Source organism: Mustelus asterias, unplaced genomic scaffold (assembly GCF_964213995.1).
Source record: "Mustelus asterias unplaced genomic scaffold, sMusAst1.hap1.1 HAP1_SCAFFOLD_124, whole genome shotgun sequence".
NCBI classification, from domain to species: Eukaryota; Metazoa; Chordata; class Chondrichthyes; order Carcharhiniformes; family Triakidae; genus Mustelus; species Mustelus asterias.
Window position 1 is genome coordinate 355,240 of NW_027590162.1, and position 72,089 is coordinate 427,328.

General features: G+C 44.9%; 8 non-coding genes across 8 annotated transcripts; 5 read left to right on the forward strand and 3 right to left on the reverse strand.

Moving 5' to 3' along the window:
- The first annotated feature begins 1,113 nt into the window (after nucleotides 1–1,113).
- trnam-cau (transfer RNA methionine (anticodon CAU)) lies at nucleotides 1,114–1,185 on the forward strand. Its single transcript has one exon. It is a non-coding gene; the product is annotated as a tRNA-Met (tRNA).
- A 7,936-nt stretch (nucleotides 1,186–9,121) lies between these two features.
- On the forward strand, nucleotides 9,122–9,203 carry trnas-cga (transfer RNA serine (anticodon CGA)). Its single transcript has one exon. It is a non-coding gene; the product is annotated as a tRNA-Ser (tRNA).
- A 6,360-nt stretch (nucleotides 9,204–15,563) lies between these two features.
- Nucleotides 15,564–15,648, forward strand: trnap-ugg (transfer RNA proline (anticodon UGG)). The gene is given in 2 exon segments: nucleotides 15,564–15,599; nucleotides 15,613–15,648. It is a non-coding gene; the product is annotated as a tRNA-Pro (tRNA).
- Nucleotides 15,649–18,535: 2,887 nt separating this feature from the next.
- On the reverse strand, nucleotides 18,536–18,627 carry trnar-ucg (transfer RNA arginine (anticodon UCG)). The gene is given in 2 exon segments: nucleotides 18,536–18,571; nucleotides 18,591–18,627. It is a non-coding gene; the product is annotated as a tRNA-Arg (tRNA).
- Nucleotides 18,628–21,804: 3,177 nt separating this feature from the next.
- On the reverse strand, nucleotides 21,805–21,876 carry trnag-ucc (transfer RNA glycine (anticodon UCC)). Its single transcript has one exon. It is a non-coding gene; the product is annotated as a tRNA-Gly (tRNA).
- Nucleotides 21,877–23,749: 1,873 nt separating this feature from the next.
- trnas-gcu (transfer RNA serine (anticodon GCU)) lies at nucleotides 23,750–23,831 on the reverse strand. The gene has a single exon. It is a non-coding gene; the product is annotated as a tRNA-Ser (tRNA).
- Nucleotides 23,832–29,329: 5,498 nt separating this feature from the next.
- trnal-cag (transfer RNA leucine (anticodon CAG)) lies at nucleotides 29,330–29,412 on the forward strand. Its single transcript has one exon. It is a non-coding gene; the product is annotated as a tRNA-Leu (tRNA).
- Nucleotides 29,413–37,642: 8,230 nt separating this feature from the next.
- On the forward strand, nucleotides 37,643–37,714 carry trnam-cau (transfer RNA methionine (anticodon CAU)). The gene has a single exon. It is a non-coding gene; the product is annotated as a tRNA-Met (tRNA).
- Nucleotides 37,715–72,089: the final 34,375 nt, after the last annotated feature.

The window sequence follows — 72,089 nt, forward strand, 5'->3', positions numbered from 1 at the left end:
GATAAATTGGTAATGTTCCAAACGAGAACAAAATGCTTTGTATCGATCGGCTAATTGAAATTCTGTGGCGGGAATTCTAATCTCCTCAGGAAGAGGTTTAATGCTGAGCTGAATGAACTGCTTCCGGATATCAGAAGGACGTATTTTACGCAGAGGGTGGTGGGGCCTGGAATGCGCTGCCAGGCAAGGTGGTGGAGGCGGACACACTGGGAACGTTTAAGACTTATCTAGATAGCCACATGAACGGAGTGGGAATGGAGGGATACAAAAGAATGGGCTAGTTTGGAACAGGGAGCGGCGCGGGCTTGGAGGGCCGAAGGGCCTGTTCCTGTGCTGTATTGTTCTTTGCTCTTTGTTCTTTGTTTTTGTTTATAGGGATGAAAGGTGATGTCACTGGGCTGGTAATCCAGATGCCCGCGCTAATCTTTGGGGACACGGAGTAAATCCCACCATGGCAGCTGGTGAAATTCAAATTCACTGATTTAACACATAGGCACATGGATAGAAAACAGAAACAGGAGTAGGCCATTCGGCCCAAACAAAGCTGGAATTGAAAGCAAGCCTCAGAAATGGCGGCCTTGAAATTTCCGTCGATTGTTTTCCCACAGAAAACATCTTCACGGAACAACAGAGAACATTTCACACAAAAGGAAAACTTCTGCTCAAAACGGAACATATTTACAAACCGGGAACACATTTAAAGAACAGGGAAGAATTTGTCAGAACCACAGTGAAGATCTGTCAACGACAGAGTCACAGTTCCAAACAGAGAGAACAGTTTCCCAGCAGAGAGCACATTTACACAACAGGAAATACATTTCAAAACAGGGCCTATCTTTGTGGAACAGAAAGTCCCTTTTCATACATAATCAGCTTTTCCATCTCAGTATCTTGCTGCTTTGCTCGAAGCTTTTCTGTCTCTCATTGTGTGTGTGCCCGAATAGTCTTTTACTGCTGTTCTGTCTGTCTGTTACATTCGGGGTGATGTTATGTGTTATTATCCAGCCATTGTGTCCTTTCCAACACGTGGGCCTTGTTTGAAATAAAAAGAGACAGTGAATAGTTTCCTGGCTCGCGGGCAGCAGTAATAAGCAGGGAGGGATCAACTTTCGAAGCAGAGTGGCGCAGCGGGAGCGTGCTGGGCCCATAACCCAGAGGTCGATGGATCAAAACCATCTTCTGCTATCATGTACTCACTCCATCGAATAGAAGCATTCTGCTGCTGCCCCAAGGCAAATCTGGGTTTTCTCCGCAGTCCATTTGCTTCATCTTCTTGATTTTCATCAATGAGTCGTCCAGCGCATTTGTCCCAGTTTAGCTCAGTTGCGGGATCAATTCCTGTATCAGTTGAGATTGTTCATGAAGGCCCCGCCTTCTCAGCCTTGCTCCTCATCTGAGGTGTGAATCACAGCCAGTCACCTCTCCCCATTGATGGCTCCCAGAAACAAGTGGGACTGTCGACCTTGCTTCAATTTTACAAACAATGGACGAATCATATTCCTGACACATTGTTCAAATATAAAAGTGTGCAAAAAAATAAACTGAGCATGCGAACGGGATCATCCCGAAAATTTCATTTCTTTCACAGTTTTTGGAATTTGCCATTTCAGGAACAATTGCAAACAACTAAAATCCAAAGACCTGCGCAGGAAAGCGCTGTGATTTGAGCACGCAGCCCACTACTCTGACGTCAAACGCTCTTCCGCTGCGCCACAAACTCACAGCGCTGACGGTGTTTTACATCAGGGTCATGTTCATAGAATTCAAAACCATATCGGGACCAGAGAGGTGAACTGTCTCTCTCTTTACTTTCTCTGGATTTACATCAAATGGAAACGTAACAGCGAATCAAGATTAACGAGAAAGCGGAAAGGGAACGTTATCCTGCGGGAGAAATGTGTTCTTTGTTACGGATGTTAAAACACAAGAGGTGGTTTGGGGAACAATCACGGCATGACGAGGTGGCCGCGTGGTTAAGGCGATGGACTGCTAATCCGTTGTACTCTGCACGCGTGTGTTCGCGTCCCATCCTCTTCGGTGGTGTATATGTTTTGTCTCTTTATTGCCGGTGAACTGATGATTCGTTCAGTATTTTGAGGTTCACGGAACCAAGATGAAGTTTGGGGACACAGGCTTGACGGGTGAATGGTCCAGAATAATTCCACATTCCCATTTTTCTCATCCGATGAGAAACTCGATTCAGATCAGGACGCCAGTTTTGGACAGGAGTTTGCCACCAGATTAACATGTGGTTTCAGAAGATCCAAAGCAGATGCCAGCTTCATTTGCGGCCCGAATGGCAGATTTTGTCTTTCCAGAATAGGCAGCTCAGCCATGAAAATTAGCACCGTATTAGCAGGATTGGCTATGTTAAATAGTCCCTCAGTGTCAGGGGAGTAGCACGGTAAATATGTGGGGTTACGAGGATACAGGCTGGGTGGGATTGTTGTCGGTGCAGGCCCGACGGACCAAATGTTTTCCTTCTGCCCAAAAGGCATTCTCATGAAGTTCCAGTCGGCAGTTTCACTTCTCTGAGAGCATTGATACACCAGTTCCTGATTTCTTCAAACTTTACCTAAAAAGCCGACTTCGATGAGATTCTGACCCACAACTTTGAATGTCTCACCAGACAACATTCTCTCTTGCACCTTCTTCCATCGGGAAAAAAGATACATCAGTCGAGGATCACCGACCAATCGACTCAAGAACAGCTTCTGCCCTGCTGCCATCAGACCTCTGAATGGACCTCCCTTGCATTACGTTAATCTTTCTCGACACCCTTGCTATGATTGTAACACTACATTCTAGAACATAGAACAGTACAGCACAGAACAGGCCCTTCGGCCCACGATGTTGTGCCGAGCTTTATCTGAAACCAAGATCAAGCTATCCCACTCCCTATCATCCTGGTGTGCTCCATGTGCCTATCCAATAACCGCTTAAATGTTCCTAAAGTATCTGACTCCACTATCACTGCAGGCAGTCCATTCCACACCCCAACCACTCTCTGCGTAAAGAACCTACCTCTGATATCCTTCCTGTATCTCCCACCACGAACCCTATAGTTATGCCCCCTTGTAACAGCTCCATCCACCCGAGGAAATAGTCTTTGAACGTTCACTCTATCTATCCCCTTCATCATTTTATAAACCTCTATTAAGTCTCCCCTCAGCGTCCTCTGCTCCAGAGAGAACAGCCCTAGCTCCCTCAACCTTTCCTCATAAGACCTACCCTCCAAACCAGGCAGCATCCTGGTAAATCTCCTCTGCACTCTTTCCAATGCTTCCACATCCTTCTTATAGTGAGGTGACCAGAACTGCACACAATATTCCAAATGTGGTCTCACCAAGGTCCTGTACAGTTGCAGCATAACCCCACGGCTCTTAAACTCCAACCCCCTGTTAATAAAAGCTAACACACTATAGGCCTTCTTCACAGCTCTATCCATTTGAGTGGCAACCTTTAGAGATCTGTGGATATGGACCCCAAGATCTCTCTGTTCCTCCACAGTCTTCAGAACCCTACTTTTGACCCTGTAATCCACATTTAAATTAGTCCTACCAAAATGAATCACCTCACATTTATCAGGGTTAAACTCCATTTGCCATTTTTCAGCCCAGCTTTGCATTCTATCTATGTCTCTTTGCAGCCTACAACAGCCCTCCACCTCATCCACTACTCCACCAATCTTGGTGTCATCAGCAAATTTACTGATCCACCCTTCAGCCCCCTCCTCTAAGTCATTAATAAAAATGACAAAGAGCAGAGGAACAAGCACTGATCTCTGTGGCACTCCGCTAGCAACCTGCCTCCAATCCGAAAATTTTCCATCCACCACCACCCTCTGTCTTCGATCAGACAGCCAGTTACCTATCCAATCGGCCAACTTTCCCTCTATCCCACACCTCCTCACTTTCATCATAAGCCGACCATGGGGGACCTTATCAAACGCCTTACTAAAATCCATGTATATGACATCAACTGCCCTACCTTCATCAACACACTTAGTTACCTCCTCAAAAAATTCTATCAAATTTGTGAGGCATGACTTGCCCTTCACGAATCCATGCTGACTATCCTGGATTAATCCGCATCTTTCTAAATGGTCGTAAATCACATCCCTAAGGACCTTTTCCATCAATTTACCAACCACCGAAGTAAGACTAACCGGTCTATAATTACCAGGGTCATTTCTATTCCCTTTCTTAAACAGAGGAACAACATTCGCCATTCTCCAGTCCTCTGGCACTATCCTCGTGGACAGCGAGGACCCAAAGATCAAAGCCAAAGGCTCTGCAATCTCATCCCTTGCCTCCCAAAGAATCCTAGGATACATTTCATCAGGCCCAGGGGACTTATCGACCTTCAGTTTATTCAAAACTGCCAGGACATCCTCCCTCCAAACATCTATTTCCTCCAGCCTATTCGCCTGTAACACCTTCTCTTCCTCAAAAACATGGCCCCTCTCCTTGGTGAATACTGAAGAAAAGTATTCATTCATCACCTCGCCTATCTCTACTGACTCCATACACAAGATCCCACTACTGTCCTTGACCGGCCCTAACCTCACCCTGGTCATTCTTTTATTCCTCACATAAGAGTAAAAAGCCTTGGGGATTTCCTTGATCCGACCCGCCAAGGACTTCTTGTGTCCCCTCCTAGCTCTCCTAAGCCCCTTTTTCAGCTCATTCCTTGCTAAATTGTAACCCTCAATCGAGCCATCTGAACCTTGTTTCCTCATCCCTCAATAAGCTTCCCTCTTCCTTTTCACAAGACATTCCACCTCTTTCAGGAACCATGGTTCCCTCACTCGGCCATTTCCTCCCTGCCTGACAGGGACATACCTATCAAGGACACCCAGTCTTTGTTCCTTGAAAAAGTTCCACTTTTCATTAGTTCCTTTCCTTGACAGTTTCTGTTCCCAACTTATGCCCCCTAATTCTTTCCTAAGCGTATCATAATTACCTCACCCCCAATTGTAAACCTTGCCCTGCCGTACGGCCCTATCCCTCTCCATTGCAATAACAAAAGACACCAAATTGTGGTCACGATCTCCAAAGTGCTCTCCCACAACCAAATCTAACACTTGGCCCGGTTCATTTCCCAGTACCAAATCCAATGTGGCCTCACCTCCTGTCGGCCTATCCACGTATTGTGTCAGGAAACCGTCCTGCACACACTGCACAAAAACTGCCCCATCCGAACTATTTGACCTACAAAGGTTCCAATCAATATTTGGAAAGTTAAAGTCCCCCATGACAACTACCCTGTGACCCCCACACATATCCATAATCTGCTTAGCAATTTCTTCCTCCACATCTCTATTACTATTTGGGGGCCTATAGTAAACTCCTAACAACGTGACCGCTCCTTTCCTATTTCTAACCTCAGCCCATATTACCTCAGTGTGCAGATCCCCCTCGAAGTGCCTTTCCGCAGCTGTTAAACTGTCCTTAATTAACAATGCTACTCCTCCACCTCTTTTACCAGCTTCCCTACACTTACTGAAACATCTGTACCCCGGAACGTCCAACAACCATTTCTGTCCTTGTTCTACCCACGTCTCCGTAATGGCCACAACATCGTAGTCCCAAGTGCCAATCCACGCCCCAAGTTCATCTACCTTGTTCAGGATGCTCCTTGCATTGAAGTAGACACACTTCAACCCACCTTCCTGTCTACCGGTACCCACCCTTGACCCTGGTACCTTCCCCAATACCTCACCACCCTCACTGACTTCCGGACTACAACTCCTTTTCCCACTCCCCTGACAAATTATTTTAAACCCCCCTGAAGAGGTATCAAATTTCCCTCCCAGGACATTGGTGCCCCTCTGGTTCAGGTGCACCCCGTCCTGTTTGTACAGGTCCCACCTTCCCCAGAATGTGTTCCAATTATCCACGTATCTGAAACCCTCCCTCCTACACCATCCCTGCAACCACATGTTTAACTGCACTCTCTCCCTGTTCCTCAACTCGCTATCACGTGGCACCGGCAACGTACCAGCGATGACCACATGTTTTGTCTTGGCTCTCAGCTTCCAGCCCAGCTCCAGAAATTCCTGCTTTAAATCCCCGTCCCTTCTCTTATCTATGTCGTTGGTACCAATGTGTACCACGACTTGTGACTGTTTCCCCTCCCCCTTCAGAATCCAGAAAACACGGTCCGAGGCGTCACGGACCTTGGCATCCGGTAGGCAACATACCATCCGTGAGTCTCTTTTGCTGCCACAGAACCTCCTATCTATCCCTCTAACTAACGAGTCCCCAATAACTATTGCCCTCCCGCTCTGCCCCTTACCCTCCCGAGCAACAGAGACGGAGACAGTGCTGGAGATCCTCTCACTGCGGCTCACCACTGGTATGTCATGCCCCTCAACCGTATCCAAAGTGGAATACTTGTTGCTAAGGGGAATGACCACAGGGGATCCCTGCATGGACTGCTTCCTCCCAGCCCCTCTCACCGTCACCCATCTGTTTTCATTCCTCGGAGTAACTGTATTACTTAAACTTCTGTCTATGGCCACCTCTGCGTCTCTAATGATCCTAAGTTCATCCAACTCCAGCTCCAGTTCCCTAACACGGTTTTGGAGGAGCTGCAGATGGGTGCACTTCACACAGGTGTAATCAGCAGGGACACTGACGTCGTCCCTCACCTCAAACATAGTGCAAGAGGAACATAGCACTGCCTGCACACCCATCCCCTTGCCAGTACCAGGTAGAAAGTGCAAAAATGAATTTAAACTCACTCCTGCTCGCCCATTCTGCCTAAGCACTGTGAGCCAAAGCCTTATAGCTCACGCTCTGCTTCCCACGCACTCCCCTGCCCGCTCCCGACGCTGCCCGCTGTATACTGCAGCCTACCTTTTATACTTGGCGCACTTAAAAAACCCTTCCCAGACTCCTTAGCAGCCCACTTCCGGTTTTCACTTTAAACTTAAGAAAAATACTACTGCAAAAGTAAAGGCCAAAAAAAACACACACTAGCTGACTAATTAAATAAATAAATAATTCAATCAATCTCTCACCAGCACTCCTGCCTCCAATCATTCCCTCCCAGCTTGCTCCAGTGGAACAATGAGCAAGTCTCTTCTTTCCTTCTGCAGTCACTTCTTTCCTTCTCCATGAACGGTATGCTTTGTCTCTACCGTGCACAAGAAAAAATACTTTTTCACTGTATACTAATATATGTGACAATAACAAATCAAATTAAATTAAATAAAACAATGATGAGAAATCCTACATGCCATTCTTTGCACCACAGATCCGCAGCTGCAGCGCTCGTACTGCAACAAAGAGCGCTCAGAGTAGAAAGTTCATCTTGCTGAAATAATAGGCCAATTCCAATTGGTTCCAGTTCAACATTTAAGCAAACGAGCAAATAAACATGACATGTCGCGACAGGGAAAGGATATCATGGGTAAAAAATGCAAGAATCAAAGTGCATCAGACGTGACTGCCGTCAAACTGAACAGGACCAGACACTGGGCGGCACGGTAGCACAGTGGTTAGCACTGCTGCTTCACAGCTCCAGGGTCCTGGGTTCGATTCCCAGCTCGGGTCCCTGTTTGTGTGGAGTTTGCACATTCTCCACGTGTCTGCGTGGTTTCCTCCGGGTGCTCTGGTTTCCTCCCACAGTCCAAAGATGTGCGGGTTAGGTTGATTGGCCAGGTTAAAAATTGCCCCTTAGAGTCCTGAGATGCGTCGGTTGGAGGGATTAGCAGGTAAATATGTGGGGGTAGGGCCTGGGTGGGATTGTGGTCGGTGCAGACTCGATGGGCCGAATGGCCTCCTTCTGCACTGTTGGGTTTCTATGATTCTATGATCCATTATGCAAATGCTCCCAGTGCCACAAGAGAAGCCCTTTCTCCAAATAAGTGTTTGTATAGTTTTATGTGTTGTTCTTGCACTGACAGGTAACAGTAAATCACAACCACAACAACCAGTAACAGCCAGTTAAATGATCATCCCAGACTCGCTGATAATGGAGTTTCTTACAGTGACAGACAGTTTCTGACCATCCGCAGAATGGACCTGGAGGAAACCAGATTCACTGTCAGAGCTGAACTTTCTTGCAGAGTGGGTGGCAGAACCAGGTGAGCGATGGTGGTGGAGTGGTGACTGTGCGAGCATTTGACCTCGGGTCAGTTCCTGGCCATCACGGTTCTGATTTCTTAAATTCGTTATCGCAGGTCATAACAGTAGGTGGGCACCCTTAAAATGAAATCCTCACCATCACGATCTTTCTCATGGAAAATTCAGCTTCAATTTACTTTCAGTGGAAACTTTGTTCAATGAAAGAACAGGCCTCAAAATTGATCAATGAATTCCCAGTATGAAACAATAGTAAAAAAGTGGCTAAAACGAGAGACGCCAATTTCAGTTTACTACCGGCACACCTGGTGCCTGATGAAATCAGCAACTGAGGTTCAAATTGAGGGGTGAGCGATATAGGACAGATCTTCGAGGTAGGTTCTTTACTCAGAGAGTAGTAAGGGCGTGGAATGCCCTGCCTGCAGCAGTGGACTCGTCAACATTAAGAGCATTCAGATGGTTATTGGATAAACATATGGATGATATTGGAATAGTGGAGATTAGAGGGGCTTTCGATTGGTTCCACTGGTCGGCGCAACATCGAGGGCCGAAGGGCCTGCACTGCGCTGTAATGTTCTATGTTCTAAGGTAGTTCCGTAATTATAACAAATGCAAATAACGATTGCTTATGTAGCGCGAGCGAGTATCGTGGTGAAAATAGCTGCCTTTCAAGCAGGTGATATGGGTTTGATTCCCGGCCATCGCATTGATAATTTATTTAGAACCTTATCGGCGGCCTCTTGCATTTTCAAACGAGTGAACAAAAACAGGGCAAACGCAACATTCGACAGTAATAGAGATACTTTTTTTTCCATTTTCTCTTCGGACGTAATTAGTTTTCACTGAAAAATAATTTAAATAGAAACAAACAAGTCACTGACCTAATAAATGAATTCAGAGACAAAGATACAAAGTAAAAGTTGAGGAACAAATTTCAGCTCACACACTGAGCTCTGTACAATCCTGGTACTGATAAAGTTAATATATGCACGTTACTGAGGTGGTTACATTACTGTGGAAAATAAGTAGCTGCGATGGCCGAGTGGTTAAGGCGTTGGATTCGAAATCCAATGGGGTTTCCCCGCGCAGGTTCGAACCCTGCTCGCAGCGATTATGGTTGGAAATGCTTGCTTCAGGTACGTACGAAGTCGCCAATCTTTTTCTATTAAGTATGTGGATCTCCATCATGCTTTCAGCTGCATGGCTCTGGGCCGGGTGTCGGAAGCTGAGCTTGGAAAGGACACCTGGGTGTCCTCGGGCTGGCATGGATGTGATAGGCCGAATGGGTTCCTTCTGTGCTGGTACTTTTCTCTGGTTCGTTCTGCGGTTCCATGCGGAAAATCATAACGTGAGCAGAATGAAAAAAAAAATCAGCATCAGGTGCACAAGGACAAAACAATGTCTCACGTCAGAGGAAGATTCTGATGTAAAGACACACAGAGCATAAGAAGGACATTTAATCAGAATGAATTGAATGAATGAGAATATCAAAATGCTGCTTAGATGATATGTCATCGTGTTCATTCAAACACATTGCGACAAGCTGGTCATTACTGCGCGTTCGGTTTTCCTGGCTAAAACGGATTGGGAATGGAAAGAGCAGGTTCACATCTGCACATTGTCAGGTCAAACTGTGTCTCAGATTGACAGCTCCCAGGACAGGTTTTCCTGTCCTGGATATGGCCTGGGTGGGATTGTGGTCGGTGCAGACTCAATGGGCCGAATGGCCTCCTTCTGCACTGTAGGGTTTCTATGATTTCTATGATTTCCTCTCGCTCTGTGCTGTGGATTCTCGGGGATTAGTTGGGGTTTTCCAGCTCAGTAACTGTTCAAGCCTCTGAGGCCGGCGATGCTCAGTGTCTGTTCCTCAATTTCAGGGGGCTGCAGCCAATCAGAGTTGTTCCGGGGATAACCCAGAACTGGTTGAAATGATGATATTGTTCACAAGCTGAATTCTATTTGATCAGATGAAGATACAGATTGTGTGCACTCAGTCACTAAACAACAATATCCCGCCTTCATATAGAGTGGATGAGATGGGGCAGAGGGATAGAAAGAGACAGAGTGAGTTAGGGCAGTGAGACACAGACGGCCAGACAATGTCTCAGTGACAGAATTCCTTGTAAATTCCGGTTTATCCAGAAAGATTCTCCTGGAGAAACAGAAGCTGCAGTCTCAGCTCTAATTGATATTGTAGCAGAGACACATTATTAATCCCACACTCAGGAACAGTGCTGCATTTTGACAGCAAAGATGGGGAGAGGCAATAGAAACTGAATGGTCCAGTTCTAAACAGTGTGCAGGCCCAGATGGACCTAAGGTTCAGAGAGATCGTTGAAGATGAGAAGAAATTTTAAAAGAGTCGCTAGGAAAACGGAAGGGATTCTTGGTTTCATAAGTGAATACACTTTGTATGCATAGAATCTCTGCATTGCAGAAGGAAGCCAGTTGACCCATCGAGTCTGCACCGACTCTCTGAAACAGCATCTTTCGCGCAATTTTACCATCGCTAATCCCCCGAACCTCCACATCCTGGGACACTAAGGGGCAATTTAGCATAGCCCATGCACCTAAGCAGCACGTCTTTGGACTGTGGGAGGAAACCGGAACACCCAGAGGAAACCCGCGCAGACACAAGGAGAACGTGCAAACTCCACACAGACATGCACACTCTCTTACACAATATTCACACCTACACATTCACAGGACAAAACTTTCACCAAATGTAAGGTCCCAGACGGAATTTCCCCTCCTTTTAGCCTTTGCTCCGGATTACAGGGGGTTAGTTATAGTTCTTCACCTCAGTAACTGTTCTTCACCTCAGTAACACTCTGAGGCCCGCTTCCCGCAGATTGCCTTTGAATTCATTCATGGAATGTGAGCGTCGCTGTCTGGGTCAGCATTTATTGCCCATCCATAATTGCCCTTGGGAAAGTGGTGGTGAGCTGCCTTCTGGAACCGCTGGAGTCCATATGGTGCAGGACCACATGTGTTCACCAGGTTCCGCGGCAAGAGCCAATCATATCTGTGTTTTTTTCAGTTATTATAGTGATTACAGATGTCATTGCGTTTCTTTCGGGTGAAAATACAAATTATCTGCTCTCGGGATCTCTGGATTTCCTGTTTTATTTGTTTCTCCTGCACTGATAGATAACAGTAAATCACACCCTCAACAACCAATGACAGCCAGTTAAATAATCATCCCACAGTCGCTGATAATGGAGTTTCTGACAGTGACAGACAGTTTCTGACCACCCTCCTGGAGGAAACCAGATTCACTGTCAGAGCTGAACTTTCTGCAAATTAACAGATGCAGTGAAAAGAACACAGAAAAATAACATCGCCGCTGGAGGAGGCCATTCGGCCCTTCGAGCCTGCTCCACCTTTCATTATGATCATGGCTCATCATCCAACTGGTCCCACATTGTATCCACGTATCCTTTCCTCCAGTTTGCCTCAAGTGCTATATCTAATTGCTTTGAAAACATTCAATGTTTTGGCCTCAGAAATATTGTCATCGTCCGTGTGTGTCCAAGGTAAAATCCAGTTTAAAGTTGCTGTCAGTGGAAACTTTGTTTAAATCAAAGAACATGCCTCAAAGCTAATCAATGAGTTCTCAGTCTGAAGCAACAGTAAACAGGTGGCAGCCGTCCTAAAAAACGAGACAAGCCAAGTTGAGTTTATAAACTGTGCAATGGACACACCTGGAGCTTGATGAAATCAGCAACTAAGGTAGTTCCGTAATTATAACTGATGAAAATAAGGGTTGTTTAAGCAAAGTGACTGATGGTGGTATAGTGGTAAGTCTGGCTGCTTTTTCTAAAGAGTTGACCCGGTTTCGATTCCCAACCATCGATTTAGTAATTTATTTAGAACCTTATCCGCGGCATCTTGTGTTTTAAACCGAGTGGACAGAAACAGGGCGAACGCAACATTTGACAGTCTTGAAATAAAATGGAGATTTCTCTTTTTCAGTTTTTATTCGGACGTAATTCGTTTCTGATGAAAAATTATTGAAATAGAAAAACAAGTCTCTGGCCTAAGAAATGAGTTCTCAGTCAGAGACAAAGATACAAAGGACAGGAACAAATTTTGCCTCACACACTGTGCTCTGCACAATCCTGGTGCCTGATGAAGTTAATTTGAACGTTACTGAGGAGGAATCCAACAGGGTTTCCCCACGCAGGTTCGAACCTTGCTCGCAGAGACTATGTTTGGGAGTGTTTACTTCGGCTGTTTCACAGAGCCACAAATCCCAGTGAATGTTTGGTATGAAGGTTTTGGATCTCCATCATGCTTTCAGCTGCATGTTTCCGGGCCGGGTGCAGCTGGGTGAACTAGGAAATGACACTTTAGTATCCTCGGGTTGGCATGGACAAGCTAGGCCGAATAAGTTCCTTGTATGGCTGTTACCTTTCTTTTGCTCTTCCTGTGGTTCCATGAGGAAAATCATAGCATGAACAGAATTTTTTAAAAATCAGCATCAGGGGCACAAGGGCAAAACAAGGTCTCAAATCAAATGAAGATTCTTATGCAATGACACATTTCATCAGAATATATTGAATGAATGAGAATTTCAAAATGCTGCTTAGATGATCTGACATCGTGTTCATTCAAACACATTGCAACAAGCTGGTCATTACTGGGCGTTCTGTATTCCTGATTATAACAGTTTGGGAACGGAAGGAGCAGGTTCACATCTGCACATTGTTATGCCAATCTGTGTCTCAGATTGAGAGCTCCCACGACAGGCTTTCCTCTCCTCTCGCTCTATGCTGTGGATTCTCCGGGATTAGTTGGAGTTTCCCTATTCAGTAACTGTTAAAGTCTCTGAGACCAGTAATGCTCACAGTGTCTGTTCCCGAGATTCAGGGGGCTGTCTCCAATCAGAGCTGTGCCGAGGTTAACCCAGAACTGGTTGAAATGGTGATCTTGTTCACAAGCTGAATTCTATTTGATCAGATGAAGATACGGATTGTGTGCACTCAGTTACTAAGCAACAACATCCCACCTTTATATAGAGTTAATGAAAGGGGTTCGAGTGATAGACAGACAGAGTGAGTTCGAGCAGTGAGGCACCGACGGCCAGGCAATGTCGCAGTGACTGAAATCTTTGTAAATTCCGGCTTTATACAGAAAGATTCTCTTGGAGAAACAGAAATTGCAGTCTCAGCTCTCACTGGTATTGTAGCAGAGACACATTATTAATTCCACACTCAGGAACAATGCTGCATTTTGACAGAAGAGATGGGGCGATTTTAGGAAGTGTGTCAGGGTCCTTGGGAGGGTGTAAATGAGATTTACTGAAATGGACACAGCGATGAGGGATTTTAGCTGCAAGGTTTGGTTGGAGAATCCAGAGTTTCTCTCGGTGAAGTAAACTGAATTAAGTGCGGCTCTGAGAGATGTGTAAAAGTGTATAACATATTGAACTAAGATGTGGAGATGCCGGCGTCAGTATTGAGTGCTGAGGCTGTTGCAGCAATGCCGTCGTCGTGGGGGATGCTGGTGTAGAGTGCCGAGACGTCCATTCTGACGAGGAGTATTCCTGGTTCAACTGTTCCATGGGTGCTGAGTTTCTGTAAGAAGTTCGTGGTGTCGCTTCAGAAGCTGGCGGTTCCTTTTCGATGAATTTCAGGGTGCCTTCGACTTAGCCAGAGAGGTTCTCACACAGAATCCTAGTGCCTAATATTGAACTAAAGTACTCAGGCGGAAATCGTTGCAGTAACTGCGAGCAGAAAGTTTTGGGAACACTGAAGATTTAAAAAAGTATAGGAGGCATAGGGTCATCGCACTTCAGAAGGAAGCATGCAGTCGATTGAGACTGTACCGGCTCTCTGACAGAGCATCCCACTCTATCCCCAGGTAATTACCCCGATATTCCCCCTAACCCAAACATGCTGGGACATTATAGGACAATTTAGCATGGCCAATTCACCAAAGCTGCACATCTTTGAGGAAACCCATGAGGGCACTGAAAAAATGTGCGAACTCCACACATGTGGAAATTGCTGCTTTCTTGCATCTTTGTAGAGACTTGATGTCTGTGTCGATATGCGCGATGTTGTTGGAACCGGCTTGGAAACTCCACACAGACAGTGAATCACGGACAGAATTGAAACCGGGCCACTGGCCCTGTGAGGCAGCAGTGAAAGTGGTTGTAGATAAGATAATTTTATTTATTTGTCAGAGTAGACTTACATTCACACTGCAATGAAGTTACTGTCAAAATCTCCTCGTCGCCAAATTCCGGCGACTGGAATTCATTACCACAGGTAGTAGTTGATGCCAAAATATTGAATGTATTCAAGAGGCGGCGAGATATAGCACTTGAGGCGAAAGGGATCAAAGGTTATGGGTAAAAAGCAGGATTAGGCTCTTTAGTTGGACAATCAGCCATGATCGGAATGAACGGTGGAGTAGGCTTGAAGGACCAAATGGTCTCCTGCTGCTCCAGTCTTCTATGAATCCCCCAAACCGAGAATCATACCACGAGACCAACGATCCGGTGACATGCAAGGAGCTGAGCCAATCAATATATGTTCCGCTCAAAGCAGACTAGCTGTCTTTGCAGACCTTGATAGAGGAATAGATAATGAAGAAAACACAGCAGATTCATAGGGAAACATGATCCTCTGTCTTAAACACTGAGTATTCAATCAAATGTTCAATGTCGGAATTGGAGTTTCTCTCAGCGACATTGATTCAAATCATATCAGTTCATAGAAAGTGTGGAAGAACACAACTAAGTGTGTTCAAATAGAGAGAAATAATGTACGAAACGTTCCGTCGATTAATGGTGAGAATCGGTTTTGCACCCACCCGTGCAGAATACAATCGATAAACAGACCATCGCCAAAACCACTCGACATTTCGTCAACTTCTCAGAAACATGCAAACCGTCTCCTTCCATTTGATTTTCTATCCATGAAGAGTTGGGGAGGAAGGTTCCCCCCACAATCGCTCCTGGATGTCCAGCCAGATGGAACATGTTTCGAATGTAGCTGCTTCAAACACAGGAAATTTCTATCCCATCAGGTCAGGGAATGTTAGGAATGGAGCGGTGTGAAACATTCCCAGACCATGTCCCACATGTTTCTCCTCAGCATGAAAACTCCAACAGAGGCTCATTCAATCACATCATGATTCACATCACTCACACCTTAACCATGAGGCCACTGATGAAGTCAGGATGACTTCGAATTTCTCCTAAAATGCCAACTGACTGGCAGAATGACATTACACACGGGACTGGCGAGTCACAACCATCGGCTGACTTGGCGAGTAGTGAAAATTGATATAACTGCTTCTGATCTTCACGAGAACAGGCAGTGAAATAGAACATTGTTCATTGACACCTCTGCTGCATTGTGAAAAAGTGGTTGATAAACAATTGCGTTGTGAAAAGATGGTTGATAAACTTTGGGATACATTGAAAAGTTGTTTTCATTGCGTTGGGCTCCAACGGCTGGCTCGTTGGTCTAGGGGTATGATTCTCGCTTTGGGCGTAGCATTAATATGCGAGAAGTCCCGGGTTCAAATCCCGGACGAGCCCAGACAGTCGTTTTTTTAGAAGATAATTCCTTGCAATGAAGAGGGCGACAATGAGCGAAAGCCGAAGCAGTGCTGAGCTCCCGAGAACTCATTGCAGAGAAAATATCTCTGCAAAAGTCCGGAAGCAACCATACAGTCTGACAGAACTGGGAATCCCACGGTCTGATGTTAATTTTTCCATATTTTACTTTCATTCCGGTGCTCCGAGTGAACCGTGAGTATTGGTGCATTTCAGCAATCCTGTTCAAGGCCAATTTACAACCAGGCGACATACACATCAACAGAGGAAATAGGAGCAAAAGTAGACCATTCGGCCCCACAAGCCTGCCCCGCCATTCACTCAGATCATGGCTGATCTGTTTGTGTTTCGATTTCCACATTTCTATCTATCCCCGATAACCTTTGGTTCTGTTGCCAAACAAGAATCTATGTACCTCCGGCTTAAAAATATTCAATATCCCCGCTTCCACCGCCTTCTGAGGCAGAGTTGCAAAGTCGCTCAATGCTCCGAGAGAACAGAATTTGCCATCCGAAAAGAAGAAGCTCAGTTTTCTTTAAGTGCCTGTTGTTCTGGATTCACTCACAAGTAGAGACATCACTTCCACGTGCAACTTGTGAAGACCATTCAAGATCGGAGGTGCTTTGAACAAGGGACCTCCCACTCGGAGTATTTCATGTAACATTATCTGTTTGTATCTGAAATCCATTCTCCTTCCAACACTTATCCAGCTTTCCATTAAATGCAGCTGTGCTAATCGTCTCCAATCGTAGAATGCCGAAAGTACAGAAGGGAGGACATTTGGTGCATCGAGTGTGTACCGACTACAATCCCACCCAGGTCCTAGTTCAGTAACGCTCATTTACCCTGCTGATCCCGCTGACAATCGGGTCCATTTAGTATGGCCGATCAACCAAGCCCGCACATCTTTGGACTGTGGGAGGGAAGCCACACAGACATGGGGAGAGCGTGCAAACTGCACACAAACAGTGAACCGAGGCCGCAATTGAACGTAGGACCCTGGCGCTGTGAGGCAGGAGTGCTAACCACTGTGCCACCCAAAATTATTTCCAGTCTCTTCGCAAATTTCCCGTGTCATATCCTTCAGTACCTTTGGATGGTCAAACGAAATTTAAATCTGGTGATCGTTTCTTCTCGTGTTCTGCAGTGACATATTCACTGCAATGATTTCTCATGATCTCAAACCTGCTCCCGATTCAATAAACGATCGCTGGGCTTGTCCGGGTTTTAAACCCGGAAGCACTGGCATACTAATATTACCCTAACCGAGAATCATACCCCTCGACCAACGAGCAAACTGCCAATGCTCTGGACGATACCAAATTGCAAATGCTGCCGACTCAATGATAATTTAATATTGATTTCTAAAGTGGATTTAATGATTAAATTACGAGGTCTATCCAATCACACCCCTTTATTAATTCTTCATATTGACCTATTCCTGGAACACCCTCACTTGATGTGAACGTCTTCCCTCTGTTGAGGTTCTGGGTTGCGGCCAGTAGATGTCAGCACACCCAGGAAGAGCGAAGCTCACAGACCAGAGAGGTATAAATAAACAAGAATTGTTCAGACTATCGGGAAGTTTTAACAATATTAATGTTGGACGTGGCTTTTTTATGTTAGTTATTTTGTAACAAGCAGTTGTTATCGTTGTCTGTCTCTTGATTTGAGGATGACACCCAGTCAGGGCCGTGAATTACTGCCATGGGTCTTCAAGTGAGTGAACAGGCCCATTCTCGGCCCATGGAGCTTTCTTCTCTGTTACTTTCTTCTCTCCCACCATTCTGCCTCATAAAAGCGTGCTGTAGATTGAGGGAAATGTTTTGGCCATTTTCAACGATGAGTAACAAACTCCTCCCAGTCACCAGCATGAATGCTGCCTCGCTTCAATCTGGAGGATGGCGGGGAAGCATTACTGATGGAATTTCTCTCACACTCTTAGGATTCGCTGATACGCTGGTCACATGTACATCATTGTGCCAAAACCACCAACCATCAATGAGAGTGAGATACATTTTTATCTGCCCTTCTCTGGCCTATTGTATCGAAATGAAATTTTTCAAAATCTTTCACTAATTTACAGCCCAGCATCAGACCCCCCTCAGCCTTGTTATTGCAGGAGAAGAAGCATCCAGTTTCTCAATCCGTTACCAGGCCATTCTCTTTCTACATAATTATTCTACTTTTTATGGGCTGTTGGTGTCGCCTGCTGGACCAGCATTTGTTGCCTTTCCCTAATTGTCCATCAACTGAGAGTGGCTTGTTCGGCCATTTCAGAGGGCAGGTAAGAGTCACCCTCATTGCTCTGGGTCTGCAGTCACATGGAGGGCAGACTTCTTTATCTAAAGTGCACTGGTGAACCAGATGAGGTTTTACAACAATCGGCGACAGTTTCAAGGCCGCTATCACTGATACTAGCTTTCAATTCCAGATTGATTTAATCAATGAATTAAATTTCACTAATGGTGGGATTTACTCCGTCTTCCCAAAGATTAGTGCACGCCTCTGGATTACCAGCCCAGTGACATAACCTTTCATCCCTGTAAACAGAAACAGTTCATTCAGCTCATTATTAAACCTCTTCCTGAGGATGTGATAATTCCCTCCACAGAATTTGATTAAACCATTTGCTGCAAAGCCTGTTGCTCCATTCGGGAGCATCAATGATTTATTGAGATCTCAAAGATAAGATTGATTTCTTGGGAGGAGAATAAAATAATGAGATTAAAAAATTGAGTGAAGAAAACAACAAGGAAGTGCATTCTCAGATAGCGCCCGGCAATGTTTGCAAGAAAATGCAGAGCTTTCAGCTATAGAAGGACATTTCGTTTTTTTTCCGGAACTTCGACCAGATTTCTGCATAAAACGACCGCGACAGGACTCGAACCTGCAATTTTCTGATAGCATCATCACTACGATTGCCGAAGTCAGACGCCTTATCCATTAGGCCACGCGGTCAACAAATGCAATGCTGCACAGAATGTCAGTACCATGTGAATACCTACCGTGGTTATAATTATTGTCAGTCCTATTTTTGGATGCTTCGCTGATTCCCAGATGCCACAAATTGAAGGGGAATCCCCAGCGTTTGTAACCGGCAGAAAACTGAATTTCATTACTAACATTCTTGGATGCCTGTCTGTGCGGAGTTTGCACGTTCTCCCCGTGTGCGTGGGTTTCCTTCGGGTGTTCCGGTTTACTCCCATCCCCAACGATGTGCAGATTAGGTGGATTGGCCAGGCTGAATTGACCCTTCTTGTCGGGGGGATTAGTAGGGTAATTACTTGTGGTTGCAGGGAGGGATTCTCCGTCGGAGAGTCGGCGCAGAATGTCTGGGCCGAGTGGCCTCCTTCCGCGCTGTTGGGATCCGATGCCTCCTATACATCCTGTCTTAAATCTTCACTGCCTGTCCCTGAATCCTTCTGCTCGCAGCTAATCCAGCAACTTGGCCTGTGTTCAATGTGTTATGCTCTTTTACACGTCTCTTACATCACCACTCAATCCCGTCAGCTGCAAAGAGAGAAAATCCGAATTATCCAGCCAAACCTTTTCGCTAAAATCCATCATCGCTGGATCCAAAGCAGTAAATCTCCTAAGGACCCTCACATACTTTCGAAAGTGTGGTTACCGGGTCTGGGTGCAATCCTAAAACAGCTGTAGTTAAGCAGAGCTTTATAAAGATTGAGCATAACTTCCCATTTTTTATACTCAATGCCTCCATTTATGAAGTAAGAAGTCTAACAACACCAGGATAAAGTCCAACAGATTTATTTGGTGGCTTACTTCTTACTGTGTTTACCCCAGTCCAAAGACGGCATTTCCACACCATGGCTTCCATTTCCGAAGCCAAGCATCCAATCCGCCTTCCTGACAACTCTCTCAAATTCGCCTCTCTCCTTCAAGATCTCTCTGAACCTCTGGTCACTCTGAGCCTGCACACTGCTCAGAACTGGGCCATTCAGTTTCTATTGCCTCTCCCCATCCCTTCTGTCAAAATGCAGCACTGTCCCTGAGTGTGGGATTAATAATGTGTCTCTGTTACAATATCAGTGAGAATCTCCAAGAGAATCTTTCTGGATAAAGCCGGAATTTACAAGGATTTCAGCCACTGAGACATTGTCTGGCCGTCTGTGTATCTTCGCCCTCACTCACTCTGTCCATGTCTATCCCTCCACCCCCACTCGTTAACTGTATATGAAGGGGGGATCTTGTTGGTTAATGACGCAGTGCAAACCATCTGTATCTTCATCTGAACAAATAGAATTCAGCTTGTGAACAAGATCATAATTTCAAACAGTTCTGGGTTAAACCAGGCACAACTCTGATTGGCTGCAGCCCCCCGAATCTGGGGAACAGACACTGTGAGCATCGCCAGCCTCAGAGGCTTTAATAGTTACTGAGCTGGGAAACTCCAATTATTCTCCCCGAATCCACAGCACAGAGCGAGAGGAGAGGAAAGCCTGTCCTCGGAGCTGTCAATCTGAGACACAGTTTGACCTGTCAATGTGCAGAGGTGAACACTGTGTCAGCGAGAGTGTGCTAAAGGGGCGGCTGGGTTAGACTAATGTTACTGTGTTTGTGTGTCCGCTCTCAGCGGCTGATTTCCCAGTCCTTCTTGTGTCAAATCACAAGATTCTCCTGTCATTGAATCGCGCTGCTCAGACCTAAAGAGAGTATTTAAGGGAAAGTTTGGGTCGATTTTAAGGTTTCAGTCGACAAAAGCGCGATCAATGCAGCAAAGAAACGGGTTGAAGTGGGAATTGCTGCCTTGAATTCAGATGGAATTTTCACGACAGGAAACGTTCGGATTTCAGTAACAGAAATAAGTCAGTCTGAGAATCTAGATAGTCTAATTTTAATTGCAGTGGGAGAGTTTGTGAAGAGAGAGAAACACAGCTGGAGGATCCGGGAGCTGACAACAGCTTGTCTCTGCACCATCCGCTCTCTTCCTTTCAGTTGCTCTGTGCCGCCACCACTGGTTTCATTTCGGACCCAGTTCTGACTCTCACACACATTTTCCACACACTCTCGGATATCATTTTCTGCCAGAAATACATCTGATGCGTAAACATGGCAACAATTGCTTTCTCAATGAGCTGCCCAGCTCGGTTGGATCTGTCAGAAATTATTGGGAGATTTTAAAGCAACATCGATTTGGTTGCAGAATTCTCTAATATCTGAATATATTCCATCACTTTTTCGCTTGTGTTTGGAGTCCTGGGCTGAGTGACCACTTAATCCATAGACATTTTGAAATTAATTCTAACATGAAATTTCCTGATGTCTTATGATTGTCTATAATCCTCTTTTACTAACGTTCCAATATGATTATTCTTCCTTATGTTCCACATGTTCGTTCCATTCCCAAACTGTTTTAAGCAGGAATACCGAACCAGTAATGTCCAGCTTGTAGCATGTTTTGAATGAACATGGTATTTCATCATCTAAGCAGCATTTTGAAATTCTCATTCATTCAATGTATTCTGATGAAGTGTATTTCTTATGTCCTGTGTGTCATGACACAAGAATCTTTCTCTGGAATAAGTCCTTGTTTTGTCCTTGTGCTGCTCTTTTTCTTTCTTCTCAAGTCATGATTTTTCTCATGGAAGTTATAGCACAGAAGCCATTCGGCCTATATTGTCGATGCCAGCACAGTTCCCGGTCTTTATAGAAAGAGCCCACAGTAAATTAGAATTCAATATCATGGGCTGCCCTGGAGAAGCCAATTAAACATTTCCAATCTCGCTCATTGCGCACAGAGTTTGAACCTTCGCGAGGAAACGATGGTTTTGAGTCCAACGCCTTGACCACTCGGCCAACGCAGCTGCTTATCTCTCAAAATGATGTAATCACCTCAGCGATGTTCATGTTAACTTCATCAAGCACCAGGATTGTGCAGTGAGCAGTGTGTGAGCTGACATGTGTTCCTCTATTTTTATTTGGTGTCCTTATGTTTGACTGAGAATTCATTTGTTCAATTATTCTTCTATTTCAACATTGTTTTCAGGATAAAGAAATTGAAACCGAATTCTCGGTCCGAAATAAATAAAATTAGAACGGGAAGCGTATTTATCGGCAATTGCCGCGTTCGAATTTTATTTTGTCCACAAAATAAAGTCAAAACTACATTACCAATGCGATGGCCGGGAATCGAACCCGGGTCAACTGCTTGGAAGGCAGCTATGCTCACCACTATACCACCATCGCTCGCTATGTTTGAGCAATGGTTATTTACATTTGTTATAATTACGGAAGTGCCTTAGTTGCCGATTTCCTCAGACACCAGGTGGTCCTGACGCACATTTTGTAAACTGAAATTGTTCACTCTTGTTTTTTGGACAGTTTAAGCCTACTTTTTAATATTGTACCTGCCTGGGAACTCATTGAATAGTTTTGAGGCCTGTTCTTTCGGTTAAAAACGTCTCCAATCAAAGCAAATTTAGATTCCAAGTCGAACGCCTGAACCACCCTGCAATCGGAGCTGTTTATTAGCCAGTCGATGCAACGACCTCAATAACGTTCATATTGACTTCATCAGGATTATTGAGATCACAGTCAGGGAGGTCAACTGTGTTCGGTTCCCGTTACTTTATATCTTTGTCTCTGACTGAGAGCTCATTCATTAACACAGAGACTTCTTCCTCTGTTTCAATATTTTTTTCTGCAGAGAGAATTTGAAGCGGAATTTTCCGTCCGAATAAATAATATTTAAACGGGACGTCCTTTTTGTTTCATTTCCGGCAAATGCTGCGTTTGAACTGTTTTTGACCACATGATTTGAAACGCAAGAGGCCGTAGATAAGGACCTAAATAAATGACCAGTGCTATGGCCGGGAACCGAATCCGGGCTAACTGCTTGGAAAGCAGCCATGCTCACCACTGCACCACCATCGCTTGCTCTGTTAAATAGGTTGTTATTTTCATTAGTTATAATTACGGAATTACTTTCGTTGCTCACGAAGGTGTGTCCATAACACAATTTGTAAACTGATCTTGGCTGTCGCGTTTTTCTGCACAGTTTAACCCCCCTTTTCACTGTTGTTTCTGACTGAGAACTCATTGAATAGCATTGAGGCCTATTCTTTCATTGCAACAAGGTTTACACAGGAAGCAAATCGAAGAAATATTTCCATTAATAACTCATGAATAATGAGAATCTTGAGTGAATTTCATTTCAGGTGTCCTGTTCTGTTCTGTTCTGACCTGCGATAGCTAATTAAATAAGTCATCAATGTGATGGCCAGGAACCTTGATCGAATGCTCACACAGTCACCACCATCGCCCACTTGACTCTTGGAGCTACTGCTGCCCACAGAGGTGGCCAAGCAAGAGGCACAGATGTTGACAAACTGCACCCGCTCCAAGTAGATTAACAATATTACTGAACAAAAAAAGGAACTATGACAGTCTCTCTGAAAGCATTGCACCAACACCTCTTAAAGAATCAATTTGCTGTAACTAATTCAATATGAACCGATTCAATGTCAGCCCTATTCCTTGCCAGTCCTCAAACAGGCATTGACTGGTTAGAAGTTTTAATCTTATCCGAGAACAATTGGAGAAATTCCCAAAGAAGTGAAACTGTCGCCCTGAACTTCATAGAATCCCGACAGTCCAGAAGGAGGCCATTCGGCTCATTCGGCTGTTCGAGCCGGCGCCATCAGCAATCCCATGCAGGCCCGTAACCCCACATATTTAACATGCTAATGCTCGTGACAGTTAGGGGCAAATGAACCGCACCTCCACCTAACCCGGCACTAATTTTCAAGGCGGAACGTCCGATTCTGGAAAGACAAAATCCGCAACTGGTGCCTCAAAAGAAGCTGGGGTCTGTTTTGGAGCTTCTGCAACCACATGTTCTCATGGTGGCAAACTCCTGCCCAAAGCTGGTGTCCTGATTTGAATCGATTGCCAGCTCGAGTTTCTCATTTGGATGAGGAATATGGAATGGTGCTGGATTATTCACCCCAAATACCTGCAGAACTCGGTCGAAACTTCACGTTTGTTCGGAAACTTCAACATCAGTCATCAGTTCACCCTCAATCAGTGGGTCAATACGAAGACGGAGAAAATGCACCAACGACGAAGATGGGATTCGAACCCACGCGTGCAGAGCACAATGGATTAGCAGTCCATCGCCTTAACCACTCGGCCACCTCGTCATGCGTCTACACTCCCCCAAACCAGCTCTTGTGCTCTTAACACCGGCAACAAGAGGACATTTCTCCCGCAGGACAATGTTGTGTTCCTGCTCTCTCATTAATCTCGGTTCGTTGTAACTCTTCCATTCGATGTAAATCCATAGAAAGTAAAGAGGGAGACAGTTAATTTATCAGGTCCCTCCAGGTCAGAAGGTTGCGTGTTTAATTCACGTCAGGCTCCTGGAGGATTTCTGCAGTTGGTCTTTGGATTCTGCATCCGGGGAAAGTTGATTGTTTGCAAATGTTCGCGAAATGATACATTTCAAAATTATGATGAAATGATATTTTAGGGATACCTCCGGTTTCCACGAGCAGGTCATATTTTTGCTGTTTGTAAATTTAAAGCAACGTCCACGGTCCGAGATGATTCAGCGGACATCTCAGGGGAGAGCTGACTTCTGGTGATTGAACCGGAGGATTCACATCTCAGGCGGGGAGCAAGGCTGAGAAGGCGGGGCCTGTATCAATAATCTCAACCGATACGGGAAATGATCGGGAGCTGTTGGCTGAATCTGCTGCACAGCCAACTGAACTAAACCTGGGACAAAATGCGCTGTGCCACCCACGGTAACACAAATCAACATGACGAAGCAAATTTGCTGCCGAGAAAATCCAGATTTGCTCTTGGACAGCAGCCGAATATGCCTTTTTGATGCGAGTGAAAACACGATAGCAAAGGGTGGTTTCGATCCATCTACCTCTGGGTTACGGGCCGCTTCCGCTGCGACACTCTGCTCCGAAAAATAATCGCTTCCTGCCTCTGACTGTTGCGCGGCAGTCCGACAACTATTGATTTAAAACAACAACCTCCGTGGTGGGAAGCACACCCTGGCTGGACAATAACACATGACATCACCTCGAGTGTAACAGATAGAGAAAGACACACAGAAAAGCAGTAAGAGACTATCAGGATACACACACAATGACAGACAGAAAAGGTGCCGAGCAAACCAGCAAGATACTGAGATGGAAAACATGATTATTTATGAAAAGCTGTTTTCTGTTACACAAAGCCAGGCCCTGTTTTGAAATCTATTTCCTGCTGTTTAACTGTTTTCTGTGCTGTGTAACTGTTCTCTCTGTTGTGGAACTGTGACTCTGTCGTTGACAGATCTTCACTGTGGTTTTGTCAAATTCTTCCCTGTTGTGTAAATGTGTTCCCTGTTGTGTAAATGTGTTCCCGGTTGTGTAAATATGATCCATCTTGAGCAGAAGTTTTCTCGGTTCTGTAAAGGCGTGTCCTGTTGTGACATGTTCTCTGTTGTTCTGTGATGTTGTCTCTGGAAAACAATCGACGGAAATTTCAAGGCCGCCATTTCTGAAGCTTGCATTCAATTCCAGCTTTATTTGGGCCGAATGGCCAACTCCTGTTTCTGTTTTCTATCCATGTTTCTATGTATTAAATCCGTGAATTTGAATTTTGCAAGCTGCCGTGGTGGGATTTACTCCGTGTCCCCAAATATTAGTCCGGACCTCTGGATTGCCAGCCCAGTGACATAACCTTTCATCCCTGTGAACAAAAACAGTTCATTCAGCTCATTATTAAACCTCTTCCTGAGGACATTAGAATTCCATCCACAGAATTCCCATTGGCCGATTGATAACAAAGCATTTTGTTCGAGTTGGGAACATCAATAATTTATCCAGATCAAACAGATATTGTGGAATTGTTCGGATCAAAAATTCTAAGATAAGTGAGAATTAAATGGACAAAGTTACAAGGGAAGTAATTCTGAGAAAGCTCCCTGCAATTTCTGAAAGAAATAGTGGATTTCAGGTTACAGGCTCAGTTTTGAGGAGGTTCCACCAGATTTCTGTACAAAGTGACTGGGTTGGAAACTGTAATCTTCAGATAGCAGCACAAAAGGCACCGTTAGGCTCCGGTTACGCGCCTGAAAGTGAGTGATTTTAGAACATAGAACATAGAAAGCCACAGCACAAACAGGCCCTTCGGCCCACAAGTTGCGCCGATCACATCCCCACCTCTAGGCCTATCTATAGCCCTCAATCCCATTAAATCCCATGTACTCATCCAGAAGTCTCTTAAAAGACCCCAACGAGTTTGCCTCCACCACCACCGACGTCAGCCGATTCCACTCACCCACCACCCTCTGAGTGAAAAACTTACCCCTGACATCTCCTCTGTACCTACCCCCCCAGCACCTTAAACCTGTGATTTTTGTGGAGTATGTGGAATATTTCTTGTACCAGTCCTGTTCAGCCACCGCCACCGCCCCCCTCCCCCCCCCCCACCCCGCCACCCCCTCTTCCCACCCCCCAACTCTTTTTCCGTTACGTCGATGACTGTATCGGTGCTGCTTCCTGCTCTCATCTGCGTCTGGAAAAAATAGCGATTTTGCTTCCATTTTCTACCCTCGCATTTTCGCATGGTCCAAATCCGACACTTCCCTACCCGTCCTTGACCTGTCTGCCTCCAATTCTAGATAGACTGACCACCAGTAACTAAAGCCCCACCGACTCACACGCCGAGTACAGATCCTCATACCCCGCTCCCTGTAAGGACGCCATCCCCATTCTCCTAGTTTGTTCACCTCAGTCGGAACTGTTCCCCTGATGCCTCTTTCCAAATCGGCGCTCCTGACATGGACTCCAACTTCCTGAAACCAAGGTGCCTCCACCCCGACCCTCGGTGTTTGGTTAGGCGCTCAACCGTGCCCTATTCGTCTCCCGCACCTCTGACCTCACCCCTTTCTCCTCGCAGAGCCACGATCGGCTCCCAAAATACAGAAGTCAAACAGACATTGTTATCGTCTTCTTTTCCATCTGTTCGCTCAATATTTCGTCGATATCTTCACAAAATCCAATAGGAATGGCGATCAGTTTTCCAGTCAGTGATCAGCCCTCTGGAGGTGATTAAAGAAAATGAACAGTTTCATCCACTCTCGAAACCCTGGGGGCTTGAACCTGCGCGGTGAACCACATTAGATTTTAAATCAAACGCCTGAACAACTCGGTCATCGCAACTATAACCAACATCTAACAAACCAGTTTATGAACAGCTGATTTCTTCAAAGTTTACCTTTGATTGTCTCGCCAGACAATGACGAGGAATCTAACACACTATCCGTTGCGCCACAGAGCCACACCTGGTGCACTTATTCCCCATCCCCATATGGGAATTTCTGACGTATCGAACAGACAGTTCAAAAGTTCAGCAATTGGACAATGACTATATTTCAAAAATCCTTTATTATCAGTGAAATGATTTGGGACGCCCTTTGGTTCTGAAAAGAGCTACAGAAATTCCAGTCGAACTCTGAAAGGACACAGACAGCTTAGTGGAATGGGAGGACATGTGGCGGATGAAGAATTAAGTGATTCATTTTGGTGGGAAGAACGCAAAGAGACAATACAAAATAAAGGATATAATTCCAAAAGGGGAAACAGGAACAGCGGGAAATATATGGACCTGTGTACAAATCATTGAAGGTGGCAGGGCAGTTTGTAACAGCCGTATATTATCCCCGGATTTAAAAACAACATCAGGATTTTGATACAAATTTTCTGCAACGAAAATCCAGATGTACTATTCGATCGCACATTAGATATTCCAAGCATTGCCTGTCGCCTGAGGTATGGTAACCCTTGGGCTAAATCGCCACCAGAAAGCTCTCCCTTTTGAGGGGGAAAGCAGCCTCTGGTCATTTGCAACTCCGGCGACTTTACCTTTATATCTGTGTCATATTCTTTGATTTTATTTGATTTGATTTATTCTTGTCACATGCATTAGTACACAGTGAGAAGTATTGTTTCTTACATGCTACGCAGACAAAGCATACCATACATAGCGAAGGAAAGAAGAGAGCGCACAATGTAGAGTTACAGTCACAGCAACATGTAGAGAAAGATCAAATTAATACGAGATAGGTCCAATCAAAATTCTGATGGTAACAAGGAAGAAGCTGTTCTTTACTTGGTTCGTGCCTGCCCTCAGATTTTTGTATCCAGTTCTCGACAGAAGCCGGTGGAAGATAATCTGTCCACGGTGTGTGGCTGCTTCAACTGGCTGCTTTTCCAAGGCAACGCGGCGTGTCAATGGATGGCAGACTGGTTTGCGTGATGAACTGGCTTTGTTTACGACACTTTGTCGATTTTTTGCGGTCCTGGACAGAGCAGGAGCCGCACCAAGCTGTGATGCAACCAGAAGGAATGCTTTTTCTGGTGCATCTGTCTGTATTCAGACTGTGTTTTGCATTATCTGCTGCTCAATGAAGATTGGGATCTTTCTGATTCGATCAGTTAAACTGTGCGTGGAGAAGTGACTTGTTCTGACTGTCAGCTTCCGGAACTGAAACATGGTTTCTCAATTAATTCTGTCTCTGTCAACTTTTGGTACTGCAACTGAGTTTCTGTATCCCCTCATTTTGACTCACCGATTGATGTTGTTTATTCATTCCTGGTATGTGGGTGTCGCTGGCTGGGCCCGCATTATTGCCCATCCTAAATTTCCCGTGAACTGAGCGGCTTGATAGGTCACCTCAGAGGGCAGCTTAGAGTCACCAAAGTTGCTGTGTGTCGGGGGCCCCATTTAGGTCCAAACCAGTTAAAATATTCATTCCTTAAAGGACATTAGTGAAGCAGTTGTCTTCCTTTTGACAATCGATCCATGGTCGTCAGACTTTTAATCCCAGATGTTCTTAATTGATGAAATTTCACCATTTGCCTTGGTGGTGGTGGTGGTCTGTGTGTGTGTGTGTGTGTGTGTGTGTGTGTGTGTGTGTGTGTGTGTGTGTGTGTGTGTACGTGAGAGAGAGAGATTCTCACATAATCAGTCCGTTTGTGAGTGTGGATTAACCTTTTATATTCCCTCACAAACACTGTGATCCCCTTGCTTTTGTGAATTCCCAAGAAGCATTTGTACTACTGAGACCCTGGTGGTCGGGTGGAGGGTGGGGTGAGGGTTGAAGGCAATGCCGCAGGTTGCTGAGTGTGGAAGCAGCCGATTTTAAAGCTTGTGAGTTGGAAAGTGAAGAGTGAACTTGTCTGTGTGAAGATCACAGAAAAAGTATGTCTGGACCTGCGCACTCGAGACAAGTTTTGGGTTGTCAGTAAATGAACTCCTGTAATGAAGGGACAAAATCAGAAAGAGGAAATGCTGGAAATATTCAGCAGCTCCGAAAGCAGCTGTGGAAAGATATTCCTGTCGCCAGGATATAACTCTCCTATTGGATACTTCACGTTGCTCAGATCTGACACTCTCAACACCTTCGTGTAAGGAACAGGTAGGGCGGGAATTGGGTCTTTGTTGATTTGCGCAATCAGCGCAATGCAGCAATGAGAAGCTCCTCAGCCCCCGGCGGCTTGGGAAAGGATGGGACTCAGATACAGGACTCTGGTTGGGGTTCAAAAATGGAAAAATACATCGAGTTATAAATGTAATGATAATAAAGGTGGAATTCAGATCGACTTGTGCAGAAATTTTACACTTGGCCAATGTAGTCAGGATGGCCGAGCGGTCTAAGGCGCTGCGTTCAGGTCGCAGTCTCTTCTGGAGGCGTGGGTTCAAATCCCACTCCTGACAGTGATTTTTCGTTCGCGAAGCAGCATCCAAACCCAAGAAATTTCTCACCTGGCAGCACAAGGGCAGCTGATGCTGAGAAACAACGACCACCTGTGAGTTCCACTCCGAGACACACTTCATCCTGACTTGGAAATGTATCACCGTTCCCCTGGCTGGCTCACAATCTTGGAACTCCCTCCCGAACAGGAGTGTATGTGCACATATACCACATGGACTGCAGCGGCACCAGAATGAATTCATCGCCAATTACTCAAAGATTATTAATTTGGACAATAAATGCTTCTCGCGCCAGCGGCACACATATCCCGTATGAATAAAGTACTTCTTAAAAAATCACCTCGTGCCACAGAAGGAGCACATCTGCCTTCAGAGCAGAAAACTGTGTGTGAATCACATCCTGAACACGGCTACTTTTATACCAGGTGTGTGTCTGAAAACAGTAAGTGGAACCAAGCTCACGATAAACCGCTCAATGTTTCGTGGAAGTGTTTCACTGAGTGATTTGTGTGATTCCCTCTGATGTGCTTTCTTTTGTGAATTCCTAAGGAGCACCTCCCCTGAGACCCTGGTGGGCGGGTGTCGGGGAAAGGCGGATTTGAAAGGTTTACAGGGAAATCGGTGCAGTCTCGATGGGCCACTGTGGGATTCAGTTATTTTTCTTTCATGAATCTATCCGAGATCCCATAGCATCTGTGGAGAGAGAACCGGTCATTCCCGTGAAAGGTCTGCATCTGAAATGTGAACTATCTCTATTTTCAGAGGTACGTTACAGATCTGGTAATATCTCTTTTTTCACTAATACCACCAGATCTGTTTGTGATTTATATAAATGATCTGGACTGTTTGTGATTTATATAAATGATCTGGACTGTTTGTGATTGATATAAATTATATAAATGATCTGGAAGAAGGAGTAACTGGGGTGATCAGTAAGTTTGCGGACGACACAAAACTGGCAGGACTTGCAGATAGTGAGGAACATTGTCAGAGGCTACAGAAGGATATAGATAGGCTGGAAATTTGGGCAAGGAAATGGCAGATGGAGTTCAATCCTGATAAATGCGAAGTGATGCATTTTGGTGGGAATAATGTAGGGAGGAGCTACACGATAAATGGAAGAACCATAAAGGGTGTAGAGACACAGAGGGACCTGGGTGTGCAAGTCCACAGATCTTTGAAGGTGACGTCACAGGTGGAGAAGGTGGTGAAGAAGGCATATGGCATGCTTGCCTTTATAGGACGGGGCATAGAGTATAAGAGTTGGGGCCTGATGTTGCAGATGTATAGAACGTTGGTTCGGCCGCATTTGGAATACTGCGTCCAGTTCTGGTCGCCACACTACCAGAAGGACGTGGAGGCTTTGGAGAGAGTACAGAGGAGGTTTACCAGGATGTTGCCTGGTATGGAGGGGCTTGGTTATGAGGAGAGATTGGGGAAACTGGGGTTGTTCTCCTTGGAAAGACGGAGGATGAGGGGAGACTTAATAGAGGTGTATAAAATAATGAAAGGCATAGATAGGGTGAACGGTGGGAAGATTTTCCCCGGGTCGGTGGTGACATTCACGAGGGGTCATAGGTTCAAGGTGAAGGGGGGGGGGAGGTTTAACACAGATATCAGAAGGACATATTTTACACAGAGGGTCGTGGGGGCCTGGAATGTGTTGCCGGGCAAGGTGGTGGAGGCGGACACACTGGGAACGTTTAAGACTTATCTAGACAGCTATATGAACGGAGTGGGAATGGAGGGATACAAAAGAGTGGTCTCGTTTGGACCAGGGAGCGGCGCGGGCTAATTGTTCCTTGTTTCTCGTTTCAAGGCTTCATTCTATCATCATCTTGCTGGTGCCAGTACAGAGCGAGACTGCGGATAGTTGGGAACCTGTCTCGGGGGCAGGGAATTCATATGGTGTTCGTGGAAGTGGAAATGACTAGGGTTGGGAAGCATTTTCCGATCAGGGCCAGTGTGATCTCCTGGACTCGTTTCGATCGCCTCAGGGGGTCGGAGAGGAATTTCCCAGATTTTTTCCCCCATATTGGCCCTGGGGTTTTCACTCTGGGTTTTCGCCTCTCCCTGGAGATCACATGGTCTGGAATGGGGGGGTGGGGGTGAGTTAATAGGTTGTGTTGAACAAAGCATCGTAGCTGTGAGGGACAGCTCGGTGGATAGGATATTGGTATGTAGATAGGCTGGAAAATTGGGCGGGGATCCTGGATTCAGGATTCAATCCTGGACCGGGGAGCGGCGCGGGCTTGGAGGGCCGAAGGGCCTGTTCCTGTGCTGTATTTTTCTTTGTTCCTTGTTCTTTGTTCTTTGTATTTCCAGCATTCTGTTGTACCCACGAAGAGCGGTATCAGGCTCTGGGGCTTAGTTGGTTAAAGCACCGATTTAGTAAACCAGAAGATTCTGGATTCAGATCCTCGGATTCCTTTCCAGTGAACTTTGCAACTGCGTAAGTCGCAATATCCATTTCTTGCTTGTCAATGTTGTCTTTCCCTTCACAGTGGATAATCCACAACGATAAAAAAAACATAGTTCGAGAGTCTCCACAAGTATCTTGACTATTTATTGACGTGATCCACGTACTTTCATCATCTTGCAGTAAAAAAACATTTAATTTGCAATAAATCCAATTCTCCAAGTTCTACAAACATAGCGTTCCATTGTTTTCTCAGGGAATTTAGAACAGAGTCAAATCGCCTTAGAATCACACCATCCCGACAGTGGTGAAGGAGACCATTCTGCCCATCGAGTCTGTCCCGACTCTCCGACAGAGAATCGCACACAGGACCTATTCCCGCAGAGCCACGCATCCACCCCGCTAATCTACCGATACAAACACCTTGGTGACCAAGGGGCAATCTAGCATGGCCAAATCCACCCAACCTGCTCATCTTTGGACTGTGGGAGGAAACCGGAGCACCTGGTTTCCTGAGATAACTTGCCTGGATGAATGCAGTTTGAACAGCACTGCAAAAACTTGGCATCATCCAGGATAAAGCATCCCACTTCATTAGCTTCCCATGCATAAAGCTTCACTCCCTCCACTCCCGACACAAAATGGCAGCAGTTTGCGCCATCTACAAGATGCACTGCAGCAACACAGCAAGGCTCCTTTGCCAGCACCTTCCAAACCCACGACCACGACAGCCTAGAAGGACAAGCACAGCAGACACATCAGAATAACACCACCAGGTTGCAGGGCACTGATATTTATTTATTGATTGTAGTTATTTATAAGTTGTTGTTGTTGCACGTGTGTGTTGTTTAATCTTCGTGATTTTCAAAAGAAGCGAAATATCGAATTGAAAAAGATGCTACTATTTCTCACCCAACCAGCGAACGTCGGGTCAAACTTTAAGAAAGCCCCCGGGGTTTGCGATTTATTTTTGAGTCAGTGGTTTCCCTGGGAGCCAATAAACAGAAGCAGCGTGGAGAGATGGCAGAGCAGGGAATGTCGGTGCCGAAGCTGAATCACATGAACGGAGCAGTAACCTGCTTTCTACTAATCGGACCCCAAGTCCGATTCTGGTGGGACTGAAACCCACAACCTTTGAATGGCTGACTTGCCATTATTTAGATGTCTAACGCGCTACCCAAAGCGCCACAGAGCCACATGCTGGAAGTTTGCTTTACTTGTCCATATATGGATAATTGACAATGTGGAAAGTTCAACAATCTCGTAGTTAAAAAGTCAAGGACTGTGAAGAGGGACTTTATTGATTGCAAGTCATGTTGCTACATCTTATGTCTGTTAAAACAGCTGTGGGAATACAGACCATTTTGTCCTTTTTACATGAAATCTGTCCATCACAGAATGATCCTCCCTCTTTCTCTTCCTTATTCTCGTGGACAGCTCGGAGTGTAATCTCACAGGCTTGATAGTCGGGGGCACATTCTACTCTATCTGCCACAGCGCTGATCAGAATCTGTTCCCTGTTCCAGTTAAACACCTGCACAGAACACAACGCAAAGCTGGAAGCTGGAAACCAGAATCAAAAACCGAAAATGCTGGATATGCTCAGCAGGTGATGGATGAATGGAGATTCCTGTAAAAGAGACCTTGGGGTACAGGTTCATAGCTCCTTGAAAGTGGAGTCACAGGTGGACAGAGTGGTGAAGAAGGCATTCGGCATGCTTGGTTTCATTGGTCAGAACATTGAATTCAGGAGGTGGGACGTCTTGTTGAAGTTGTACAAGACATTGGTAAGGCCACACTTCGAATACTGTATACAGTTCTGGTCACCCTATTATAGAAAGGATATTATTAAACTAGAAAGAGTGCAAAAAAGATTTACTAGGATGCTATCAGGACTTGATGGTTTGAGTTATAAGGAGAGGCAGGATAGACCGGCACTTTTGTCTCTGGACTGTCAAAGGCTGAGGGGTGATCTTATAGAGGTCTATAAAATAATGAGGGGCATAGATCAGCTAGATAGTCAATATATTTTCCCAAAGGTAGGGGAATCTAAAACTAGAGGGCATCGCTGTAAGGTGAGAGGGGGAGATACAAAAGGGTCCAGAGGGGCAATTTCCTTCACACAGAGGGTGGTGAGTGTCTGGAACAAGCTGCCAGATGCAGTAGTAGAGGCGGGTACAAATTTGTCTTTTAAAAAGCATTTAGAGAGTTACATGGGTAAGATGGGTATAGCGGGATATGGGCCAAATGTGGGCAATTGGGAGTAGCTTTGGCGTTTTGAAAAAAAGGCGGCATGGACAAGTTGTCCGAGGGCCAGTTTTCATGCTGTAAACCTCTATGACTATATGACAAGCCGCTGAAGCACAGCACAGTTGCACAGTTTAAAGTTTCCTTTCATCCACAATAGATATTCCATTCTAGTATTTTGAACAATTCAAATCGAAAATGTGCATTGTTATTCTCGTCGCCACAGCCTGAAAACAACTCCAGGCATTGATCTCTCCCTTGGATTTTAAATTTGTAAATCCATTCTCTATCTTTTAAAGCTACTATTGAAACGGTATCCATCACCCGCTCATTTCCTTGTGAATGAGCAGGAGAATTGAAGATATATTTGGATAATTTTCCTTTGACTACATTTGTACAGAAGCATCAAGGTCAAGGAGGGAACCACACACAGCACTTCATGAAATTCACCCACTAAAAGGTGACAGTGTTTAATCAAGGGATGGTTCTATTTGTTCATTTATTATTAATGGAGAATATAAAGTTGGAACAGTGTGCAATCTGGGCATTGTAACTGAGCAAAGTGAAACACAATGTGGACTGGGCAGGATAAGCCTAGCATGGGCAATGGACAGAGTGGAGGTGCGACGTTGGCTGGCTTGTGAGACGGCGCAGGGAGATGTTGCAAGGTGAAGGTACATCGGAAAATGGGAGTGTTAAATGTTGAATGATGAATGTGCAAGTAGAATGTGCAATGTAGACTGCAGGCTGGATATTCAATGGGTTCTGTGATGGGTGAATAGACTGTGGAATCTTGGCATGGTAAAGGTGCAATGGGGATGAGGACGGGTAAAGGTGTATCCTTTATTTTATATCACCTCTCCTCGATCTTCGGACCAAAATGCATCACTTCACACTTCCTTACATTAATTAAATTGTATCTGTCACGTGTCTGCCCATTCCACCAGCCTGTCTATATCTTCTTGCAGATTATCAATATCCTCCTCACTAAAAATCATAATATTTTCAAATTTTGCACCACTGACAAATGTTGAGATCGAAACCTAAGCACCCAGATATAGGTCAGTAATATATATCAAGAAAAGCAAATTTCTCTCTATATAATATCCCCAATCAGAAATAGGTAAAACGTTCTGAAAAATATGCTTTAATAGGTTTGTACTAATAATTAAACTGTTGCTGAATGAAATTCTAACTAAGCTAATGATTCAAATGCCATTTGGCTCCAAATAAAATGCCAACCGGCACTAATACATTCAATTATAAGCATAGCCTTGCTCATTTATCAGGATTTAAATGACGAATACAGAGGGAAGCAGCGTACTGGTAGATTTCAAAATGAAATGGCCAAAAGATTTAGTATTTCTAAATTCCTCAGTCCCAGGTTCAATATGATGTGAACAATTCTTGTCTGCTGTGTCCCTCTCTGATGTCTGAACTTCAGCCTACCAGAGTGTGCTGCCATCCACTGGCCGCAATACAGAACTGCAGTGGAGCGGAAAAATGCATCTTAACTGTCGCTGTTGCAGAGACAGATCAAACAGGAGTTAATGATTGGATATCGGCATTACATTCCATAGAGAAATCAATATTAATGTAGTTTTAAATGCAGTCAGTATAACTTCGAATTTGCTATTACCTGGAGCAGTTGAGTCGACGAGCACAGATGTACGAAAGGAAAATCTCGGTAATGAGACGATGGAGAATGAATTTCAGAGATAAGCAGATGATGTTACGTTGAAGATTTTTAGTAGAGGATCGTGTGGAATCATGTACTAATTAGAACAAAAGGCCCTGTTTCAATTATGTACCTTCCAGATAGAATGTGTACAGATTTGCAAAGTCTCTCAGAGAGATTCATAATGAACATCACACACATATGTCGCACCAGAGACAGAGCGATACAGAATGAGTCCAACACTCATACACCTCGAATCTTAGAAGGGACAGCAAAGAGAGGGAGACCATTCGGCCCTTTGTCTCTATGCTGGTATGTACAAGAACAACTCAGCTCATCCCTTTCCCGTCCTTATCTCATAACCATGGAAATCCTTTCACTTCAGGTGCTGATTCCATTCCCCCTTGACAGCCCTGATTTGATGCTGCCTCTGCCGCCCTCTCAGGCAGTGCATCCCCAGGTCCTAAACACTCTGCACATTAAAAGCCATCCTTCTCTCCTCAGGCAATGGGAGCAATATTTCTTCATCTACTCTTCTTAGACTGCACCCACAAGCCCACCACCTCTACCAGGGTAGAGGCAGAGAGATTCTTTCCACTTAGAAAGGAAACAAGAACTTGAGGACACAGCCTCAAAATAAGGGGGAGTCAGTTTAGGACAGAGTTGAGGAGGAACTTCTCCTCTCGGAGGGTAGTGAATCTCTGGAATTCTCTGCCCATTGAAGCAGTGGAGGCTACCTCGTTAAAAATGTTTAAGTCACAGGTAGATAGATTTCTGATCAATAAGGGAATTAACGGTTTTGCGGAGCGAGCGGGTAAGTGGAACTAAACCACTATCAGATCAGCCATGATCTTATTGAATGGCGGGGCAGGCTCGAGGGGCTAGATGGCCTACTCCTGCTCCAATTTCTTATGTTCTTATGTTCTTACCATCTCGAAGGACAGCGGCAATAGATACATGGGAACACCAGCACTGCAAGCTCCCCCTCAAGCCACTCACCATCCTGACTTGGAAAGACATCGCGGCTCTTTCGCTGTCAGAGTGGCAAAATGCTGAAAGACTGTATGGCGAACAGCACTGTGGCTGTACCGACACCTCATGGACTGCAGCCGTTCAAGAAAGCAGCAAACCATCACCTTCCGAATGTCAGCTGGGGATTGGCAATGAATGCTGGCCTCTTCAGTGATGCCCACCTCTCGAAATGAATAAAACAAATAAACACTCGCAACTACAACAGGAGACAGATAGATACAGAACAAATCTCACTCACGTGCATGTTTGGATACAATCTGAATCCCCCAATCACATTCACTAGCAGAGGGTAAAATGCAGTCGAAATTGGGCGATTGTTATCCAGTTGCAGTTTAACCAGAGTTTTATACAAGAATAGAGAACATCTTAACACAACGTGCAACATTTTAACCCAATATGGAACATTATGAGACCAGTTAATCATCTTTCTGCCGAACAGAAAACATCTTCACGGAGAATATTTTCACACAACACGGAACACGTTTTCAGAGCAGGGCATATATTAACAGAACATTTTAAAAAAGTACACAACATGGATCATATTTATACAACCGGAAAGATATTGAAAGCATCAGGGAAACAGCAGGAAATATATTTACAAATATGTACTTGCAACAGAAAATTCCTTTAAAAATAGAGATCGATTTTCCAATTCCGTGCTTTGCCGGTTTCCCATCACCTTTGCCTGTCGTTACGTGTCCAGACAATCTCTCTTACTGCTATTGTGTGTTTCTCTCTGTTTTATTCTCGCTTTGATGCAGTGGCTGAGCGTCCTGACACTGGAACGTGTATTAAATGATACAGGAGCGAAAATCTGCCTGACTATATTGATAGGCAGCAGCAATGCCCCTTGCCGGAGCAGAGTGACGCAGCGGAAGCGTGCTGGGCCCATAACCCAGAGGTCGATGGATCGAAACCATCCTCTGCTATTCCTACTTTCACTGACAATGAAACGACTTGTGGCTTCTACGTGGAGTCGGCAGACAGGTATTTCGATCGGCATCTCTTTTCTCCAAAAAACCTCAATCTGCAGTGAATCAATTTTATATGCAAGAAAGCATACGAACGGGGAACATCTTAACACAACATGCAACAATTTACTGACAGAAACATCTTCACGGAGAATCTTCTCACACAACATGGAACACATTTGCAGAGCAGGGGCCATATTAACAGAATAGAAAAAAAAAACATTTACACAGCCGGAAACACAACAGCGGAGCATCTTACACAACAGCAGAAATCATCTCTCAACAACAATTGAGACAGTTACATGGGGAAGATGGGTCTGGAGGGTATGGCGCAAACACGGGCGATTGGGAATCGCTCGGTGGTAAAAAACTCGGCAGCATGGACAGGTTGGGCCGATGGGGCTGTTTCCATGTTGTTAACCTCTATATCATAGAGCACAGCAGGATAAACAGTGAAACACTTTGCACAACAACAGTGAACATCTTTGAACAGCAGAGAGCACAGTTACACAGCGGGAAATATATTTATAAACATATTTACAAGAGAAAACTCCTTTCAAACATCAGTGATCAATTCCGTGACTGTCGTTACACGTGAACAAACAACCTCTTTGGCTGCTTTTGTGTGTGTCTTTCTCTGACCTTTTATTCTTGGTGTAATGCAGTGGAATTGTGTAGCCAGGCTGAGCCTCCTGACACTGGTGATGGTGTTAAACAAAAGTGTGGAAGTGAATATCTGACTGATTGCATTGATAGGCAGCGGGGGTGGGGGTAGGGTGAGGGGGAGGAGGAGAGGGGGGAGGGAGGAGTGGGAAGGAGGGAGGGGGGATGGGGAGAAAGAGAGGGGAGCGGAAGGGGGAGGGGGGAGAGGGAGGGGGAGGGGGAGATGGGAGGGGGAGGGAAGGGGGAGCGGGAGGGGAAAGGGGGGAGGGAGCAGGGGAGAGGAGGGGGCGGGGGAGGGGGAGGGCGAGGGGGGAGGAGGGGAAGGCAGGTGGAGGGGGAGGGGAAGGAGGGGGAACGGGGGAGGAGGGGGAGGGGGAGGGAGAAGGGGACAGGGGTCGTGGGGGAGGGGGGAGGGGGCGGAGACTGGGGAGCGGGTGGAAGCGAAGATGGACTTTCTGTAGCAGAGTGGCGCAGCTGAAGAGTGCTTGGCCCATAGCTCAGAGGCCGATGGATCGAAACCATCCTCTGTTACTTCCTCTTAACAATAATAACAAAACCACTTGACTACAATTCTGCAGCATTTACGTGGAATATGCAGGCAGGTATCTGCATTGGCTCCTCTTTTCTGTTATAAGCCTCAACCCAGTTTGATACGCACACAAGGTGTAGATACTGTGAACATGCACCAGGATATATTAGACAGAGGTAATGGTGCAAAGGGCACAATTTCAGAATTTGTGGACAATGTGAAACTTGGAAGCATTGTGAACTGTGAGGAGCCTGGTGTAAAACTTCAAAAAGTACATCGGCAAGTTGACGGAATGCGTGGACAAGTTACAGATGAAATTCAAAGCTGAGAATTGTGAAGTGATTCATTCTGGTAGGAAGATTATAGAGAGACAATGAAAAGTAAAAGGAAAACAGTTCCAAAGTATCTAATCCATTTCATTAGTAACGTTTCTCAGTCCTACAACTCTAAATGAGGTGCAATAGTACAACTCTAAAATAACACCAAATTACTGCGGATGCTGTCATCTGAAACCAAAAGAGAAAATGTTGGAAAATCTCTGCCGGTCTGGCAGCATCTGTAAGGAGTGAAATGAGCTAATGTTTCGAGTCCAGATGACCCTTTGACAAAGGGTTATCTGGATTGGTTTACTGCCAATTGGTAACTTCCTTAAAGTCAATAATAATCCATTCAAAATATCCGCATATGTATTTTACAATCATAATTACTCATTTGAATAAAATTACTGCATCTCACATTACTTCCTGTTAGCTCATAAACGTATTTAAAAGTCATTTAACTGAATGCTGCGAGTTTTATCAATGCCTTAATGTCGACTGGTTTAAAAATCTTACCACTCCATCAGGGGTTCCGCTTACAGGTATTAAATGTAATGAGAAGTCTGGACAGAATGGATAGGGACAAACTGTTCCCACTTGTGGAATGATGAAAAATGAGAGAGAACAGATTGAACATCATGAGCAAAGGAAGGAATAGGAAGACGAGGAAAACATTTTTCACACAGTGAGTGTTTAAAGTTTGGAATGCACTGCTGGAAAGTGCGGTGGATACAGATTCAATTGAAACGTTCGAAAGGAATTAGATTGTTTTCTGTCGCGTTACAGGGAGAAGGCGGAGATGTTCATTTTCTGTCACAACTCCTCACATAATTTCTCATTCATCATTCATCATTGAATCGAGTGTGAACTGTTCTCTTGTCGTTTCTAAACAAGTAGAAGTGCAGCACTGATTAAATGACAAGACAGTTGGTGGCCTAAGTCACTGGAGAGTTAAAAAATTACAAATATCTGTCTAAAAGGTGATGAGGATGGCGCAGTGACGGAATTTGAAATAAAAACAGAAAATGCGAGAAACCTCATGCACGTCTGGCACAATCTATCGGGGGAGAAACAGAGTTAATGCTTTCGTTGTCTGTGACTCTTCTTCAGAGTTGAGGAGAGTTTGAAATGTGACGGATTTAAAATGTTCTGGAGAATTCGGAGCACAATCTGGATTATTCATTAAAGCAATTACAAAGGCAAATGGCATGTTTGGTTTTATTGCAAGTGAATTGGAGGAGATGAAGAAAAGTGTCTTGCTACAATTGTACAGGAGTTTATGGAGACCACATCTGCAATGCTGTGTGCAGCTGTGGTATCCCGTTTGAGAAAAGATAAGCTTGCATTAGAGGCGGTACAGAGAAGGTTCACTTGATTGCCCCCCCGGAATGAGGTGGTTGTTCCATGTTGAGAGGCCCAGTGAATTATTCTGAGAGACCCTAGAGCTCAGAACAATGTGTAGATGCTTAGTGAATGATTCTATTGCTGTCTTCTGGGCAGGTGAGTGGCAGATAATGTAAAAGTAAAGAAAAGTAAAGTTAAAGTAAAGTTTATTAGTCACATGTAAGGCTCACATTAACACTGCAATGAAGTTACTGTGAAATTCCCCAATTTGCCACCGTCGGGCACCTGTGCCGGTCAATCACCTAACTAGATGACGTTCAATGCAGAGATGTGTGAGTTGATTCATTTTGAGAGTGTGGAGAAATAAAGGGAGCAACACTTAAGGAAATGCAGTAAAAAAGGGATCTCGGTTTCTCAGTACAAAAGTCATTTAAGGTGGCTGGGCATGTTGAGAGAGCAGGTAATAAAGCAAATGAAACACTATGTTTTATTGGAGGATTGAATACATGAATAAGAAGATCATGTTGAGATTTTAAATACACTAGATAGGCCTCACCTGGAGCACTGAGTCCAGTGCTGGGCATCACACTTGAAGAAGTTTGGAGGGAGTGCAAAGGATATTCACATGAATGATTCTGTTGACAAAGATTTGTAGCAATGAAGATCGATTGAGAGGTTGGGTATTTATTCCTTACGGAAAGAAGTCTGTGAGGACCTGGAGAGGGAAAGGTAGCATTGAGGAAGTAGTTGTGCTGCAGAAGGATTTGGATAGGCTGGGAGAGTGGGCACAGAAACGGCAGAAGGAAAACAATGTGGAAAAGTGTGAGGTGGATGGAGCTATTACAAGGGGGCATAACTATAGGGTTCATGGTGGGAGATATAGGAAGGATATCAGAGGTAGGTTCTTCACGCAGAGAGTGGTTGGGGTGTGGAATGGACTGCCTGCAGTGATAGTGGAGTCAGACACTTTAGGAACATTTAAGCGGTTATTGGATAGGCACATGGAGCACACCAGGATGGTAGGGAGTGGGATAGCTTGATCTTGGTTTCAGATGAAGGTCGACACAACATCGTGGGCCGAAGGGCCTGTTCTGTGCTGTACTGTTCTATGTTCTATGTTCTATGTTATGCACTTTGGAAGGAGGAATGGAGGCATAGATTACTTTTCAGATTGTGAAATGCTTAGGAACTCAGAAGCACAAAGGGACTTGGGAGTCCTTGTTCAAGATTCTCTTAAGGCAAACGTGCAGGTTCAGTCGGCAGTTAGGAAGGGAAATGCAATGTCGAGAGGGTTAGAATACAAGAGCACGGATGTACTTCGGAGGCTGGCAAAGGCTCTGGTCAGACACCGTTTGGAGTATTGTGAGCAGTTTGGGCACCGTATCTAAGGAAGGATGTGCTGGCCTTGGAAAAGTTCCAGAGGAGGTTCACAAGAATGATCCATGGAACGAAGAGCTTGTTGTATGAAGAACGGTTGAGGACTCTGGGTCTGTACTCGTTGGAGTTTACAAGGATGAGGGGGGATCTTATTGAAACTTAAAGGATACTGGGGGGCCTGGAGACAGTGTACACAGAGAGGATGTTTCCACTTGTAGGAAAAACTAGAACCAGAGCACAATCGCAGACGAAAGGAACGTTCCTTTAAAACAGAGATGAGGAGGAATTTCTTCAGCCAGAGAGTGGCGAATCTATGGAAATCTTTGCTGCAAAAACCGGAGGTCCCCCTAAAATATCATTTCATCATAATTTTGAAATGTATCATTTCGCGAATATTTGCAAACAATCAACTTTACCCGGATGCAAAATCCAAAGACCAACTGCAAAGCCCTCCAGGAGCCTGACGTGAATTAAACACGCAACCTTCTGACCTGGAGGGACCTGAGAAATTAACTGTCTCCCTCTTTACTTTCGATGGATTTACATCAAATGGAAGAGCAACAACGAACCGAGAGTAACGAGAGAGCAGGAACACAACATTGTCCGACGGGAGAAATGTCTTCGTGTTACGGGTGTTAAGAACACAAGAGCTGGTTTGGGCAATGGAGACGCATGAGGAGATGGCCGATTGGTTAGGGGGCTGGACTGCTAATCCATTGTTCTCTGCACGCGAGGGTTCGAATCCCATCCTCACCATAGGTGTCTTTTAGACCCTAATAATCACATTTTAATTTGATGTTTTTAAGTTTCCTTTGTATTTTGATTTCTGTTCGGGCTGTTCCCCCTCCTTTTTGGGGAGCTGCCCCTTTTAATTTGTCCTGATTTAATCTGAGTTTGTTTACTTGGTTTGGTTTGACCTAAAAAGAGGTCTCCAGGTCTGAGGGGTGAATAATCCAGCACAATTTCATATCCCTCATCCAAATGAGAAACTCCAGCTGGCAATCGATTCAAATCAGGACACCAGCTTTGGGCAGGAGTTTGCCACCATGAGAACATGTGGTTTCAGAAGCTCCAAAACAGGCTCCAGCTTCATTTGAGGCACCAGTGGCAGATTTTGTCTTTCCAGACTCGGACGTTCCGCCATGAAAATTAGTGCCGGGTTAGGTGGAATGGTCATGTTCAATTGCCCCTCACTGTCACGAGCATTAGCATGTTAAATATGTGGGGTTACGGGCCTGCATGGGATTGCTGATGGCGCAGGCTCGATGAGCCGAATGAGTCGAATGGCCTCCTTCTGGACTGCAGGGATTCTATGAAGTTCAGGGCGACAGTTTCACTTCTGTGACAATATCCCCAACTGTTCTCGCATAAGATTGAAACTTCTGATCAGTCAATGCTTGTTTGAGAACTGACAAGGAATAGGGCTGACATTGAATATGTTCATATTGAATTAGTTACAGCAAATTGATTCTTTAAGAGGTGTTGGTGCAATGCTTTCAGAGAGACTGTCATAGTTCCTTTTTTTGTTCAGTAATTTTGTTAATCTACTTGGAGCGGGTGCAGTTTGTCAACATCTGTGCCTCTTGCTTGACCACCTTCGCGGGCAGCAGCAGCTCCATTCCTGTCCAGATGTGTGGACACAAACGGCAAATCTCAATTATTGTTCACTGCCGCCATCTCCTGGCTGAACGCGAGTTGTGCAACAAGGAAACGATTCCTTCAGAATATTTTTGCATTGGAGTGAAATAACATCAACATGGTACTTACCGATTAAAGTGATTGCAAAACATGATATTAATCAAATTCTATATCGCAGAGATCTGCTTTCTGACTGGGAGACCATGCTGATTCCAATCTGTCGGAAAATGTAATACTCCCATAGCTGGAATGTCTGTCATAGTATGCTCTGATCTCTGATTTCTATGCTGCTTCATTACATGTGTATTCGTTCCATAAACACAGAGAGGGGTGGAAGAGTCAAGTGAGCGATGGTGGTGATTGTGCGAGCATTTGATCAAGCTTTGTGGCCATCACAGTGGTGACTTATTTAATTCGCTATCGCAGGTCAGAACAGAACACCTCAAATGTAATTCACGAAAGATTCTCATTATTCATGAGTTATTAATGGAAATATTTCTTCAATTTACTTCCAGTGTAAACTTTCTTGCAATGAAAGAATAGGCCTCAAAGCTAATCAATGAGTTCTCAGTCAGAAACAACAGTGGAAAGGGGGTTTAAACTGTGCAGAAAAGCGCGACAGCCAGGATCAGTTTACAAATTCTGTTTTGGACACACCTTCGTTCGCAACGAAAGTACTTCCGTAATTATAACTAATGAAAATAACAACCACTCCAATAGAGCAAGTGATGGTGGTGTAGTGGGAAGGATGGCTGTCTTCGAAGCAGTTGGTTCGGATTTGGTTCTCGGCCATCGCACTAATCGTTTATTTCGGTCCTTATCCACGGTCTCTTGCGTTTCAAATCATGTGGTCAAAAATAGTTCATACGCAGAATTTGCCGGTAATGAACGAAAATGACTGCACGTTTAAATATTATTTATTCGGACGGAAAATTCCGCTTCAAATTCTTTCTACAGAAAAAAATATTGAAACAGAGGAAGAAGTCTCTGTGTTATTGAATGAGTTCTCAGTCAGATACAAAGATATAAAGTAAAGGGAACCGAACACAGTTGACCTCCCTGACTGCGATCTCAATAATCCTGATGAAGTCAATATGAACGTGACTGAGGTGGTTGTGTCGACTGGCCAATAAACAGCTACGATGGCAGGGTGGTTAAGGCGTCAGACTTAGATTCTAAATTTGCTTTGATTGGAGTCTTTTTTTTAACTGAAAGAACAGGCCTCAAAACTATTCAATGGGTTCCAGGCAGGTACACTGTTAAAAAGTAGGCTTAAACTGTCCAAAAAACGAGAGTGAACAATTTCAGTTTATAAAATGGGCGTCAGGACCACCTGGTGTCTGAGGAAATCGGCAACGAAGGTAGTTCCGTAATTATAACAAATGTCAATAACGGTCACTCAAGCAAAGCGAACGATGGTGGCATAGTGGTGAGCATAGCTGCCTTTGAAGCAGGTGAACTGCGTTCTGTCCCCGGCTATCGTATTAGCAACGTAGTTCCGATTTTATCCACGGCCTCTTGTCTTTCAGGACATGTGGACAAGATAAAATTCGAACGCGGCAATTGCCTCTCAATACGCTTCCCGTTTTAATTTTATTTATTTCGGACGGAGAATTCGGTTTCAATTTCTTTATACTGAAAACAATATTGAAATAGAAAAAAAAATGAATAAATGAATTCTCAGTCAAACATAAGGACACCAAATAAAAATAGAGGAACACATGTCAGCTCACAAACGGTTCACTGCACAGTCCTGGTGCTTGATGAAGTTAACATGAACATTGCTGAGGTGATTACATTATTTTGAGAGACAAGGAGCTGCGATGGCCGAGTGGTTAAGGCGTTGCACTCAAAACCATCGTTTCCTCGAGAAGGTTCAAACTCTGTGCGCAATGAGCGAGATTGGAAATGTTTAATTGGCTTCTCCATGGCAGCCCATGATATTGAATTGTAATTTACTGTGGACTCTTTCTATAAAGACCGGGAACTGTGCTGGCATCGACAATATGGGCCGAATGGCTTCTGTGCTGTAACTGCCATGAGAAAAATCATGACTTGAGAAGAAAGGAAAAGAGCAGCACAAGAACAAAACAAGGTCTTATTTCAGAGAAAGATTCTTGTGTCATGACACACAGGACAGAAGAAATACACTTCATCAGAATACATTGAATGAATGAGAATTTCAAACGACTGCTTAGATGATAAAATATCGTGTTAATTCAAAACATGCCACAAGCTGGTCATTACTGGGCGTTCGGTATTCCTGCTTAAAAGAGTTTGGGAATGGAACGAACATGTGGAATATAGGGAAGAATAATCATATTGGAACATTAGTAAAAGAGGATTATAGATAATCATAAGACATCAGGAAATTTCATGTTAGAATTAATTTCAAAATGTCTATGGATTAAGTGGTCACTCAGCCCAGGACTCCAAACAACAGCGATAAAGTGATGGAATATATTCAGATATGAGAGAATTCTGCAACCAAATCGATGTTGCTTTAAAATCTCCCAATCATGTCTGACAGATCGAACCGAGCTGGGCAGCTCATTGAGGAAGCAGCTATTGCCATGTTTACACATCAGATATATTTCTGGCACAAAATGATATCCGAGAGTGTGTGGAAAATGTGCGTGAGAGTCAGAACTGGGTCCGAAATGAAACCAGTGGTGGCGGCACAGAGCAACTTAAAGGAAGAGAGCGGATGGTGCAGAGGCAAGCTGTTGTCAGCTCCCGGATCCTCCAGCTGTGTTTCTCTCTCCTCACATACTCTCCCACTGGAATTAAAATTAGACACTCTAGATTATCAGACTGAATTATTTCTGTGACTGAAATCCGAACGCTTCCTGTCGTGAAAATTCCATCTGAATTCAAGGCAGCAATTCCCATTTCAACCCGTTTCTTTGCTGCATTGATCACGCTCTGTCAGGTGAGCGCTGACTTTGTCTTCGTTTGTCGACTGAAACGTTGAAACCGAACCAAACTTTCCCTTGAATTCTCTCTTCAGGTCTGAGCAGCGCGATCCAATGACAGGAGAATCTTGTGATTTGACACAATAAGGACTGGGAAACCAGGCGCTGAGAGCGGACACACAAACACAGTAACATTAGTCTAACCCAGCCGCCCCTTTAGCACACTCTCGCTGACACAATGTTCACCTCTGCACATTGACAGGTCAAACTGTGTCTCAGATTGACAGCTCCGAGGAGATGCTTTCCTCTCCTCTTGCTCTGTGTTGTGGATTCGGGGAGAATAATTGGAGGTTCCCAGCTCAGTAACTATTAAAGCCTCTGAGGCCGGCGATGCTCACAGTGTCTGTTCCCCACAGTCGGGGAGCTGCAGCCAATCAGAGCTGTGCCTGGATTAACCCAGAACTGGTTGAAGTTATGATCTTGTTCATAAGCTGAATTCTATTTGTTGAGATGAAGATACAGATGGTGTGCACGCAGTCATTATCCAACAAGACCGCCACCCCGCCCCCCCCCCCCCCCACCCGCCCCGCTTCATATACAGTTAACGAGTGGGGGTGGAGGGATAGACATGGACAGAGTGAGTTAGGGCGAGGATACACAGACGGTCAGACAATGTCTCAGTGGTTGAAATCCTTGTAAATTCCGACTTTATCCAGAAAGATTCTCTTGGAAATTCTCACTGATATTGTAACAGAGACACATTATTAATCCCACACTCAGGCACAGTGCTGCATTTTGACAGAAGAGATGGGGAGAAGCAATAGAAACTGAATGGTCCAGTTCTGAGCAGTGTGCAGGCTCAGAGTGACCAGAGGTTCAGAGAGATCTTTGAAGGAGAGAGGCGAATGTGAGAGAGTTGTCAGGAAGGCGGATTGGATGTTTGGCTTCATAAATGGAAGGCATGATGTGGAAATGCCGGCGTTGGACTGGGGTAAACACAGTAAGAAGTAAACCACCAAATAGATCTGTTGGACTTTAATCTGGTGTTGTGAGACTTCTTACTTCATAAATGGAGGCATTGAGTTTAAAAATGGGAAGTCATGCGCAATCTTTATCAAGCTCTGCTCAACTGCAACTGTTTTAGGATTGCACCCAGACCCGGTAACCACACTTTAGAAAGTGTGTAAGGGTCCTTAGGAGGGCGAAGAGGAGATTTACTGCTTTGGATCTTAGCATCTTGGATTTGAGCAAAAACGTTTGGCTGGATCATTTGGATTTTCTCTCTTTGCAGCTGATGGGATTGAGTGGCGATGTAAGACACGTGTAAAAGAGTATAACACATTGAACACAGGGCAAGTTGCTGCAATAGCTGCGTGCAGAAGGATTCTGGGACAGGCAGTGAAGATTTAAGACAGGATATACAGGAGGCAGACGATTCCAACAGCGCGGAAGGAGGCCATTCGGCCCAGACATTCTGCACCGACTCTCCGACAGAGAATCCCTCCCTGTAATCACAAGTAATTACCCTGCTAATCACCCTGACAATAAGGGTCAATTCAGCCTGGCCAATCCGCCGAATCTACACATCGTTGGAGATGGGAGTAAACCCGAACACCTGAAGGAAACCCACGCACACGCGGAGAACATGCAAACTCCACACAGACAGGCAGCCAAGAATGTTAGTAATGAAATTCAGTTTTCTGCCGGTTACAAACGCTGGGGATTCCCCTTCAATTTGTGGCATCTGGGAATCAGCGAAGCATCCAAAAATAGGACTGACAATCAATATAACCACGGTAGGTATTCACATGGTACTGACATTCTGTGCAGTTTGATACCTGTTGACCGCGTGGCCTAATGGCTAAGGCGTCTGACTTCGGTAATCGTAGTGTTGATGCTATCAGAAGGTTGCACGTTCGAGTCCTATCGCGGCCGTTTTATGGAGAAATCTGGTCAAAGTTCCGGAAAAACGAAATGTCCTTCTTCAGCTCAACGCTCTGCATTTTTTTGCAAACATTGCAGGGCGCTTTCTCAGAATGTACTTCCTTGTTGTTTTGTTCATTCAATTTTCTAATCTCATTATTTTATTCTCCTCCCAAGAAATCAATCTTGTCTTTGAGATCTTCATAAATTATCGATGCTCCCGAATGGAGCAACAGGCTTTGCAGCAAATGGTTTAATCGAATTCTGTGGAGGGAATTCTAATCTCCTCAGGAAGGGGTTTAATAATGAGCTGAATGAACTGTCTGCCCTCCATGTGACTGCAGACCCAGAGCAATGAGGGTGACTCTTACCTGCCCTCTGTAATGGCCGAACAAGCCACTCTCAGTTGATGGACAATTAGGTAAAGGAAACAAATGCTGGTCCAGCAGGCGACACCAACAGCCCATAAAAAGAAGAATCATTAAGTAGAAAGAGAATGGCCTGGTAACGGATTGAGAAACGGGATGCTTCTTCTCCTGCAATAACAAAGAAGATGGGGGCCTGATGATGGGCTGTAAATTAGTGAAAGATTATGAAAAATGTATTTTCGATACAAGAGGCCAGAGAAGGGCAGATAAGAATGTATCTCACTCACTCATACATCTCAGTGATCGTTGGTGGTTTTAGCACAATGATGTACATGCGACCAGCGTATCAGCGAATCCTAAGAGTGTGAGAGAAATTCCATCAGTAATGCTTCCCCGACATCCTACAGATTGAAGCGAGGCAGCATTCATGCTGGTGACTGGGAGGCGTTTGTTACTCATCGTTGAAAATGGCCAAAACATTCCCCTCAATCTACAGCACGCTTTTATGAGGCAGAATGGCGGGAGAGAGGAAAGTAACACAGAAGAAAGCTCCATGGGCCGAGAATGGGCCTGTTCACTCACTTGAAGATCCATGGCAGTAATTCACGCCCCTGACTGGGTGTCATCCTCGAATCAAGAGACAGACAACGATAACAACTGCTTGTTACAAAATAACTGTCATAAAAAAGCCACGTCCAACATTAATATTGTTAAAACTTTCCTATAGTCTGAACAATTCTTGTTTTTTTATCCCTCTCTGGTCTGTGAGCTTCGCTCTACCTGGGTGTGCTGACATCTACTGGCCGCAACCCAGAACTTCAACAGAGGGAAGACGTTCACATCAAGTGAGGGTGTTCCAGGAATAGGTCAATATGAAGAATTAATAAAGGGGTGTGATTGGATAGACCTCGTAATTTAATCATTAAATCCACTATCGAAATCAATATTAAATTATCATTCAGTCGGCAGCATTTGCAATTTGCTGTCGTCCAGAGCATTGGCAGTTGGCTCGTTGGTCGAGCGGTATGATTCTCGGTTAGGGTAATATTAGTATGCCAGTGGTTCCGGGTTTAAAACCTGGACAAGCCCAGCGATCGTTTATCAAATCGGGAGCAGGTTTGAGCTCAGGAGAAATCATTGCAGTGAATAAGTCACTGCAGAATACGAGAAGAAACGGTCACCAGATTTAAATTTCGTTTGACCATGCAAAGGTACTGAAGGATATGGCACGGGAAATTTGCGAAGAGACTGGAAATAATTTTGGGTGGCACAGTGGTTAGCACTCCTGCCTCACAGCGCCAGGGTCCTACGTTCAATTGCGGCCTCGGTTCACTGTTTGTGTGCAGTTTGCACGCTCTCCCCATGTCTGTGTGGCTTCCCTCCCACAGTCCAAAGATGTGCGGGCTAGTTTGATCGGCCATACTAAATGGACCCGAGTGTCAGCGGGATCAGCAGGGTAAATGAGCGTTACTGAACTAGGACCTGGGTGGGATTGTAGTCGGTACACACTCGATGCACCAAATGTCCTCCCTTCTGTACTTTCGGCATTCTACGATTGGAGACGATTTGCACAGCTGCATTTAATGGAAAGCTGGATAAGCGTTGGAAGGAGAACGGATTTCAGAGACAAACAGATAATGTTATATGAAATGGTTGGGTGGAGGATCGGGTCGAGCAGTTCAAGAATTTGAAAAAATGGTCCCAATTTCACTTAGGTATCTTATTTGTTGAATTACTCCAGATCTACGAAGTGTCTGAGAGACTGGGAGAAAATTAATAATTCCCCAATGACAGGGTGAACAAAACACAGAGTGATACAGAATGAATTATTCACTCGTATACATCCACAGAGATTGCCAGATAGACAATGAATTCCACACTCAAATCCTGCACCACACACTAAGTGCGACAGAATGGTTATCAAACCCATACGCACAGAATAGTTGCAGCACAGGAAAAGATCATCCGGCACTTTGTGTCTGGGAGTTGGCTTTTCTATAGAAGCTCAGTTATCCCAGCCCACATCATGAAAGCAAGGCAGCAAAACTTGAAGAAGACACAATATATGTCGTTAAGTAATTTGTGGAGAGTGCGTAAGGAGCTTGCAGATAGCTACAGACAGGTTTTGTACATGGACAGAAACCTGCGAACTGGAATATAATGTGCAGTTATTCACTTTGGCAGGAAGATAACAAAATCAGATTAATTCTCAAATATAGAACGGCTGCAGATTTCCAAGTTGCAGAGGGATCTCGGTGCTCGAGTGCACGAGTCAGAAATAATTAGTATGCATGTTCAGCAAGGAATAAAAAAGGTTAATGGAATATTTGCTTTGTTACAGCATTTAAGCGTCTGAGAAAAGAATGTCATGCTTCAGTTGTACAGGTCATGAGTGAAGTATCTCGAATATTGTCTGAAGTTTTGGTGTCCATATTTAATGAAGGGTGGAAATGTGCTGGAAACGGTCCAGAAGAGAATTACCAGTTTGATATCATGAATAGTTCGACAGTGCAGAGAAGATTTACTAGGTTGATGAGAGGAAAGGTTACGCAGACTGGCTGGGCGTCTTTGTACCAGAGATACTCCGAGTGGGAGGTACCTTGTTCAAAGCATCTCAGGTATTGAATGGTCTTCACAAGTTGCACGTGGAAGTGATGTCTCTACTTGTGAGTGAATCCAGAACAACAGGCACTTAAAGAAAACTGAGCTTCTTCTTTTCGGATGGCAAATTCTGTTCTCTCGGAGCATTGAGCGACTTTGCAACTCTGCCTCAGAAGGCGGTGGAAGCGGGGATATTGAATATTTTTTAAGCCGGAGGTACATAGATTCTTGTTTGGCAACAGAATCAAAGGTTATCGGGAATAGATGGAAATGTGGAAATCGAAACACACGCAGATCAGTCATGATCTCAGTGAATGGCGGGGCAGTCTTGTGGGGCCGAATGGCCTACTTTTGCTCCTATTTCCTCTGTTGATGTGTATGTCGCCTGGTTGTAAATTGCCCTTGAACAGGATTGCTGAAATGCACCAATACTCACGGTTCACTCGGAGCACCGGAATGAAAGTTAAATATGGAAAAATTTAAATCAGACTGTGCGATTCCAGTGCTGTCAGACTGGATGGTTGCTTCCCGAGTTTTGCAGAGTTATTCTCTCTGCAATGAGTTCTCGGGAGCTCAACACTGCTTCGGCTTTCGCTCATTGTCGCCATCTTCATTGCAAGGAATTATCTTTCTTAAAAAAACCTTTCTGGGCTCGTCCGGGATTGGAACCCGGGACTTCTCGCATTCTAATGCAATTCCCAAAGTGAAAATCATACCCCGAGACCAACGAGCCACCCGCTTTAGCCCAGCTCAATAAAAACAACTTTTTTATGTATCCCAAAGTTTATCAACCATCTTTACATAACGCAATTCTTTATCAATCACCTTTTCACAATGCAGCAGAGATGTTAATGAACGATGTTCCATTTCAAAGTCTGTTCTGGTGAAGATCAGAAGCAGTGATATCAATTTTCACCACTCGCCAAGTCAGCCTGTGGTTGTGACTCGCCAGTCCCGTGGGTAATGCCATTCTGCCAATCAGTGAGTTCAGTTGGCATTTTAGGAGATATTCGAAGTCATCCTGACTTAATCAGTGGCCTCATGGTTGAGGTGTGAGTGATGTGAATCATGATGTGATCAAATGAGTGTCTGTTTCAGTCTTTCCGCGGGGAGTTTTCATGCTGAGGAGAAACATGTGGGACATGTTCTGGGAATGTTTCACACCAATCAATTCCTAACATTCCCTGACCTGTTGGGATAGAAATTTCCTGCGTTTGCAGCAGCTACATTTGAAACATGTTCCATCTGGCTGGACATCCAGTAGCGATTGTGGGGGGAACTTTCCTCCTCAATTCTTATGGAAAATAAATCAAATGGAAGGAGACGGTTTCCAAGTTTCTGAGAAGTTGACGAAATGGTCGAGTGGTTTTGGCGATGGTCTGTTTATCGATTGTATTCTGCACGGGTGGGTGCAAAACCCACTCTCATCATTAATCGACGGAACGTTTCATACATTGCTTCTCTGTATTTGAACACACTTAGCTGTGTTCTTCCACACTTTCTCTGAACTGATACGATGGGAATCAATGTCGCTGAGAGAAACTACAATTCCGACATTGAACATTTGGTTGAATACTCAGTGTTTAAGACAAAGAGGATCATGTTTCCCTTTGAATCTGCTGTGTTTTCTTCATTATCTATTACTCTGTCATGGTCTGCAAAGATAGTTCGTCTGCTTTGAGCGGAACATATATTGATTGGCTCAGCTCCTTGCATGTCACAGGCTCGTTGGTCCAGTTGTATCATTCTCGCTTTGGGGGATTCATAGAAGACAGGAACAGGAAGAGGCCATTTGGTCCTTCAAGCCTACTCCACCATTCATTACGATCATGGCTGATTGTTCAACTCAATAGCCTCATCCTGCTTTTTACCCATAACCATTGATCCCTTTCGCCTCAAGTGCTATATCTAGCCGCCTCTTGAATACATTCAATGTTTTGGCATCAACTACCAGCTGTAATAATGAATTCCACAGGCTCACCACTCTTTGGGTGAAGAAATGTCTCCTCACCTCCGTCCTATACAGTCTACCCTGAACCTTCAGACTGTGACCCCTGGTTCTGGACTCCCCCAGCATCGGGAACATCCTCCATGCATCTTCCCTGTCCAGTCCTGTTAGAATTTTACTTCTCTGTGAGAACCCCCTCATTCGCCTGAACGCCAGCGAAAATAATCCTAATCTAGTCAATCTCTCCATTTCGCTATCTTCGGAATCAGCGTGGGAAACGTTCGCTGCACTCCCTCGAGAACAAGAACATCCTTCCTCAGAAAAGGAGACCAAAACTGCACATAATACTCGAGGTGTGGCCTCACCAAGGCCCTATATAATTGCATCAACACATCCTTGCTCCTGTATTCGAAACTTCTCGCAATGAAGACTAACATACCGTTTTCCTTCTTAACCGCCTGCTGCACCTGCCTGCTTACCTTCAGTGATTGGTGCACAAGGACACCCACCTCCCGCTGCATACCCCCCGCTCCGAATTTACAGCCATTCAGGTAGTAATCTGCCTTCTTGTTTTGCTTCCAAAGTGAATACCCTCACACTTAGCCAAATTCTACTGCATCTGCCATTGATGAGCCCATTCACCCAACCTGACCATATCGCTCTGAAGGATCTCTGCATCCTCGTCACAATTCACCCTCCCACCCAAATTGGTAGCATCTGCATACTTTGAGATGTCACATTATGTTCCCTCATCCAAATCATTAAAATACATTGTGAAGAGCTGGAGTGCCAGCACCGATCCCTGTGGCACACCACTGGTTACTGCCTCCCAAGTTGAAAAGAACCCATTAATTCCTACTCTTTGTTTCCTCTCTGCCAACCAATTTTCTATCTATCTCAATGCACTTCCCCTAATCCCATTGCTTTAACCTTGCACGATAATCTCTTGTGTGGGACTTGTCAAACGCTTTCTGATCGTCCAAATATACCAGATCAACTGGTATCCCTTTGTCAAGTGCACTAGTTACATCTTCACAAATTCCAGCAGATTTGTGAAGCATGATTTCCCCTTCTTAAATCCATGCTGACTCTGTCTGATCCTGCCACTGCTTTCTCAATGCTCTGCGATAAATCCTTGAGAATGGATTCGAGAATTTTCCCTCCTATTGATGTTGAGCTTACTGGTCTACAATTCCCTGTTTTCTCTCGAGCTCCCTTTTGGAATATTGGAATCTGCAGGGACTGTTCAAAAGTCTATAGAATCCTGGAAGATGACAATGCATCCAGTATTTCTGGAGCCACTTCCTTAAGTACTCTGGGATGTTGATTATCAGACCCTGGGGATTTATCCGCCTTTAGCCCCTTCAATTTTCCCAGTACCATTTCTCTACTAATATTAATCTCCCTCAGTTCTTCCCCTTCACTAAATCTTGTCAGTGGTAGGGAAATCTTTGGAGAGGACTCTTCGAGACAGGATTTACTCCAACTTGGAAATAAGTGGACGTATTAGCCAGAGGCAGCATGGTTTTGTGAAGGGGAGGTCTTGTGTCACTAACTTGGTCGAGTTTTTCGAGGAAGTGATGAAGATGATTGATGAGGGTAGGGCAGTGGATGTTGTCTACATAGACTTCAATAAGGCCTATGACAATATTCCCCGTGGCAGACTGTTGCAGAAGGTGATTGCGCTTGAGATCAGAGGTGAGCTGGCATTGTGGATACACAACTGACTCGATCATTGAAGACAGAGCGTAGAAGTGGAAGAGTGCATTTCTGAATGGAGGGCTGTGACAAGTGGTGTTCCTCAAGGAACAGTCTTGGGACCTTAGCTGTTTGTAATACATATATAAATGATCTGGAGGAAAATGTAATTGGTTTGATTCGTAGGTTTGCGGAAGACACTATGTTTGGTGGATTTGTGGATAGCAGTGAAGACCATCAGAGGATACGGCAGGATATATATCGGTTGGAAACTTGGGCGGAGAGATGACAGATGGAGTTTAATCCGGAGAAATGTGATGTACTGCATTTTGGAAGGTCTAATACAGATAGGAAATATACAGTAAAGGGCAGAACCCTGAAGAGTATTGATAGGCAGAGGGATATGGGTGTACAGGTACTGCAAGTGGCAACGCAGATGGAGAAGTTCGTCAAGAAGGCATACGGCATGCTTGTCTTCATCGGCCAGAGCATTGAGTTTAAAAATTGGCAAGTCATGTTGCAGCTTTATAGAAACATAGTTAGGCCGCACTTGGAATATAGTATTCAATTCTGGTCGCCATACTACCAGACGGACGTGGAGGCTTTGGAGAGGGTACAGAAATGATTTACCAGGATGTTGTCTGGTATGGACGGCATTCACTATGAGGAGAGGTCGGGGAAACTTGGTTTTCTCACTGGAACGACGGAGGTTGAGGGGCGACCTGATTCAAGTCTACAAGATTTTGAGTGGCATGGACAGAGTGGATAGTGAGAAGCTTTTTCCCCAGGGTGGAAGAGTCAATTACTAGGGGGGGGAGGTTTAAGGTGCGTGGGCAAGGTTTGCAGGGGCAAGGTTTTAAGGTGCGTGGGCAAGGTTTAAAGGCGCAATACGAGGCAAGATTTCTACACAGAGGTTGGTGGGTGCCTGGAACTCACTGCCGGGGGAGGCAGTGGAAGCAGGGACAATAGTGACTTTGAAGCAACGTCTTGACAAATACGTGAATAGGATGGGAAAAGAGGGATACGGTCCCCGGAAGGGTAGGGGGTTTTAGGTCAGTTGGGCAGCATGGTCGGTGCAGACTTGGAGGGCCGAATGGCCTGTTCCTGTGCTGTAATTTTCTTTGTTCATTCATCGACATTCCAGGCATTTGATTTGTGACCTCTTTTGCGAAGACAGAACCAAAGTATGTATTCAGTTTCTCGGCCATTTCTTTGTCTCCTATTATACATTCCCCGCCTTCTGTCTCTCGGGGACCTACATTCACCAACCCCGTTCTCTTCACGTATCCATAAAAACTCTTAGTGTCAGTCTTTATGTTCCTTGCAATATTACTTTCGTACAGTATTTTGGCCTTCTTAATCAATCCCTTGGTTATTCTTTGGTGAATTCTAAACTGCTCCCAATCCTCAGATCTACTATTTCTCTTGGTCAACCTGTATGCTTCTTCCTCAGATAGGATGTTCTCTCTAAGTTCCTTTGTAAACCATGGATTGGACCTCTTCGCCATTTTTCTTTTGTGCCAGACCCGAATAAACAGTTGCTGCAGTGTCCCCATGCATTCCTTGAATGTTTGCCTTTGCCTATCCATTGTCATCCCTTTCAGAACTCTCCCCAATCTATCATGGCCAACTCACGGCTTATATCCTCATAGTTTCCTTCATGTACATTCAACACCACAGTCTCCGAATCAACTGCTCCACTTTCCATCTTGTTAAAAAAAATCTTTTTATCGTTGCTCATCCGCAAAGGTTCTCGTACAGCTCGATTTGCAATGATTCCCTTTTCAATACACAGTACCCAGTGGAAGGTGGCCTGCTCTCTGGTCGGTTCTCTACATATTGTTCAAGAAAACCGTCCTGTATACACTCCAGGAATTCCTCCTCGATGGCATTGTGGTTAATTTGATTTGTCCAATCTTTGTGCAGATTGAAATCACCCATTATCACCGATATTCCCATTTCACATGCAACTCTAATTTCGTGTTTAATGCCATTCCCAACATCACTTCCTCAGTTTGGGGGGTCTATATATGACACCCACTGATGTTTTTTTGTCAATTGGTATTTCTCAAGTCTACCCATACAGGCTCCACGTTGTCAGAGCTAATATCCTTTTTCACTGTTGTGTTTATTTCTTCTTTAATCACCCACCACTCTTTCTTTATGACTATCCTTCCTCAATATTGAATACCCTGGGACATTCCATTCCCACCCTTGGTCACCCTGCAGCTGCACAGTGGCAGAGTGGTTAGCACTGTTGCCTCACGTTGCCATGGAACCGGGCTTGATTTCTGGCTTGGGTCACTGTCTGTGTGGAGTTTGCACGTTCTCCCCGTGTCTGCATGGATTTCTTCCAGGTGCTCCGGTTTCCTCCCACAGTCTGAAAGACATGCTGGTAAGGTGCATTGACCCGGAAAGGCGCTGGAGTGTGGCGACTCGAGAAATTTCACAGTAACTTCATTGCAATGTTAATGTGAACCTTACTTCTGACGAATATATAAATGTAAACTTTAAGCCATGTCTCCATAGAGAATGAGTGTGAGAGAGGTCATGGGTTCAAATCCCGGACGAGCCCGCAAATGTTGCCAGTTTTGGTCCCAACTGCTGATTGTTTATTTGAAGAAAAACTTTACGTTTCAAACAGCGAGGTTCCATTTTTTGAGATTAGGATTTGGAACATGCAACACATTGCAGCATCTTTCTCAAAGCTGCAGTTGTGGATAATTTTTAAAGAATGTTTTCCCCCGTAATCGGAATGTAAAGTTATCCCAATGAACCAATCGGGGCTGTCCATTGTTTCTCGTCTCAGGGAACTGGCTGTTTGTGTTCAGTTGTATTTTTGTCAGAAAGAAATTTCAATCTGACAAAACAGGGGCGGGCGGTGGGGGCGGGGGGGGGGGGGGAGGGGGCACAATTTGGGTTTGAATTGATTGTATTTTAACTGTGCTTACGGTGTTTTACTGGGCAGGAAGTGAATCCTTTTGATGTTGTTCGCTATTCCAGTCCAGAAGTAATGAACACAATTAGGTTTTAGAGAGGTTGCCTGCAATGAATTAGACACTAAGACCGGGTGATCTGCATCCAAAGATACTGAAGGAAATGACAGTTTCGATGTTTCCCACTTCTGCGACTATCCCAGGCAGAGCAATCCAAGCTCCCACCGTCCTCTGGATGAAAAACTACTGTTCCCTCAAATCCAATATGTGCTTTTTGCGCCTCACCTTAATATTTTGTCCCCTTGTTGTCAACCCTATAAGTAAGGGGAACAATTGGTTGCTACCCACCCTGTCCATCCGCCTCATAACCTTATACACCTCAGTCAGATTTTCTCTCAGCCTTCTCTGCTCTAAAGTAAACAACCCGAACCTATCCAATCTTTCTTCATTGCTTAAATTCTCCAAACCAGGCAACAACCTGGTGAATAGCCTTTTAACGTTTTCCGGTGCAATCATGTCCTTACTATGGCGATGCGACCAGTAATGCACACAGTCCTACAGCTGTGGCCTCACCAAAGTGTTGTCCAGCTCCAACTGAACCTTCCTGTTCTTACAATCATGCATTAATACTCAATTCCTCACGCTCCATGAATCTTCACAACTCACAGATCAAAAGGCTTTTCCGATATCGAAAATGACTATTTACGGCAACTGAAGCTTTTCCTTGTATTTTCAGGGATCTGGGAATCAGTGGACTATCCAAAAATAGAACTGAAAAGCACATATAATCACAGTATTGATTGACATTATGCTAACATCAGGTTAGCAATTGGTGCGGTGACCCGTTGCCCTAATGGGTAAGGCGTCTCGCTTCCGTTTTTCTAGTGATGGTTTGCAGGTTCGAGTCCAGTCGCGATCGCATGTGTCAGGAATCTGGTGAAATTCCCAGGGAACTCAGTAACTCCCCGTCAGCTGAAACCCACCTTTTCTTCCATGCGTTGCCGGGCTTTTTCTCAGAATGTATTGCCTTGTTATTTTGTCCATTTAGTTCTCAGAGATGTCAGTATTTCCGCCCCAACAGCACCACAATATCTGCTTGATCTGGATACATTATTGATGTTCCTAAGTATAACAAAATTTTTGTTTCAATCGATTGATTGAAATTCTGTGGAGGGAATTCTAATCTCCTCAGGAAGAGGTGTAATAATGAGCTCAATGAACTGTTTTGTTACAGGGATGAAAGGTTATGTCACTGGGCTGGTAATCCAGAGAACCGCACTAAACTTTGGGGACACGGAGGAAATCCCACCACGGTAGCTGATGAAATTTAATTCACTGATTTAATACATAGAAACATGGATATAAAATGGAAACAGGAGTACTCCATTCGGCCGAAATCAGTCTGCAATTGTAAGCTAGTTTCAATAAACGGTGGCCTTGAAATTCCCGTCGATTGTTTTCCCACAGAAATCATCTTCACAGAAATCATAGAAACCCTACAGTGCAGAAGGAGGCCATTCGGCCCATCGAGTCTGCACCGACCACAATCCCACCCAGGCCCTACCCCCACATATTTTACCCGCTAATCCCTCTAACCTACACAACCCAGGAGTCTAAGGGACAATTTTTAACCTGGCCAATCAACCTAACCCGCACATCTTTGGACTGTGGGAGGAAACCGGAGCACCCGGAGGAAACCCACGCAGACACGAAGAGAATGTGCAAACTCCACACAGACAGTGACCCGAGCCGGGAATCGAACGCGGGACCCTGGAGCTGTGAAGCAGCAGTGCTAACCGCTGTGCTACCGTGCCGCCCGAAAGAACAACAGAGAACATTTGACACAACAGGAGACAATCTTTACAGAATAGAGACGGATCATATTTACAAAACAGGGAACACAATTACACAACAGGGAAGAATTTGACACAATCATAGTGAAGATCTGTCAACGGCAGAGTCCCAGTTCCACAACAGAGAGAACATTACACAGCAGAGAGCACAGTTACACAACAGGAAATACGTTTCAAAACAAGGCCGGTATTTGTATAATAGATAACATCTTTTCACAACTCATCAGATTTTCCACCTCAGTAACTTGCTGGTTTGCTCGGCATCTTTTCTTTCTGTCATTGTGTGTGTATGTGTCCTGATAGTCTCCCACTGCTCTTCGGTGTGTCTTTATCTGTCTGATACATTCGGGGTTATGTTACGTGTTATTGCCCAGCTCGGGTGAGCTTCCCAACACGTGGGTATTGCTTGAAATAAAAAGAGACAGTGAATCGTTCCCTGGCTTCCCCGCAACAGTAATCGGTAGGAAAATTTCAATCGCCGGAGCTGAGTGGCGCAGCGGAAGCGTCATGGCCCCGAGCTACAAAGGTGAATGGATCAACACCAACTTCTTGCTGTCATATTCTCACTCACATTAAATGGAAACATTCGGCTGCTGCCCAATTGGATACCTGTATTTTCCAGACAGTTCATTTGCTTCATCATCTTGACCTCCATTACCGTGGGCAGCACAGCGCATTTGTGCAAGTGTAGTTCAGTTGACAGGGCAGCTTATTAAACCAAACACTCGGGACCAACTCCTGTATTTGTTGAGGTCATTCATGAGGGTCTTCTCAGCCTTGCTCCTCGCCTGAGGTGTGAATCCTCCAGTTAAATCACCACCAATCAGCTCCCCCCTTTGATGCCCCGTGAAACACCTAGGACTGTGGATCTTGCTTGACTTTTACAAGCAATGGACGACTCACAGCCCTAACACATCTTCAGATATAAAACTGTGCAAAAACCAACTGAGCATGCGAACAGGCAACATCCCTAATATAGCATTTCCGTCATAGTTTCGAAACTTGTCATTTCAGGAACAATCGGAAAAAACAAACTTTAACCAGATACAAAATACAAAGTCCGACGCAGGAAAACTCCGTGAACCCGATGTGATTTGAACACGCAACCTTTTTGCTTTGGGAGTTAGACGCGCTACCGTAGCGCCAAAACATCACACCGCTTGCTGCTTTTTACACCTGGGTAATGTTCGCTGAATTCAAAATCAAACAGGAACCAGAGAGGGGAACTGTCTTTCTCTTTACTTTCTGTGGATTTACATCGAAAGGAAGAGTAACAGCGAACAGAGATTAACGAGAGAGCAGAAACACAACATTATCCTATTGGAGAAATGTGTTCTTTGTTACGGCTGCTAAAATCACAAGAGATGGCGTTTGGTGCATGTGGCGAGGTGGCCGAGCGGTGAAAACGATGGACTGCTAACCCATTGCCTTCTGCACAATCCCAATCTCATCGGTGGTGTATTTGCTTTGCTTCCTTATTGAGGGTGAGCTGATGATTCGTTTAGTGTTTTGTAGTTCACGGGACCAAGATGAATTTTGGACACACATGCTTGAGAGATGAGTGTCCAGAACAATTCCATATTCCCATGATTCTAATCCTATGAGAAACTCGATCTGACAATCGATCGAAATCAGGACACCAGCTTTGGGCATGATTTTGTCACAATGAAAACATGTGGTTTCAGAAGCTCCAAAGCAGACGCCAGCTTCATTTGCGGCAATTGGGGCAGATTTTGTCTTTCCAGAATCGTCATCCATGAAAATTACTTCTGTATTAGCTGGATTTGCCATGCTAAATTGGCACTTAGTGTCAGGTGGATTAGCACGGTACATATGTGAGGTTACGGGGATACGTCCTGGGTGGGATTATTCTCGGTGCAGGATTGATGGGCCGAATGTTCTCCTTCCACACTGTGGGGATTCTATGAAGTTCGAGGCGGCAGTTTCACTTCTCTGAGAACACTGACACAGCAGTTCCTTATTTCTTCAAATTTTACCCGAAAACCTGACTCCGATGAGATTCAGATCCACAACCTTTGAACATCTCACAAGACAATGACGAGCAGTCCAACATGCCATTCCTTGCGCCACAGAGACATAGCTGCAGCAATCATTCCCCATTCCCATATGGGAATTTCTGACGTCGTCGAACAGACAGTTCAAAAGTTCAGCAATTGGAGAGTGACTGCATTTCAAAAATACTTGAACGTCATTAAAACATTTTGGAACGTCCTGTGGTTGTGAAAAGAGCTACAGAAATTCCAGTAGAACTCCGACAGGGCACAGACAGGTTGGTGGAATGGAGGTCATGTGGCAGATGAAGAATTAATTGATTCATTTTGGAGGAAAGAGACAATATAAAATAAAGGCTATCATTCCAAAAGTGTGTGCAGGAACAGCGGGAAATGGGTGGACATGTGTATAAACCATTGAAGGTGGTAAGAGCCGTTAATGAAACATACAGTATCTTGGGCTTTATAACCGAAAGCAAGAAGTTAATACAAATTTACTACAAAGAAAATGCAGATGTATTATTGAATAGCACATTAGATATTCTCAGCCTTGCCGCTCGCCTGCGGCGTGGCAATCCTGAGGCTAAATCAACACCAGTAAGCTCTGCCTGTTGACATTGGGAACAGCTGATGGTCATTTGAGATTATGGTGACTTTACCTGTTTGTCTGTATCATATTCAGACTGTGTTTTGCATTGTCTGCTGCTGTCGGAGAATTGGGATCTTTCTGATTCTATTGGTAGAACTGTACGTGTATAAACGATTTGTTCTGGCATCAGCTCCCGGAACTGTAAATTAGTTTGGAATTTATTCTGCATTTGCAATCTCTGGGATTGTAAACGAGTTGATGGATCTCCTGATTCTGAATCTTCAATGTATTTTTTTCAGCGTCGCTGATTGGGCCAGCAATTTTTTACTTATTATTTCATGGGACGTGGGTGCCGCTGGGTGACCAGCATTTATTGACCAACTCTAGTTGCCCGCGGGCACTTGAGAGTCAACCACATTGCTGTGGCTCTGGAGCCAGATGTAGAACAGACCGGCGAAAAACGGCAAGTTTCGGTCCCTGGAGGACCAGATAGATTCTAACGACAATCGACAAAAGTTTCATGGTCATCAGGAGATTCTTCATTCCAGATCGTTTTTTTTATTGAATTGGAATTCCACAAGCTGCCGTGGTGGAATTCAAATCAGGGCCCCCAGAATACAGCTAAGTTTCAGATTTCAGCGACCATGCCACAAGGCCAAGGCCGCCAAATTTGTTTTGAATTGAGTGGCTTGGGAGGCCACCTACGAGGGCAGCCACATTGCTGTGGGTCGGGATTTAACTGTAAGTCGGGCCAGGTAAGAATTTCTTCCCTGAAGAACGTTAGTGATAGAGCTGTTTTTTTTTTAACGAAAATCGATTCAAGGTCATTAATTCCAGATATTTTTATTGATTTCGAATTTCGCCATCTGACGTGGCAGGAGATGTGTGAGAGTTGGTCTATGAGTGGTTGCATCTGTGTGTGTGTGTGTGTGTGTGTGTGATAGAGATTCATTCATTTTCAGTCTGTGAGTGTGAATTAACCCCTTGTATCCATACACTGACACTATGATCCCCTTGTCCTTATGAATTCCTAACAAATAATTATAACACTGAGACCCTGGTGGGCGGGTGGAGGGTGGGCTGAGGATTGAAGGCAATGCCACAGGGTGCTGAACGTTAAAGCATGTGTGTAGGAAAGTGAAGAATGAACTGGCTTGTGAGAAGATCACAGAAAAGCTGTGTCTGGTGCTGCGCCCTCGAGACAAGTCAGTGAATGAAATCCTGTCGTGACAGAGCAAAATCTGAAAGGGGAAATGCTGGAAATAATCAGCAGCTCCGAAAGCAGCTGTGGAGAGATACTCCTGTCGCCAGGATGTAACTCTCCAGTTGGATACTTCACATTGCTCAGATCTTACACTCTCAACACCTTCGTGTAAGGAGCAGGTCGGGCGGGAATTGGGTATTTGTTGATTTGAGGAAACAGCGCAATGCAGCAATGAGAAGCTCCTCACCCGCCGGCGGCTTGGGGAAGGATGGGACTCAGGCACAGAACATTGGCTGGGGTTGAAAAATGCAAAAGTACATCGAGATTCAAATGTCATGAAGATCAAGCCGCTGGGTTCAGGTCGCAGTCTCCTCTGGAGGTGAAGGTCCAAATCCCACTCCTGACATCGATTCTTTTTCCTGCGCCAGGCAGGATTCAAACCCATGAAATCACTCACCTGGAAGAACAAGGACAACAGACGCAGAGAAACGACCACCTGCAAGTTCGACTCCGAGAGACACACCATCCTGACTTGAAAATATATCGCCGTTTCTGTGCCTGGTTTACAATCCTGGAACTCCTTTCCTAACAACACTGTGTGTTGCATGGATTGCAGTGGTTCAAGAATGAATTCACCGCCAAATTCTCAAAGATAGTTAATTTTGGACAATAAATGTTTCCTGGGTCAGTGACACACAGATCCCGTATAATTTAAAATCTAAAAAAAAATCACCTCGTGTCACAGTAGGAACGCATCTGATTTCAGAGCAGAAAACAGTATGTGTGAATCACATCCTGAACACGGCTGCTTCTATACCAGATGTGTGTTTGAAGACAGTAAATGGAACCAGCTCATGATAAGCCGCTCAATGTTTAGCTGACGAGTTTCACTGAGTGATGAGTGTGATTACGTCCGATGCGTTTGTTCAATGTCGGGAAAGGTAAGTCTGAAAGATTTACCGGGAAATCGGTGCACTCTCGATGGACCACTGTAGGATTCAATTACTTTTCTTTCATGAATGTTCCCGAGATCCGGATGGATTGCTAAATTAACCCTAATGTCAGGGGGATTAGCAGGGTAAATATGTGGGGATATGGGGCAAGAGCCTGGGTTGGACTGCCGTCGGTGCAGGCTCGATGGGCCGAATGGCCTCCTTCTGCATTGTTGGGATAATATGATTCTCTCACCCTGCCACTTCCCACTTCTCCCCTCCCTCCCAACAGCATTGTGCATGTACCTACTGACTGCAGCAGCTGAGGCAAACAGCTCAGCGCCACCTTTCCCAGGGCAATTATGGATGGGCAATAAATCCTGGCCTAGCCAGTGACGCCCAAATCTCATGAATGAACACAACAAAAATTTTGAGCAAAGAGGTTCCTTCTCATCTCCGTGTGAAATGGGAGATATTTATTCTTTATGCTCTGTTTTTCTAGTCATACTGCCGGTGTAAATCTGAGCACATTCAGGATTGTTTGGTAAGTGCAGTCGCATCGCAGAATTACATTGTGGAGTAATGAGCTGCCTGGTCGGTTTTGTCCTCAAGGTTTACTGCATCCACTTACCTAAGGGCTGCCCAGGATACACAGTCACTGTTGGAATAATTTCAAAAGAGTCTGTCTCTGGTACAATTCTGTGTCTGAGTTTAATTGGGAGTAATTCCGAGTGTGTCACTTATATAGATGTATCGGTCAGATGCAACTTTAAGTGCCCTGCTGTTGTTTGTGGAACACAAAGTTCATTCTGTACCTGTCAGTGGAATTAATTCTCTATGTTAGTCTCTGATGCTGTTTGAAATGATAGGTTTCATTTGATATTTTTCAGTCACGTCTCACTCTCTTATCTTCCATTAGTAAGCTTTTCTCTCTGTGTGTCTTGGGCTCTTTCTAAATCTCTCAGTGACACTCCTGATGTGTCAGATTTATTCCCAATCACTCAGACTCAGCTCATGTGAGCGAGTGCAGCAAACAGGCTGTATTTTTCAGCTCCTGACACTGAACCTGTGTTTGAGAATTATTCTCTCATTTGTCAGTCTCTAAGTCTGCTCTATTGTGGGATTGACACTGTGATCATCTGATAGTGGGTGAGAATCTGGACTGGGATTTATGGATCCTCCTGTCAGTGGTACTGACTTGGGGGTGACATGGCCACAACATCTGTCTCTCCTGCTCTGTTTGATTGATGGATTGAAAATGGTCGTCTCTGTAACTATTTCTGCTGTCTGAGACTGTGGAACTGATGAGCTGTCTGTGTCTCTGAGCTCTGTCAGTGACAATGCACGGACTGTGTGTGAGAAGAAGCAGGCGACACTCTTCCCTGGAACTCCTGGAGGAAGCATCACATTTATTTTCGTTCCTACAAATATTTGTCTGTTGAAACAAAATACATTTTGTAATCAAATACAGATTCCGTCAGCTTGATCTCCATTCATATACGCTGTGAGCCGTTTGCGAGCCGACAGCAAAAGTCAGGCTCGGATTGGGCACTCTCACGTTAACCCCAATTTGAACCAATCGGAGAGCCAGAGAGATGGAATTGGAAGTTTGATTGGCTTATATCTTTAAAAAAGGTGTCACGCTCACCTCCCACCACTGGTGTCGCTGTCTCGCCCTCTCTCGCTCTGTCACTCGCCTCCCACCGCTGGTGTCGCTGTAGGTTCCCCTCTCGCTTTCTCACTCTGTCCTCCCGCCGTTGGTGTCGCTGCCGATCTGCCTCTCGCTCCGTCGCTCCCTCTTCCCAACGATCGTGTCGCTGTCTCCCTCCCTCTCGCGCTCTGTCACTCTCTCCTCCCACCGCTGGTGTCGCTGTCTCTCCCTCTCGCGCTCTGTGACTCTCTCCTCCCACCGTTGGTGTCGCTGTCTCACCCTCTCGCTCCGTCACTCTCTCTTCCCACCGCTGATATCGCTGTCTTCACTCCACCTTGCAGTCTCTGAGAGTATGTGCCTGGCGAAACGCGCCATTTACCGGTCCAGGCAGCGGGCGATCGAGGGGGCCGTCCATCCTGACTGTCTTCCCCTCTACCGTGGCTACGTTCGCGGCCAGGTGTCCCTGGAGAGGGAGCATGCGGTGTCCACGGGCGAGGTTGACGCTTTCCGCGCCCGCTGGGCACCGCAGGCGTTGGGGTGCATTATTGACCCTAATAATCACATTTTAATTTGATGTTTTTAAGTTTCCTTTGCATTTTGATTTCTGTTCGGGCTGTTCCCCCTCCTTTTTGGGGAGCTGCCCCTTTTACTTTGTCCTGATTTAATTTGAGTTTGTTTACTTGGTTTGACCTAAAAAGAGGTCTCTGAGAGTATGTGTGCTTGTGAGTGTGTGCAGAATCACCACAGTGCAGCAGGAGGCCATTCAGCCCACTCAGTCTGCACCCACTCTCCGACAGAGAGTCCCACCCAGACCCTATCCCCATAAACCCATCTATTTACCACGCTAATCCCCATAATCTCCACATCTTTGGACAGTTCGGGACAATTTGGCATGGCCAATCCACCTAACTGCACAGATTTTAAGTGTGGGACGAAACTGGAGCACCCAGAGGGCACCCACATAGAGAGGGGGAGAACGTGTACACTCCACAGACAGTGACCCACGGCTGGAATTGAACCAGGGTCTCTGGCGCTGTGAGGCAGCAGTGCTAACCAGTGTGCCACCATGTGTGTGAGAGAGTATGTGTGTGTGTGAGTATATGCGTGTATGTGAGAGAGAGTATATGTGTGCATTAGTTGACCTCCAGTCCTTTGGCAGCTCTCCCGACGTCAGAGAGGAATTAAAAATTTGGGTCAGAGACCCTGCTATCTCCTCCCTTGCCTCCCACAGCAGCTTGGGACAGAATCATCCAGACCTGGAGACGTGTCCACGCAAACCTACCAACACCTCCTAAACCTTGTCCCTTCCTTTGTCAATTTGCTCGAGAACCTCACAGTCTCTGTTTCTCTTCCTGCCTCCCCTCTCTAACTCTCTGCCCCTTTCTGTCTCTCTGCCCCCTCTCACTCTCTGCCCCCTTCTCTCTCAGTCCCTTTTTCTCTCTATGCCCCCCCCCCCTCTCTCTGCCCCCTCACTGCCTCCCTCTCTCTCTGCCCACCACCTCTCTCTGCATGCCCCCCCCTCTCTCTCTATGCCCCCTATCACTGTCTATGCCCCGCTCTCGGCATGCCGCCCTCTCTCTCTCTATGCCCCCTCCTCTCTCTGCACCCTCTCTCTCTCCCTCTCTGCACCTTCTCTCTCTCTCTCTCTCTCTGTCCACCCCCCCCCCCCACCGCTCTGTCTCTCTAACAGTAAATCGCATATCCATGTTGTTCATGCTTGGCGAGTTTGTTGAGGAATATATTGTGTTCCAGTTGGGGACAGAGACAGTTCAGAGGGTGAGGCCGGCTGCTGGAACCTCTCTTCGCCTAGAAGCCGAAGGTGAAGCGAGGTTTGGCACAGGTTTGGTGAGTGAGGAGAAGATGCCCAGATGGGTGTCAATCCTGATGGGCTGCTCCAGCAGCAAGAACCCATTAGCCCGGCCCGTGAGTCACTGCAACTGGTGAGCCACCTGCACAGCTCTGTCAAATGCAACCAAAAGTGTGCAGTTGTCAACGATAGAGAGAGAGAGAGAAAGGCTGAGTCAGAGAGAGAGAGAGAGTCAGAGAGAGAGGGAGAGAGTCAGAGAGAGAGAGTCAGATGGGGGAGAGTGAGAGAGAGAGAGAGTCACAGAGAGAGAATCACACAGAGAGAGTGTGCCAGAGTGTGGTGACTAGGGGAATTTCACAGTAACTTCATTGCAGTGTCAATGCAAGCATTACTTGCGACTAAAAAATAAACTTTACTTTAACTTAACTTTACTTGACTTAAACATTATCTGCCACTCGCCTGCCCAGAGGACAGCAGTGGAAGCATTTACTCAGCATCTACACATTGTTCTGAGCTCCAAGGTCTATCACCCTAATTCACTCAGCCTCTCATCACAGAACAACCTTCTCATTCCCCTGGGCAATCTCGTGAACCTTCTCTGTACCGCCTCTAATGCAAGTCTATCCTTTCTTAAATGTGGAGACAATTGCTGTACACAGTATTGCAGATGTGGTCTCAATAAAATCCTGTACAATTGCAGCAAGACACCTTTCTTCATCTACTCCAATCCACTTGCAATAAAAACAAACATGCCATTTGCTTTCGAATTGCTTCAAAGAATAATCTCGATTGTGCTCCGAATTCTCTTCATTTTAAAATCCGTCACATTTCAACCTCTCTTTAACTCTGAAGAAGAGTCATACAGACTCGAAGCATTCACTCTGTTTAGCTCTCCGTAGATACTGCCAGACCTGCCAAGATTTCCAGTATTTTCTGTTTTTATTTCAGATTTCGTCTCTGTGTCATTCTCACCTCCTTTTAGACACATATTTGTTATATTTTTAACTCTACCGTTAGACTTAGGCCACCAACTCATTGTCATTTAATCATTGCTGCACGTCTTCATGTTTAGAAACGACAAGAGAACAGTTCGCACTCGATTCAGTGATGAATGATGAATTAGAAATTATATGAGACGTTGTGACAGAAAATGAACATCTCCGCCTTCTCCCTATAACGCGGCACATTCTTCCTTTTCAGATAATAGTCTAATCCCTTCAGAACGTTTCAATTGAACATGCCTCCACCACACTCTCCGGCAATGCAGTCCACGCATTAAGCACTCGCTGTGTGAAAACTGTTTTCCTCGTGTTCCTATTCCTTCCTTTGCTCATGATGTTCAATCTGTTCTCTCTCGTTCTTCACCATTCCACGAGTGGGAACAGTTTGTCCCTATTCACGCTGTCCAGATGTCTCATGACATTAATACCTGTAAGTGGAACCCCTGATGGGTCGTAAGATTTTTAAACTAGTTGACATTAAGGCACTGATAAAGCCAGCAGCTGTCAGTTAAATGACTTCCAAATGCGTTTATGAGCTAACAAGAAGGAATATGAGATGCAGTACTTGATTCAAACGAGCAACTATGATTGTAAAACACATATGCTGATATTTCGAATGGATTATTATTGACTTTGAAGACGTTATCAGTTAGCAGTAAACCAGTCCAGATGACCCTTTGAAAGGTCATCAGGACCCTAAACATCAGCTCATTTCATTCCATACAGATGCTGTCAGACCTGCAGAGATTTTCCAGCATTTTCTCTTTTGGTTTCAGATGACAGCATCCGCAGTAATTTGCTTTTATTTTAGAGTTGTACTGTTGCACCTCATTTAGAGTTGTCGGACTGATTAGATACTTTGGAACTGTCTCCCTTTGACATGTTTCTCTATAATCTTCCTAGCAGAATGAATCACTTCACAATTCTCAGCTTTGTATTTCATCTGTAACTTATCCATGTCCTTTTTGAAGTTTTACACCATTCTCCTCACAGTTGACAATGCTTCCAAATTTCAGATCATCCGCAAATTCTGCCCTGTGCACCATTACCTCCGTCACTAATATATCCCGGTGCATGTTCATAGCATCTACAGCTTGTCTGCATATCAAAATGATTTGATGTAGTTTGAGGCTTACAACAGACAAGGGGAGCCAATGCAAATGTCTGTATATTCCACGGAAATGTCGCACAATTGTAGTCAAGTGGTTTTTATTATCTTTGTTAATAGAAAATAGTAGAGAATGGTTCCGATCCAGCAATCTCTGAGTTATGGGCTGCGCACACTGTCGCTGCGCCACTCTGCTACCGTAAATTGAACCCCACCTGCTGCCTATCAATGTAGGCAATCAGATATTGACTACTACATTGTTGTTCAACACCAGAACCAGTATCAGGAGGCTCAGTCTGGCCACATAATTCCACTGCATAACACCAAGAATACAATGGACAGAGAACGACACGCACAAAAGCAGCAACAGAGACTGTTTGTGCCTGTGTAACAGCAGACAAAGGTGCCGGGAAACCGGCAAGGTAGGGAATTGATCACTGGTGTTTCAAAGGAGTTTTCTCGTGTAAATATGTTTGTAAATACCTGCTGTGTAACTGCGCTCTCTGCTGTTCAAAGATGTTCGCTGTTGTTGTGCAAAGTGTTTCACTGATTGTAAAGATGCTTCCTGCTGTGCTCTATGACATAGAGGTTTCCAGCATGGAAACAGGCCCATCGGCCCAACTTGTCCATGCCGCCCAGTTTTTTGACCGCCGAATTGCCCGTGTTTGTCCCATATCCCTCCGGACCAATCTTACCCATGTAACTGTCTCAATTTTTGTTGAGAGTTGTTTTCTGCTGTTGTGTAAAATGCTTCCCGGTTGTTGTAAATCTGTTTCCGGCTGTGGAACTGTTTTTGACTTCTGTTCTGTTAATATGTCTCCTGCTCTGCAAACATGTTCCCCGTTGTGGAAGAAGATTCTCCGTGAAAATGTTTCTGTCAGTAAATTGTTGCATGTTGTGTTAAGATGTTCCTTGTTCTTGTTTAAAACTCTGGTTGCACATAAAGTGATTTACTGTCGTCGAGGTTTTTCGGGGAAAAGAGAATCCGATGTCATTCCTTGTCTGTCAACTCCACGTAAAAGTCACAAATGTTTCGTGTTTGTTGCCAAGTTATTTCATTTTCAATGCTAATAGGAATAGCAGAGGATAGTTTCGATCCATCGATCTCTGGGTTATGGGCCCAGCACGCTTCCGCTGCGCCACTCTGCTACGAAAAATAGCCCATCTCTGCTGCTTATCAATGTAGCCAGGCAGATTTTCGCCCCTGTGTCGTTTCACACGAGAACGAGTGTCATGAGGCTCAGCCACTGTATCACACCGAGAATACAACAGACAGAGAAAGACACACAATAGCAGCAAGAGAGTTTGTCTGGACATATGTAACGACAGACAAAGGTGCTGGGAAACCGGCAAGAAACGGAATTGGAGAATTTATCACGGATATTTAAAGGAATTTTCTGTTGGAAATACATGTTTGTAAACATATTTCCTGCTGTGTAACTGTGCTCTGTCTGTTGTTGAGAGGTGTTTTCTGCTGTTGTGTAAAATGCTTCCCCGATGCTGCAAATGTCTTTCCGGATGTGTAAATATGATCCATCTTGTGTATTTATTTAATGTTCTGTTAATATATGCCCTGCTCTGTAAATGTGTTCCCTGTTGTGTCAAAATATTCTCCGTGAAGATGTTTCCTTTTCCGCGGAAAGTTAATTATCTGTCTCATGATGTTCCATATTAGGTTAAAATGTTGCATGCTGTGCAAAGATGTTCTCTGTTCTTGAAAAACTCTGGATAAACTGTACCAGGATAACGATCGCCCAATTTCGCCTGCCTTTTACCCTCTGTTCGTGAATGTGACTGGGGGATTCATATTGTATCCAACACATGCATGTGAGTGAGATTTGTTCTGTATCTGTCCGTTTCCGGTTGTAGTTGCGAGTTTTTATTTGTTCGATTCATTTTGACAGGTGGGCTTCACTGAC